This window comes from Amblyomma mixtum, chromosome 2, assembly GCF_055824585.1.
Source record: "Amblyomma mixtum isolate Tamu chromosome 2, ASM5582458v1, whole genome shotgun sequence".
Taxonomy (NCBI): Eukaryota; Metazoa; Arthropoda; class Arachnida; order Ixodida; family Ixodidae; genus Amblyomma; species Amblyomma mixtum.
In genome coordinates, this window is record NC_143013.1 from 259,577,132 (window position 1) to 259,647,740 (window position 70,609).

The window sequence follows — 70,609 nt, forward strand, 5'->3', positions numbered from 1 at the left end:
CATCCCGACAGATTAAGATATTACGTATATTACCATAATAAAATAAGACTATATGAAGTCATTTTAGCTGAGCTTATTACTCGCCGCCTTACGCGTTCTTGTCGTTAAAAAAGGGGGCAGCATTTTCGTGTTCCCCATCGCTGAATGGAATGGTCTGCCTGCAAACGTGGTCAGATGCGAGACAGTGAGCTTGTTTCTACAAACCCTGAACAAAGCATACGGCTCATGTGTGTCTCATTTCGCAGGAAGTGTTTCGCTATGTTCACGATTGTGTTGCTTTCGAATTCGGTTTTGAACTCGAGAACTGTTCTTTACTCGGTTTTCTCACTTCTTGATTTTGTTGCAATATATTTTTGCCTGTACATGCATAATCTTTGTAACCCCACTCCTTCCTAAGGCCTGTAATACAGGCCGGATGCTAAATAAGTAAGAAAATGTAAGAGTTGAATTCTGCGCTTGTTTATTTTTTTTATTTTCGGTATGAAACTAGAAATCCAACTATGAGGGACGCTGTAGTGAAGGGGGCTTTCAGTTCGCCTCCATCAAAATGCTGTCGCAGCAAGAGGGTTTTATCCTGTCACCTTGGGATCAGCAGCCAAAGGACAAAACCACTGAGCCACCTCTGTGGGAATCCCAACTAAAGTATACTGTCTCTATCAAAGACTGGCTTTAGTTTGAAGATGACAGCTTTTGGTTTTTCTAACGAAGCTGTGTCTAAAATATGCGAAACTTCTCGCGCAGGCATTCGGGCAGACATTCGGGAAATTGACTATAAAACTGCTTAAGTTTGAAAATCCCTCTTCAGTAAAGTTTTACTCCCTCACGCACTCATACCGATTGGTAAATGGTCGCTTCACTGTCTGTCATTACCATATGTGCCGAAGTCGTTTGTGTCAGCATAGAATAAAGTGTCCCATTGCCACCGCGGTGGCTCAGTGGTTACGGCGCTCGGCTGTTTGTCGCAAAGATGCCGGTTCGATACTAGCCGCAGCGGTCGCATTTCGCCTCCGTCGAAATGCTGGAGGTCCATACTGTACTGTGCGATGTCAGTGCACTTTAAAGAACTCCGGGAGGTCGAAATTATCCGCAGCCTTCCAGTACGGCGTACCTCATATCCCGAGTTGGTTTGGGGCGTTAAACCCAAAAAAATATTTGAGAATTTGAATAGCGAATCGAATAACCGCTTATTCGATTATTCAACGAATGAAATAGTGTATGTTCAAAACTATCACGAATCGAATATGTTCTGAACTTTTCGAATACTTTCCGAAGAAGTGGCACGAAGTTCATATAACGACCGCGGTATTTATCTTCTGTACGGCTGTTCCAAAAACGGGACGCCCACTGACGCCACTTATACCATCATGTCAGTATGCGCGAGATGTGACTTTAGCGAGATGGAGGGTTCAGCGCCGCGATGCGGTCATGACCGCGTTCAAAGTGCTTACACATGGCCAGTGGCGTAGCCAGAAATATTTTTGGGGCGTGTTATACACCGCCTGTAAATAAAATAAATAAAAATAATAAGAGCCTGCGCCCAAACAATACCTCAGTCATTTTTCTTCTTTAATACAGCCGAAGCGTTAGTTTCGTTCACTGTAACATCTACATAAACATACAGGTGTACGCAGGATCCCCAGGACTTCATTCGTAAAGAACATTTATTTTCTCACAAAAAAAAATCGTACGAAAAATCGCTGGCTATTTACAATATTTTTCACATCATATACAACAACACAAAAGCTTCTGCTCTGCAACAAAATCAGCAACTGCGAACAAATGACATTTGTTAAAACTTCTACCCCATGCATGTGAACCGGCGCCCGGCCGCAGAGGCGTTTAAAACAAAAAAATCTGTTTATTTTCGCTTTAGTTTACGATCATTTGAGGGTAATGCAAAGGATGAAAAGGTAGGCTAACTCGAAAAGGTGAGTTTAACTTACATCGTGCGGTGGAGTGACTCTTTTCTGCAATAACTTCCGCTTCCTATAATAGAGCCGCGACAACGTACAGTCTTTGTCAAAAGTAACCAGGCTGCACGTTTTTCTTCATGGTCGCATATTAAAGTTATTATGTCATCCCTCAAGCCCTAAATCTCTGTTTGGTAAGGAGAACCCCTGTTCTCACCTTCAAGGAACTTTTTGATCTTTAGGGAAACCGTGAGGGCCCTGTTATACAAATGAGAAGCAAACCATGGAGCCTGGTTACTTTTAACAAAGACTGTGCATCAATCTTTTCGAGAATAAACCGACACTCTTATTTTTGTTTCTACATTTTATTATATCGATGTGGTGTGTAAATAACATACGCGGAAAAAGGCCAAAAGGAGGCGGGGAAGGATGTAGCGCTCAGAAAATTTCGGGGGGTGTTCCGACACCGAACCCCCCCTCCCCGGCTACGCCCCTGCAGATGGCCTCTAACACTGGACGAAGTGGCAGGGCTCAGGCAAGATCAGCAAACCCTGCCTTGGTGCCCGATCTCTGAGTCCATGGCTCATGCGTAGCTATCGTCTACTCCGGTTTCTCTTTCGTCTGCAAGTACAAAGTGACGGTCATACAGAGTTCATATATACTGACTTCTTGTTGCTACACCTCAGTGGAGATTGGTGCTGCGTCTTTTAGTTATAGCACTGTACCGCAGCACCTTCGCCGGCGCTTCAATGTTTCGCTAGATTGCTCGTTCTGTACGACGGTCGAATATTCGCACAGGTAGTGAATATACATATACACTCTAAGCAGAAAAGTAAAAAAAAAGAGTAAGCTGTACTCTAGCACACTCCCTCTCCCTTTTATAAAAGCGTGTAAGCTAGAGGACAGGTTAGTATCTGAGTATCTGTTTACTCCCGTATAGGCGTTTAAATACTTGGAGTGCTGTACTGCTGAAGCGGGCGTTATTTGCAGTATATCGGTACCGAAGGCCGGGTATAGCAGACAAGGACCGGTCCGGGCCCAAACAGTGGGCGCTCTCGTATCGCAGCGCGTTGCATCATCGCTATTCGACTCCGTTTGTTAGTTAAACTCATGTGCGTCGAAACTATTTTTCTACTGGGCATAGCGAAAAAATTGCTGCCATAAATACCATCATCATCATCACCTTTTATTTATCTGTTTATTCATTTATAAGTAGGATACAACTTAAAAAGAACTGCAGTTGTTAGCACTGGGTCACGGTCCACAGCGTCTTGTATTACTCCGCTGGCCAGTCACGAAATAAGCTTTTTAATGTTTGACATAATTAAACGAGCCAGTTATCAAAATTCTAAAGCTTTTGATTTTTTTTTTCTTGTGATTTGATTCTTGTTTAGGTAACAAGAAAAGTTTTAACAATGGACTACTTTTTGGTAGTGGAGGAATTCTGTGCGGCGGCCCTGAATGTGGGCGATCCGACTATATAGAAGCGAATATCGTGTGATCCTCAGGCCTTTTGCCTTCTGCTTATGAACCCAACTTTTCTGGCCTGGTCTGGGGCACAGCTGGTGCTTTTTGACGGGGGGAGCCTTGCTACCTCATCTGTAAATGAGTTGCACCCCTGTTCCGGCGCCCCTGGTTAAACTATTCGTATTCGATTCGGTAGCGAAGCTACACTATTCGTATTCGATTAGGAAAAAGTACTATTCGCACACCCCCTACACGTGCCCCTACATAAAAACAAACCTTGCTGTCCTGCATTTGTCTGCGATGCCTTGGCTCTTTAGAATATTATGATTGCATGACGCATGCAGGTAACATCAGCACACAGCAATGGCGAGGCTTTCTGCATTTGTTGCCACGGATATCTCGGCTAAATCAAAACACGGTCTGAAAATGGGAGGAGGAGGTAAACTTTATTAAAGAAGAGGTCTTATGCGCGGGTTTGGGTGATGTTCCCCTCCCCGCGGTGGGCTCCTCTTTTAGGCCGGTCGCCAGGCGGCCGACCGACGGTGTTGTTCGGCGACCTCTTCGGCCCGCTCCATGACACGGAGTTGAACCATAGAGAAAGATATCCGGGCCCGATTGTCGAGCTCTGCGTCCATTTCGAACACGCGCCGCACGCACTGCGTTGCTACCGCGACTACTTGCGCGCCCTATCAAAACCATGGCCACCAGCTTCATTTTATTTCACGTGATGCCAACGAGAGGGCAGCACAATAAAACAAAAAAGTGAACGTTCATCGCACGGTGTAAGAATGGTTCAACGCTGCACCTAAAATGTAAGCACTTCTCATTACCTCATAGTGTTCTTGTAGGTAACATTTTGAATTTATAAACAGTTAGACGATGTTTTATTTTTCAAATTGTGACGTCGTTCTTGCGCAGTTTTGTTATCACCCAAAAGACGGCAGCACGATACTGGGAGCTTTGAAACGGCGCAAGCAGACGACACAGCATTGCACGCATTTTTCTAATAATTACTTTAAACTCCATGCTAGTTGCTCGATAAGATTTATGCAAAACTGAGTAAGAGCGTGAATATATCCATGACGCATCAAATTCAATAAATTTGAGCGCTATATTGAGTGCGCTGACTAATCTCAAGCTGCCTTGCCCTGAAACACGTGCTCGCGTAACAAAGCACGCAGGTTTGGCGCCAAAACTGAGCTCACCTCTAGAAAAGATACCTCGTCATTTTTGTTATCGTTTGCTGTCACACAGTGCATGAGATCCGATCTTTTCAGCGAGATGACTTACAGCATTGAAAACCGAGCACCAAAAGAGGCTACAAGCTATAGGTTTGTGTGTTGCATGCTCATGACCATAAAGGCGCCAAAAAATACAACAAGATTGGCGCCTAAGAAATTGTTTGGCATGCCCTGTTCCTCAATGAAAGGCTGCCGTTCATGGTCGCTCAAAGAAAATAACCTAGGAGTGGCCAAACGGCTTTTTATGAATGACCGCGCACAGGAGTGGCGTGGTAGAGGTGGTGGGGGCGAGCGGTAAACGGCGCCGCTTCAAAAGAACGGTTTCTTTTCTTGCTCTCCCGCCATGCGTGCACACCTATGCGCCCCTCCGCTCCCATACTTGGTCCTGCTTTGCGCGCGCACCGACAAAAGAGGAAGTACACGCTCAAGATTCACGGTTCGCGAAGTGGCGGGCGGGTTTGTCACGGCTTAGGAGAGAGGGATGAGAGAAAGAAAGAAGGCGAGCGCCCGGAGCTCCAGAGCCTGCTTTAGCACGGCTTTCTCCGCGCTTGGAAACCGGGAGGTGCTGATAAAAGAAGTGAAACCAATAATAAATGCACAGGAAAAAACGACGCGAAAGCTCAGCGAAGGAAAAGGAAACGCTTTCTGCTGCACAGCCCCCGCTCCCTCCTCCCGCTTCTTCTAACGCGACCCGAGCGCGGAGGCGCGAACATTGAACCCTCCCAGCTACTAGGACGGAAAAGGGTCCTTCCCGAAACTGCACACCGACCCGCGAGCAGCAGCGAGCCCGAGTCGGGTGCGTGCGCTCCCCACCGTCGCGGTCTAACCGCGGAGGAGGTTGTTCTCTTTCTCGTGAACGATGATGACTCCTCAGCTGGTTCATTTCCCCTAACCACTGGCACCCACGAAAAACAACTTGTTTGAATTCTCCGAAAATAAGGCGCCTTCGGCGGGCGAGCAGGTCCTGCGCGGTTCCCCCGCGAGCGGCTCTTTCGCCCGAGGGCCAATGCCCTGCTCTGCGACGGCCCAGAGCGCCCGGCGGCAGCTCCCATTGGCTGCTCCGCTCCGTAGCGTCGCCGAGGTCGCTGTTTGTTGCCTGCGCCGAACGGGCCCGCTTTTGACACGCATCTGCGCAATCGCTCGCGTAAGGAACAGCTGGTTGTCGCCTCGCGACCAAAACAACGCAGTGTCTCCCGCTGAAAACGGTCTTTGTCAGTGCCCAAATCGCCGGGATACGCCGTCTCGCCTAGCGACCACCCATGGATTTACACTCGGACAAGAGGCTGGTAAGCGAAGGGTGCTCACCGTTCCGAGCGAGCTTTCTGTTTACGCGAGGTCCGAGCTCGTACTAGCGGTTCTTTGTTTGGCTTTGCGGCTGACCTTTGTCTGGTGTGGACGACCAGCGCCTTGTGCGGTGCTGGTGAACGGTAGGGTGATCTTGGAACGCGTTGCCCACAGCCCGCGGGCCGCCACGATCAGGGCCACGGTCGCTGTAGCCTCCCTCGGGAGGCGAAACCGTTGCTGCGAGGATGGTCACCCCACGTTTTCTTTGTTTTGTAATCCCTGCAGCAGTCCTACTGTATTGTATTCGATGCCCTGGCTGCGTACGATGATTAGGGAACCCGTTTGGCGACTGCGGGGGTTCTACCCCTCGCGACTGCTTTCTGCGCGAACTGCTTTGTTGCGGTTCCGGATATCTGCGTATTATGCAAACGTAATTACGCCCGCGTCGTGAGGCTTTGCTGTCGCTGCCCGATTTTTGGGGACACAGCTCGTACCGTTGTGTTTAGGACCAGTCCGCGATGCTGCATTTCCGCGTTGGAAACTCCGATCTAATTTTGGTCTTGCCTTGGTGCGAGGAAGCACAAAAAGAACGAGAGTCGCGTCGACTCGGCGTCGTCCTTTGTGCTGCGCGCCTTCGCTGGGTTGATCGCGAACGTGTTCGCCAGAAATCCGCTACGCAGTTCATTATCTCTTTCGGAAATTGCGCGAACTGTCTGCTTCTGGCAACTTTCTTTCTCGCGATAAGCGCTGCAGGTCACGGTTTCGCAGAAGTTTCTCTGCCGCCAACGCTGGCGCGTTCCAGCGAGCGTTCTCGGTCCTCCTTTGTTGCTAAGTGCCTGCTTTGCGTTTCTAACGGGGCATTTCTGCTGATGCTTGCGCGATACGTTATGGCCAAGCAGTGCTTTCGCGATAGCTGCCCCTTCGGCAGGGGTCAGCGCGGATTGTGGCGATTTCATCGCGCGTTTCGAGACGGAAACGAAATAGGCAGCGGTGTGTGTGCACGTCCATCAGCTGATGCTCCTGATCGGCTCGTCTGCTGTGCGTGCGTTCCATTTGGAGGCGTTCTCATTGTGTCACCTGGAGCGTACCTGTACGAGCAGGCGCTCAGAGGTGACAGAATAAACACAGGAAGCCCACCGTGGCGAGTGCCTGAGACGAGCGACGTAGCGTGAAGTTTGGATACGCGTTCGTTATCGGCGATGCTGAGCATCGCTTCCCGCTTGGCGGACGATAACTGCTGTTCCGCGTCGCAGTTGCCGACCGCGAGGCCTGACTACTCGTGGTTGTTCGCGGTGGCCAACCTCGCGGTGTTCAGGCAAGGCTGCACCAGGGAACCGAGAAAACGAATGTGCACCCCTTCGTTTTGCATTTTTATTCAGACTGTTACCTAGGCCTAATGATTTTGGCCCCTACTGTGTGCAGCGCACTGGCGCGCGCGCTTTAGGTTTCATCTCCCGTTCTGGCTCTACCTGGAATCGCGCACCTGACTCGTGATAGTTTCACAACGTGACTGATGTTGCGGCACTCGCTCCATGGCGCTGAATCACGCCTTCGGCGCAAACCCCCTGCAGCCGCATCAGTCTGATCCGACGAGACGAGATTTTTTATTTTCTTTCTGTTCTTTTACCCCCTTCGCAGTTCGCAAAGCGTCGCCAACTCGCATGGGGCGCGCCAACTACTGTTGCAAACTGTGTCCGTGATGTAACCTCTGGCGAATCGCGTTCCAGCGCTGTAAGGGAAACCGTATTATCATCTGCTGCTGCCCTGCTCGTTGCTAGCACGCTCACAGTGTCTATCACGCCGTGCTTGCCTAACCGCGACACGTGAGCGCACGAATGCGCATATCGCCAGCGCTCCGCAGACGTGCAGACTGGGCGCGCAGACGTCTGCGTGGGGAGAAGCTGGCGTCTCTTTGTTGCTTCCCAAGACGCTGCAGGCGCTCCTAACGGTCGTTCCAGCACGTGGCCTAGAGCACCGAGGCGGGGAGAGCTCGTAGCAACAAAAATCTTGAGCAACATCGGCGTTGGTGTAGATGCGCGCGCGTTACTGGGCACGTGTGCGTGCGCGCGCGCGCCTGTGGCTCAGCAGCCGTGGCGTGTTTCACAGACGGGGCTCCGGTCGACCGAGCGCCGTTTCCTGGGAAGCGACGTTGCCTCGTGTTTACTTTGGGAACGTCGCGCGCGCCCTGCGTCGCCGTGTCCGGAAACCCGTCGACGAATGTGCACTCGATGAGGTCACGCAGCATTGCACCGCACGTGTGTTTGCGGGCCTGCGGTTCTCTGCTCGACGAATGGTTTATCAGCGCCTTCCAGACTTTAAAATAAATGGGTCCTCGGGTTCGTGACGTTCAGGTCTTATTTTTGTACTATGAGCTGCTGCTTCCACTTCGTGAGTTGCGCTGCAGTGATGTGAAGATGGCGGCGATGATTTGAGATGCGGAACAGCGCAGTAAACGGGAACTAAGGCGTCCGAGTTCAGTACCTTGCGCGTCGTTAATTACAGCGCCCCTGTGCTGTTGACATACATGATCTCATTACTAACCTCAATTCTGTTGTCATGTTAACCTTCGCAGGTGTTTTTTTTTTTTCTTGTGTCTTAATTGTCTGAAATTTGCAGGTTTTGTCTCATCCAAATTGGAAATTATGGCTTGAAAATAAAATTCTTATCCGCATAAACCCTTAGCTTTTTATGGCCTTTGCATTACTAGTAATTAAAGTACCATTGTGTACGTTCCTTTGTGAGCTGCCTGGCATGGTGATATATGCTTCCACGTTAGACTGCGCCAAACATGTGACGGTGATCTCATCTCTGTTTCCATTGTCTGGAAATTGTTCTGTAGCAGCAGCTGTTATAGGCGCAAACTACAAAAACAGAACGAGCGCCTCATCTCATTGTTTGAGCGCTGATATTGCGCACAGCATTTGGCTGGCGTCGGATGCACTGCCTGCCGGCTATCGCCGTGCTTGGCACTCATTGCTATTGATAGTTCACGAGAGTTGCTAGCTGATAGTGCCGTCAGTGGGAGAAGTTAGTTCCTGTGCTCTTGCTTGCGCTTGTTGATTGGGCGGCACGGTTCCACTCTCCCTCTTCGGCTGCTTCATGTGCCAGCTGGCCATCGTCATACGTGCAGACAAAAAGTGCCAAAAGAGGGGCCTTGAAGCGAAGCTGGCCGCACTGTAAACAGAAGCTGTTTACATTGGGCAGAGATGTTCCTCGTAGGAATATGGTTGCTTTGGGTTTTCCGATTATGCTCCCTGTTACTTGCCAGCGACCTGTCTCAGTTTTGTTGAGTGGCAGTTCGTTGAGTGGTGAGGATTGCTCATCATGTGGTTCTGCTTTGAGACAAACATATGCATTCAGTTGTTGGAGGTTCCAAGGCTGTGTGAATTTTGCTCTTTTAAAATCTGGACGCATGCAGATATAGAGAAAGTGTATGCTAAATTAAAATGTGCTTGGTTTTGTGTTTTCTTCTTTGGAGTGGTACGTAAACGTAAGTGTACCTAGATAATCACATGGAATACGTCTACGCCCGGTAAATAATTTTTAAATTTCTTCTCACTTGTTTCTGTTTTGGTTTCAACGGCCAAACGGTGGCTACGAGGTCGCTTTTCTGTTCAGGTCTAGGGAAGGATTAGAGAACTGCAATCTAATCCCCGTTTCGTTTAGACTCTGTACAATTCCTATGCAGCCTGCTCGAAGAGCAGCAATGACAACGGATGAAGAAGCACCTCAAATATTGCAACTTTTATATGCCTCGCATTACCTGAAGTGAACCCTTATGTCATGGCAACCATTGCCTGTTGAAATGGAAACTTGAGAAAAGAGTTTCGATTATAGCTTCACGAATATCTTTTGTGCCACTTCAAAGAGAGAGTGCTACCGAAATTTGGTGTCTGTACTCCTTTAAAGGAATTGGTTATCAGCATCGAAGCTCGTTCTGAAGTTAAGAAAAATTGTTGCATGCTATGAGAAGCTTGGCATCAGGAAAGTAATGAGAGTAAATAAGTTGCTTTGTTCATATTAAACAACAGGGTTATTGATAAATGTGCCATGAGAACTGCATAAATTACGAGGATCAGTACCTTGCACACCTTTCCCAAGTCCATTTCTTACTCTTGATTTTAGCTGGGTTATCACTGACTCATGTTTGTTCCCTGTCCCTAACCCACTCTGCTGTCATCTTCTCTTTTAGCATAACTCCTGTCTTTTTCTTTTCCATACCTTATTTTATGGTTTGCAGTTTAATTTCAAGCCTTTTAGCTTCAAAATTTAACACTAGGAAACGGCACGTTACTTTCATCTGCTGGCTGCTCCATGAAACATCTAGAGAACGGAACAGATTTCATATTTGCAAACAGCAGAATCGCTTTGCTAAGATTTATGGGCAGTCATTTAACATTACGTAAAGCAGCTTTCTTTGTTAGGGGTTGGGGGGGGGGGGGGGGAATAAAATTAGTCGTAGATTGAAATTGGTACTTTTCACAACCTTTCCACACTGTGCTTGTGTTCTCTTTTTCTCCATTGGCTGAGCTTTAAAGCGCACCTTGTATGTTTGTAAAATGGCAGCAGTTTGATGCTGTACATTTCACTTAACTTTGCATTCATTATGTAGCCTGTAAACATGCTATAGTATTGGGCATGCAGTGCCCTCCACAAGTCACGGAAATGGCCGCTTTTTAATGTGCTTACATTCCTTACAGAATTTAACTTCAGCCCCGCCGCGGTGGCTCAGTGGTTACGGCGCTCGGCTGCTGGCCCGAAAGACGCGGGTTCGATCCCGGCCGCGGCGGCTGAATTTCTTGAAGGCGAAATTCCAGAGGCCCGTGTGCTGTGCGATGTCAGTGCACGTTAAAGATCCCCAGGTGGTCGAAATTTCCGGAGCCCTTCACTACGGCGTCTCTCATAGCCTCAGTCGCTTTGGGGCGTTAAACCCCAATAAAGCAAAGCAATAAAGCGAAGAATTTTACTTCACATGCTGCTCTCTGGCTCATCGAAGCTGGTTCACTGGAATGGTGCCTAAGCGACAGCAAGTATGTGTCATAGGCAGTAGGTTTAGGACTTGTTTCTGTGGGCCCAAAATCCTTGTCAGCTGTGTGTCATGTGCCACATGTCCACCGTGCCATCGTTGTCTTTCGTAACATGCTCGGGCAACAGCAAATAGAGGCACCCTCGCAATTTTCTCACTGTCTTCGGAGATGGTTAACCTTCGCTCGGCTGATTAGGCCACCATTTTATCTCTGCCTTGTCTGCAAGCTAGCGGTTTTGGGTGGCCCGAGACTCTCTTCTCACATCCACAAAGACGAAGTATTCGTTATTGAGGCGGCAGAGCTGCGTACTGCACCAGTCGAGTATGGCTAGCAGTGGATGCCAGACTCTTTGCTGAGGGAGGGAGAGCCTTTGTCCCCGAGACGGGACGTATTTATCCCCTCATTGTAAGTACGCATGTTTATTGGTCTTTTATGCTGCCTGTGGAAGTTGGAGACAAGTGCCCGTTTCCTTGTCTTGAATTAACTTCACCGATTTTCACCTAGAGCCTAAAAAACATTAGGACAACTTCTACTTTCCATAAATTGGATCTTTTGTCCCTTCTTGCAGCTGTTCACATGACAACAGGATTTCTGCCTGCACTTCATTCTGAAGGAAAAAGATATTGCTATGCTTAAAATGAGATCACTAGTTGCTGCGCAAAGCTATAAGCATGTCGGGTACTTTATCAGGTTGGACCTATGCGTGATGTATCTGCAGGTTACAAGCCTGCTGTCTGTACAAGTGCCCCGAAATGAAAACTGAGCACGAGTCTATACAAGCATTGTGCTGCATAGCACAGAGCATTAATAATAGACTTGTATCAAAAGTATAGCACTGCTCGGTCAGATACGCCAATCATGCCGTACTGGCAACTGAGGCATCCCCTCTATGTCGTGGAAATCTCCAATATGCTCACGACTGATGCTGTAGTGGCCGCAGTGAAAGATTTTCTCTACTTGGATGCTCTGTTTTACTTTTGAGACAACTGTACTTGCACTGTATATTCTTAACCTTGGGAAAGTGCTGGCTAGGCCATTTTTTAAGTTGCTTCTATACGGAGGCAGCAGGCAGAGCTTCAGCTTTGGTGGTCAAGTCCTGTGCAAAGCAAATTGTAGTTATTTGGACTCAATTGATCCAACTTCCTGATACATTGCCACGAAGCTGGCCGAAGCCTGCACCTTTGCATTGGGAGGGCTTTCTTCTCAACAATTTCGGCCAGACTAGCTGGGCTGATGGCTGCCTTCTTCGAAGAAGTAGAATTTGATATTGGGCTGGCTGGCTTGCGACTGAAGGGAATGGAACACTTTGCTAGACTTCGTGGATAGAGAGGGAAACAGTTGTGACACTCCATGGTGCCACCTGTAATGGAAAGAACCACTCAAAGCACCGTGTATGCTCATTTAAGCTCATTTGTGGTTGTCGGATTTACAAAAAAGTGTTACATATTTCACGTGTGGCATTCTTGATGTCTACCCAAAAGGAGAAAAGTAATCTGTTCTGTTCAAAATTGAAGAGGTTGCATAAGTAACAGGGATGTGAGAGCAAAGAAATTCTTTGATATAGAACAATAAGATTTTTTTCCATGATGCTACTGCCACTAGGTTGGCGTACACAAAGAATTTTACGCACAGAAAGGGAAGATGGAGCTCAGTGTGCAAGAAATAAATTTGAGCATTGTAGGAACTTGAGCCATTCGGTAATGCCTATTGCTTGGTAATGCGTTATGCATTTCTTCTTAAAGGGACACTGAGGAGAAATTGAAGTTGACTTGCATCAACAGAATACCAGCTCCTGATTACAAAAACGCCATTCATACTGACAACAAAGCTCCTGTAACATAGAAAAGAGCAAGAACCAAAATACAGGTATCGCCGCCACAGGCCAAACTCGCAAGTACAAGCTTCATCGCGTCACAGAACAAAACAGTGTTGCTAGAACCAATAGTTCTAGCAACACTAGGACACGAGAAGCTACGAATCACTGAGGCGCGGCAAATGCATGCGCAAATCTCCTTGACGTTGCCAGATGGCGCCACGTACCCGATAGCTACGCGCGCTCCTGCAGCGCCGGGACCAATCAGCGCTTGCTCTCAGCGGTATGGGGGCTCCCGGTATTCCGCTAACGGTAACAAGGTACACGGTATGCTAAAGGCGTCTATTTGCGAGAACTTCTTTGACGACTTCGAGAACGGGATCCATTGTAACGCTGGCAAAACGCCGGTGCAAATGTAAACGAAGCGACGGCCGCAATAGCCGATAGATGCCTTCAACGTGCGGCCGACGGTAGCTTTCTTTTCGGCTGCTGCTGGGCCGCACTGCTGGCCGCCAGAAATCACGGAGTCTGCGTTACGTCATGTGAATGTCATGTTTCACGTCACTTAGTTCTGTGTCGTCATAGCAGAATCCCAAGTTTGAATCAGAGCGGCGGGAAAAACTATTTCAACTTCGAATCCAAATTTCTTAGAAATAAATGCATCTTTCGCTACCGGCCAAGTGGCAACAAAGCCATGAAATGCCGAACTATCGGATTTTGCTATAAAAAAAAATATTAATAGAGCTCTCCTCAGTGTCCCTTTAAAGATTTCAAAAGGTTGGGCTAGTTAGTTAAAAGGAGCATAGACACCTAATTTTGGTAGCATGTTTTCTTCTCTACAATGATGCGGAAGGCACTACTATGCATGAATCACCAGTGGTATTCGCGTACGACCGCTAAGTTATACTTGAATTTTTTTGTCGGGCTGTTTCGGTTTCAGTTTCAACAACTGAACGTTGACTGCGACATCAAAGTGTGGTTGCAGGTCACATGACGCATGCAAAGACTGCGACATAATCCCTGCTCCTACATTTGTTGTTAATCCGGCCATTGTGGAAGGCTGGCTTCAGCTCTGTAGTGAATTAAAACGATGAAGCAGCGATTATATTGTAGTTTTTCCATGCCTCACGTTACATATAACCACACTTTGACATCATAGCCATCAGTCAAAAAGATCATCCCAGCCATCGGTCGATTTTAAATTATCTAGCGGTCTTAGGAGAATACCACGTGATAATCCATGCATAATGATGCCTTACGCATAATTACAAAGGAGAAAACATGTACCCTAAAGTTAGGTGCCTGTACTCCTTCAATATTGTGTTGCAAACATTGACACCAGTATAAGGACATGTCCACATGCAGTAGTTTATCTTGTTTTGTTTTTTTTGTCTGTGTTTGTGCTAAGCATCACAGTGATTTTGTCTATCGCGTTGTGCTTGCATTATTGCTCATTTTCACACATTTACGAGCGACCCGTGGTGTATCCTTGTTAAATTAAGAAATACTAATATTAGTGGTTATAAGTTGGTGTCGGACTTTTCGGTTTAAACAAACAAAAAAAACCGGTAAAAGTACACCGAATTCAGTTTTCGAAATTCGTTTTTAACCGAAAAAGGTCAGTACTCTTGCCATGCAAGGCATAGCGAGCTGGGTGTTGAATGCGAGTTACAAGCAATCAAGGTTGAAATTAGCTAAGTTGGGAAGCCAAGGGCAGGATGCGGTGGTGGTTTTGTTGGTTAAGGGGTGCAGTCGTGTGATTTGAGGAATTGCTTCGCTAGCTGGCATCCCTCTGCAGTCCGGGAATCATCATCCTCCCTGCCTCCTACCTAAGCACTGTATGTTCATGACCATCACCTGCTTACAGCTGTTAATTTTAATTGGTTAAGTAGGTTTATCAACTTCATGTAAGACATTGACTTGAAACCACGCATGGGCCTCAAGAAAAAGTTTGTGATTGAGCAGCAGTTCCATCGCTGCCATCAACACGCAGACCATGTGATTTCCTGCTCTTGTGCACAAGCTAGCGTGACAACCCATGTAAACCTAGTTCTTTGAAATAGTCGTCCACTTCCGTTTTTGTCTGTCGGCTGTTTCATTTAACTTTAGTTACTCTGAATGATGAGAGCAATTTATTCTTCAAGCACAGCTCTATTACCATTCGCGTGTTAATTACTGGTTAAGAAATTGTTCAAGGTGACGAAAACACCTTAATATACTTTTAATAGATGGGCTTGGACTGCATAGCGAAGCGAGAGCGTCTTGGTGCCTGGTTGTGTGCAGATACAGTAGCCCTGGTTTGGCCCACGCTGCGGTTCTCCAGAGCCCTGGCCGTGGGAAGGTGCGCCACCAGTAGCGGCAACAGCAGCACTGCGCAGGGAGGAGGGTGGAGGTGGGAGCGGCTTGTGGCAGCGCCGTGCAGCTGACTGGGGGCAGCATGGTGAAGACTTTCCAGGCATACCTGCCCACCTGCCACCGCACCTACAGCTGCATCCACTGCAGGGCCCACCTGGCCAACCACGACGAGCTCATCTCCAAGGTGCTCTCTCTCTCTTTTTTGACGACTTGGCCAGCTCATTCAGTGGCGGGGGCTTGGGACGGGTCCATTGTATGTGCGCAAGTGCTGAAATCGAAGACAATGCACGAAGATGTGAAATGAACGGGACGTAGCGCTTATCTTTTGATTTTTTTTCGTCTCAATTGTCTTCAGTTTATATGCATTTTTCCGTACGAGCACTTCACGTGCTTCGCCTTTCTCACCTATTCGTCGTCGTTGCTTTGCGTCATTGTCTGTGACGTGCGGCTCGTGCTTTGTGTTAGAATAAATCGCTCGACTGGGTGTTGCTTCAGAATCGGAAAAAGTTTGCGGCCTGTTATAACGGCAGAGCAGGCGTCGGTACAGGATCCGATTGTTGCCAATGTTATATGGGCGGACAGGGATAGTGGTACGGATTTTTTAGTGTGAACAAAGTTGGGGCTGTCTAGAGTCCGTGACAGCTGTTCTTGAACTGCACATACATTAAAGACTGTGAGTTCTTGCAGATGCTGCTTAGTCATTGTCAGCTGGCTGGCCGTACACATTGGCTTGCAGGTCATACACTAACCAAACCCTGTGCCAGAAAATGATGGAAAGGGGTGGGGATCATTTTCTGCGTTTGAAGGCGATAAAAAAATGTATGTATACAAAACTCTGTTATATCATTTTCCATTTTGTCATCGTAATTCTTCTAGACTCTGTCATGCTCCCCTTTTCCAAAATTTGTGGGTAAATTATTTTCCAAGTCAACCTCGCAGCCTTTCTTTTCAATGATCTCTCTCTACATTTGCATCCCAGTGGAATATGCATAGTGTAAGAAAAGTCGTATTCTGAAAGAGAACATGTATGCATTCTAGAAAATAAGTTGAACTTGCTCCAGGGCTGGGTAGCGTTCTTCAGTAGCTAATGACAAGTGTTGGAAAGAACACAAGGAAGAGAGATGTTGAGCTCAGATTTGAAATAAAAGTTAAATATCTATAAAAAGTTGAAATGAAGTGCAAGGAACGTAGCTAACCTAACACCAACAGGAAGCTTAGCTTCATTAATGCAGCTGCAGTGTTTAGATGCGACAACAAAGCCTAATAATACTCGGATGATGAAGCAGGCTCTTCTCTTGGTGCTCGCTAGATGCAGTATACTACAAATTGTGATTCACTGACTTAAAACGTAAGTTGCTAGTCTAGCTTACACTCTCGTTGTCACCTTTGTAAAGGCATTTCTTCATTTGAAATTATCACATTTAAACAAGCTCAATCATAGTGAAGGGTCCTTTGGATAGTGCTGTTTTGTGTTCCAAAGTCCACTGCATGCAGGCTGTGAAAAGTACAGTGGTGACAAGGCACACGTCACTAAGTTTTATGCTTTATAAATTCGCAGTTGTTAAAGGTGGCTAGTGCACAATATAGCATGGTGAGTACATAGCACGTTGAAAATACTGGAAGTGTGCTTTAATGACGTATTTGTTGTCTTTAAAATCCTTCATATAATTGTTAATGTTCTGTGGCTTTCTCCGGAGAAATTCAGAGGTCAGTCAGTACAACATTGCCTTTATCAATTGTGCATGTCTGATTTGGGCAACTATGTTAAGTACATGCAAGAAATGTAGTGCTTTGATTGGATGAAGAGAGGCAATACCAGTTTGCAGCATCTGACGATAATCATGCCCCTCATGGGGACTGGATTGAAAAATGAACATTGCATTTCTTCCACTATGGTGCCATTTTATTCTTATAGGTGAGAACAAAAAAAAAACAAATAAATAGTGGGGTTCTAGCAATGGTAGCCCAGTAGGCAAAGATTAGTGTCTGTAGTGAAGCGGTTGTCCATTCCTTTGCTTTTTTTTTGTCATTCAACGCGCATAAGGTATCCATTCCTTTGCTTATTCTGTCTCATTGACTTCTAAAAAATTGTCTTATTCAATCTTTTGTTTGTGTATGTCTACAGTGATAATTTTTGGTCTGTTGAGATTCCTTGCCTCGGTGTTATGTAGAGCTGTTAAGAAGACTCACTTTAAAGACACAGGGACAACTTAGTAAGCACGCTCTTACTTGACCATGTCCTACACTTGTGAACAAAAGGGGCGGCGGGCGAAAAATACTTCAGCAGCTACATATGGCAGTGCCTTTCAAAAGCCAAAACTGGTTTGTGAATGGGTCACTGGCTTTGAAGAGGGACTGGCTCTCTGCCCACGCCTCTTATCTCACCTGGAAGCGCAACGCACTCTCCACTGTTCCGTCTTCATGTGCAGGAAGTCGAGATCGGAGCGCGATATTACGGCAGGCCGGCCGAGGAGGATATAATAATGGTGGCTGATTGTTTCATTGTTTTGAGCTTTATTGCTCCCTCTTGCTTTTGTTCATTCTTCTTTCATTGTGATTCTGTGGACCAATTAGGGGAGGAAATGGGTGTCTGTAATTAATCTTTCCAAAGCTTCCTGGTTTGCTTTTCTTTATCTTTTTTTTTGTAGGACAAATTGCATAATGACGGGAGATGGCTGCTTATTACGGCAGGCCACGTGGGATTTCTTTGTTTCTTTTCTTTATTTGTTAGCATGCAATATTCACAGAGCAATCAGAGCAGCTGCAGAGCTCTTAGCACTGCTCTGTTATAGCGGTTTTGCCCGAGACAGCCTTTTTTAGCTAAAGGTTATAATATTGATTTATTTATGCATGTGTCATTTTAAAGCGGGTATTTACAGTGGTGCACATATCCTGCATGTCTTTTTAATCAGTGCAATGCATAGAATACATGAAAGCATGAAAGAGGGCTGAAGTTTGTGTGAAGAGGCTAAAAAAACTTCATTGTTCATATATTAGTTTGGATTTGCTTACAAGTACCATGGCAACAGCTATCCATGTCTTTATTCTGCAATCCTTATTTTATTTTACTGTAGCTGGCTTTCTGAACTTGGTACTTTTGGTGGCTGATTTATTTAATTTAGTTAAAGGACAACTTCAGGCTGCTGTTCAACCTCTTCCTTGCTTTGTCGTACTTTCGGCCACATGCTGTTTTGTTGCTACCTTTGTTTTTTGCTTCTGCTGGAGACTGATTTTGGAATCGGCAGGAGTATTGAAGCATTTTGTGACAAACTCTTATTCCTAGATCTAGTCCTAATCACACCTTCAGAACCATTCAGATTTTAAATTCTTGGCAACGAAAATTGAAATTTGTGAGTGTATTTAAATGCGTAAGGGGTTCAATACGGTCACACCGTATTTACATGCCTGGTTCTCAAAGTAGTGGGAAAAGTTTATGAAGCTTGGTTCTTCCGTGTATAATTCTCCACTGTGATTTGGCTGTACATCTTTCTTTCTTTCTTTCTTTCTTTAAAAGGGTTGAAAATTGGGCGAGTTGGTACGAATTCATACTGGTGTGGCACCACATGGACAGGGACAGAAACAGAGTGACAACAACACAAGTGCTCACTAACAACTGACAAAGTTTATTAAAAGCACAAAAAATATATAGACGAAACCTATGGTTACATGCACAGTCATAACAAGGTTACAAAGGTTACAGGCAAGAACACACGTTAAATCACAACGAATCTACCTGTTATCATGGTTTAGTGTTCTTTGAAGATAATCAACTTTTCTTTCTTTCTTTCTTTCTTTCTTTCTTTCTTTCTTTCTTTCTTTCTTTCTTTCTTTCTTTCTTTCTTTCTTTCTTTCTAAAGCCTTTGTGTACAATTTGTTTTGCACACATGCCAGATTGTGTGCTGCAAGGTTGTTAATGAGCTGGTCTTATTTTTATTGCCAGTTAGATGTGGGGCCAGGAGCATGAATTAAGGTCAAGTGCATGATGTGCTGGGCTTGAGCCACAATTAATGTCAAGTGCCACTTTGGAAAGATCATTGTGAAGGCCTCTCACAGTGGTGAGGGGGTCCTTGAGGCCCATGACACGGAAAAGGAGAAGGCTAACTATCTATTGGGGTTGCAAGTCTTTTTACCTCTTTTTCACCAGTAAAGTTTTAAAAAAAAAAAGTGACGTTTCAGTAGGATCAAGCAAGGAGCATTAGACACATTAGGATCTGATAATGCACCTGGAACAAGGGCTACACTTGTACTGTAGCCAGGGAAAAGTGTTTGTTGTTTGAATTATTGCCAGATGAGTTCACAACTGGGTGACAGGAAAGGGTACAAGGCAAGTTCTTCACGTTTCTGCGGGCTGTGTCCTGGAAGGAGGCAGTGCTGTGGCTTCTGCTTCGCTTTTTTTTTTTTCATTCTTTTTTATTGTTACTGTCTCTTAATAAGGCTGTGTTTGCACTGACATTAGAGTCCTGCACTGTGTGGAATAAGCTTTGTTCTTTTGTTGGTGAGTAGGAGTTGAAAAGCGAGGTTAAAAGCACCGCTGACTCTGAAAGAGCATTCAGGGTTCATGATAGATAAGCAGTCACAACATGCATCAATGCTTTCTTTGTGTATGAGAAAGCTCTGGTGGTTTGTTGACCTCGCTTTGAGACATCATATGGATAATGCTGCGGTCTTCACACCATGTGGCAACAATGACATCCCTTGTTTAGCAGACAGAGCTTGCATCTAGGCTTCTTGAGCTCTAAGGGAAAAGAGACGTGAAACGTGTCAAGTGTACTATCATTCTTTCAAAGAATTTGTAGAAAATCGTCAAAAGATAATTAAGATGTTCTAATTTCATCTTCTGGCTAGCAGCGGGTGGCCCTACCTGTTTCTATTGCCGTCATGTTCTTTTCATGGCCTTTCCCTGGATTTATTTAAGTGCTAAGTGAAATTCTAAGCTGTAGCCTTTAATATTTCTGTGACAGTGGCTTTGACGTTGGATGAGGCTTGCAAGTTTGTTTACTCATGTCTCCAGGGCTGTTTTTTTTTTTTTCGTTGTTGTGTTATAATTTATTTTAAGTCTTCGTGGGAGTTGACTCACTTCAGTTCAGGAACAGTGACATAATTTTCAGTTAGCTGCAATGTCCTGATCGCTTAGGAAGACTTTTGAGAGTTGCAGCAACCTCTTGTTTACAAGGCCTCGCAGTTTTGCCATTTATGACGGCACTCGCTGTGACAATAACCAGGGTGAAAGGTTTGCTTATGGGTGTGTCTTGCCATTCTAACTCGTTTTGTTTTTTTCCTCTGCAGTCATTCCAGGGAAGCCAAGGGCGGGCTTACCTCTTTAACTCAGTGTGAGTTTTATTTGCCCCCCCTTGCTCCTGAAATAGCAGTTGGGCGTGTGCCTGCTGCCATTCTGTGCTGTGTATCAAGTTAGTTAGGCTGCTTGAAGTGATATACAAAAACACGTGTGCTAGGGTTTCAGTGCATGTTAAAGGAACACCGAGAACGAATCAAAATCAGCCAAAATCTATAGATTGCCACGTTCTAACAACAAAAGGACCATTCGCACTGAAAACTGAGCTATCTGAGTTAGAAAAGACAAAAAAATGAAATATACAGGGTCACACCATCGCCGGCTGATTTTGCAAGCAAGCAGCTGTGTATTGACACTTTTGAGTGCACAGATCCCACAAACTAGGCTGCAGCACTGTTTACTTCAAAATGGTAATCACGGGGCCTTTTTTTTTTGTGCATGTCGCGAGTTTGAGTTGATTGGTGGGAATTTTTTTTAATGAAATTTTGTAAGCAATAAGTCTGTCTTCTTCTGCCATACAAATGCAAACATACCCAGGAAAAGATATAGAATTGATTTTTACTAAGAATGAAATGACTGCAGCTGCCTTAGTTCCCTGTTAATGAACTTCAGTCAAAGTTGATCGAGAGCACTCTGCTATAGTGGGTCCCATAGCCAGCAGCATCGGTTTGGAGCAGGAAAATCTAATAATCGAGAAACACTTAAATGGATGCAACGTACACATATGGGGTTGCTTGAATGATCATTGAACACGTATTTGGGAGGCGAACAGTGATCTTAGTAGCAGCCTTTATTTTATACTATTGACAGGAAAGTAATTGTACACTCATTTTTGTGACTGAAGGAATGATGGCTGACTAGGAACATCCAGTTTTTAACATGTTACTCTTATAACAGGCCACTGACTGAACGTCAGTAGTGTTGATAACCTAGAGGTTTTGTTTGAGTAACTACTGAATTACACTTTGCACATTGAGGCATAATTTTCAGTGCTAAAAAGCAGAGAAATGAAAGAACTGTGACAGAACCTCAACAGTCCTGCCCTGGCTCTGTCTTTTGCACAATTTTCTTTACGTGAAAAATGGTCTATGCTTGCTGAAAACCAACTTTCCCAGATCTTACCTTTATGCTTGAAAGACTTGAAAGAGGTGCAATTTCCTGAAAACTTTATGTTCTGCAAATTAACTTCTTAAATTGTGCTCTTATGAGCTTGAGCTGCTGCATTTTTCTGAGCACACCATAGTGCATTTCTGCGTTGTTGAGCAGTAGCAGTTAAGCGCTTACTGTAGTGTGAAAGTAGAAGATTTCATTAATCTCTAGTTACACTGGGTATTGTTTCGTCACTCACATCATATAGTTTACAAATTCCTCCTTAGTGTGCTATTTTCAGGCCACATTCTTTTTTTGAACCCTGTCCATTGGCTTAGTGAAGTTTGACATGCTAATTACGGGTAGGCTTTGTCTGATTCATTGTCTGACCTCTCTGTATGCGATGTCACCCGCTGCAGGTTTGTGTGCATAGTAGATCACAGTTGGCTTTCTCAGCAAATGTGCCGTATCATTGCAGGGTGAATGTCGGGTGCGGGCCGGCGGAGGAGCGCTACTTACTCACAGGTCTCCATGCAGTGGCCGACATCTACTGTGAATGCTGCAAAACAACTCTTGGTTGGAAATATGTGAGTCGTGGTTCTTTGCTGCATTGTGTACGTTGTAACGTTCCAAATCAACTATTGGCAGGGTGTCCTGTGGTAGGATCTCGATGATTGAGAACATGGTTGGTGTGAATTTCGAAATGATACAAATTGGTAAAATTCCCTGGTCTGTGTATATTGTGTACAGTGTGCAGAATTTCAGATGTTCCGAACACTCCCCTGTGCCACCACGGATGATAGAACGCTGGAGCCGCAACCGCACTGTCAAGCACTAAGCTCTGCCCGCACATCGCTGACTCTGCGATTGCTTGTCGTGCTGTACACACAGGGAGCAGTGAGTGGTGACACGTGGCCTGCACATCACTGATACTATGAATGAGTAAAACACATGGTTCGCATATCACCAGCATTGCGATAGTCAGATGTGCGGTATAGACCGCGAGTAGTTCTGGGTGCCCGTGAATAAATCCTGTCAGTCATTAACTGGCCTCCATGCGGATTCTGTTCATTTTGGATGTTACAAATGTTGGGCGTTACAGATTTTTCTGTGACCCCATGAGATTAGTGTCATCGTGATTCAGCTGTATATGCTGATTGTGGCTTATTGATTCATCATCATCACCATCAGCCTGACTACGCCCACTGCAGGGCAAAGGCCTCTCCCATGTCTCTCCAATTAACCCTGTCCTGCGCCAGCCGCGGCCACCATATTCCCGCAAATTTCTTAATCTCATCCGCCCACCTAATTTTCTGCCGCCCCCTGCTACGTTTGCCTTCTCTTGGAATCCACTCCATTACCCTTAACCCTTAATCTGCCACTCCCGAGATAACTCGGGCTACCACATATGCACACCCCCTGCCTCTCCCGAGTTAACTCGTTTTGGCTTTTTAACTCACCCCCTGCCGCTCCCGATAATACTCGTGTAAAAAAAAACTATGCAAACATGTACCGCCATCTATGGAGAGACTCCGTAAATTCATAGATTTTGTAAGGTAAATTTTAAACGACAGATGGCGCGCATGTTTCCACATCCGAGTCACTTCATTTTGGTCTGCACACAGCAGCCATGGGGCGATGTGCCACACTCGTCTGCGCTTGGCGGACGAAGAAATTCAAAATTGCTTGTGAATTCGTAGTCCAATGATAATGAGAACGAGGAAGGAGCCCACCTAAGTGCCTTGTGGAGTGATGACAGCGATGAAGTCCCCCTGCCACCGAAAAATCCGCGTAAGAGGAGGAAATCCGACAGGCCAGATTGGTGCTGGAAGATTTGATTCATTACAACTAATATATATAAGATTATCCTGAATAAACATGTCTACATGTCCTGCAGAGCATTTTAGGGCGTTACTAGCAAAAAATTTCCAGGAAACTAACATGCAAAAAAAAAAAACCGGCAGGGTGTGTGCAGATGTGAGTAAAAAAACCTGGCAGTGAAAGGGTTAAGGACCAGCGGTTATCTTGTGGTTATCTTGTTGATGGCTCATTTATTTACAGTGAAAGGTATGGGTTTGTTTGAAAAATGGGGGAAGGCGCCGCGCACTTCATGGCCGCTGGTGTCTCTGTGGCAGCAGCACAGCGAATGTTGCAGAGCTGGTCGCCAGTGGGCGAGCGGCGCTGGGTGTAAGACTAACATAGGAACACACCACAGGCTCTTGGGGGACGCAGCTGGTGCCGAGCAGAACCGAGTCAGGAGAGAGGTGGGCGAGGATCTCAGCTGCACAGTATTGGGGGCGCGTTGCCAGTGAACTGTGCTCCTGCAGCAGTCCTATACCTGGGCCATGCTGGCAAGTTGACTGGTGCCCTGCCATGTTGAAAGCAGTGGAGCAAGAACGGAGTCAGCAGCGTCTCTTCATCTGGATTTTTCGAATAGTGACAGTCCGCTTAAAGGTGCACTGAAGAGGATTCTGAACTTCTCTTTTTGCCGCGGAAACTCGGATCGACACGTTCCTAGCATTCTTAGAAACGGCGACTTATTGCCCTGTGTGGCCGATTTCCCTAATTAAATAGAATTAACGTCTGGCTCCCCCCTTTATTTTTTTAATTCTCCCTTGTACGGTGGGCAGAGTCGACCAACGCGTGAAGTGCCTTTCAGCCAGCTCCGTGGAGGCTTTGCTTTCGCTTTATTTTGTTTTTTAGGTTTCCGTGAATAAATAGTTTCATTCGCAGATAATATAGCCGCAAAACAAGCCCGCAGAAATAAAAATACGCACGGACTATTTGCTCCTACGGACTACTACGTATTACTCCTCCGATGGCAGAGCGGCAAGCCGCCATGGGACTGGGTGAAAGGCACTCCACACGTTGGTCGACTCCGCCCACCGTACGAGGCAGAATTAAACAAAAAAAAAGACGGGAGCCGGACGTTAATTCGATTTAATTACGGAAATCAGCCACACAGGGCAATAACTCGCAGTTTCTAAGAAAGCTGGGAACGTGTAGATCGAGTTCCCGCGGCAAAAAGACAAGTTCAGATTCCTCTTCAGTGCACCTTTAATTGCGGGTGAACTTACTGCAAGGAAGCTTGGGTAGGAGACGGGTGACGACAGTTAGCTACACCATTTGTATCGGGTTACTGCTATTCGATCCAATTTAGTGGAGCCAAAGGGAAAAAGGGAAGTCTCATGGGGAAAACGAAGCGAAAAAATGGGGTGGAATGTTAAGATGACCAATGTGCTCGACTGAAAAGCACATCATTGAACAGAAAACAAAAGTCTCGAAGGAAGCTGATGACACGCATGCTATGAGCCTGTATACGTGGCCATACTCTCACAGGCAGCAGTCTCACTGTGGATCTTAAAGGCTGCTTGTCTGTGGTCATGTGTGCATGTTCCGCAAGGCATCATTTAAGCAGATGTGTGCATAGTAACGTTTTTAAGGAACAAGTCGTGCTGTGGTGATGAAATGATCGGACAAAAAAAAAATGGTGGAGGGTGTGAGGGGTGAAATGAGCCCCCAAGTCTGTCTGTTTCTCTTCGTACCTCATTTTCTGAGGTAGAGCATCTTGGTAGCCTCTTCTTGCCTCTCGGGTCTAAGACTTCCCTTGCCATTTCTCGTCGCAGGAACATGCCTTCGAGTCAAGCCAGAAGTACAAGGAGGGCAAGTACATCATCGAGCTGGCACACATGATCAAGGAGAATGGTTGGGATTGACAACACGCCCCCGTGGAGGAGGAGGAAGAAGATGTGCCGGCGCAGCCATCCTCGTCGGCCCCTTCCTCCCCCGTGGTGGCCCTCCTGCGCAACGGCCACCCGCCTCCACAGTACTTCCCGCCCTTCTGAGGAGTGGAACCACATTGCCACGATGGCCGCCAAAGCAGGGCGGCCTCGGCTGGAGAGGACGCCCCACCTGGCTGCTACCAAGTGTGCCCGGTTACTTGAGTAGTGCCTGCCACTCCCCGACACATCGTCCGCTCTAGCTTTGACACTGCAACGTTGTTGTTTCGTTATTGAGGCGCTGTCTGTTTTAGAGAAGGCTCATTTTTCTCCGAGGCTACGCGAAAATTTAGAAGCAGCGGAAACTTCTAAATTTGTGGACGTTGCGGGCGATTGGGTGCGGATTGGCTGTTTCGTGTGCCGAGATTCTGGCTGCTGCTCAGGTCCATGGGACAGGTCCGTGCGAATTTTGCACCCTCCGTTGAAACGGAACACTGGTAAATTGCGATCCTTGGTTACTGCTCAAAAGCCGTGTGTCCCGGTAACTAGTGGTGAGGCTATTTTCTCCCTGAAACTCGAAATTTTCGAAAAGCATGCGGTGTGCATTTTACTGCCGGTGTGCAGTTGTCACTGTTTGTTGCTCACGGGACTAGAAAGTCCGTAATGTGCAGAATTAAAGCTGATTGCGTGCATGTTGCAGTGCCCGGTGCTTAATGTAAAGATCTGTGTTTTTTCTTGCATGGCTTTTGCGAAGGCTGCAGCAAACACTGAAGTAATGGTAGAAGCCTCTGCAATCTCTTCATGTCTGTCTGTGAACCCTGTTGTCTCTAACCACGAATGTTCTTCCGAAACTTTCTTTGCTTGATTCGAATGGGAGTACCAGTGAAAGCTTCAGGTTAAATAATGTCCTTTGGTTTAGCAGGTCTCTTGCTGTACTGTGCGCATCGTGGAGCATGGCATGTATTTTTGGAAACGTCCGATAGAAAAATCCAGAGTTTGTTGGCTCGTGTTTTAGTGGTGGAACATGCTGTTTGGTTACGTTCAGAGGCTTGGCAGACAGAGTCCTGATCTGGGGTCCCCCAAAAAATGAGCGCCCAGAGGTGTTTTGGAATTGAGAGCAGTTTTGTTGACTTCTGTGAAATGGTTGCAGTGTCAGGTACCAGTGTGGCGGAGTGTCGGGGAAATGCAGAGCGAGTCTGCGAAGGAATCGGTGTCGGAAGTGCGAAACGTCACTTTTCCATCGAAAGGGTAGTGCTGTGTTCGCCTTCAGCCCTCTCTGTTGTGACAGACTTGCCGTGAGGACTGCGGGACTGTGTTGTCCGTGCGATCACTGCAAGAATGCGGCAGAAAGAAGAGGCAAACGTTTTTTTTCCACCCTGTGCTGTTGGAAGATCAGCGGTGACGACGGCAGAACTGGACACAGTGGGCCAGCTGTGAGGACAAATATGCCATTGTTTCATTAACTAGGCATGGTCAGGAACCGCGGGACCTAGGGCTTATTGTTGTCAGATTTTTTTTACTCATTTTTCTTTTCAGGTTTTTAGTGTGTGCGAAGCCTCCAAAAGTGAGGGATGGAAAAAAGTGACTGATGTGTGCATGTGTGCGTGTGCATGTGTGAGAGAATTATTTAAACCGTTGTCTTCGAATGTATGGAAATTGTATGTGTGTGTTACACCTTGAATACTACTATGGAGTGTGATGGTAACTGTTTGCATGAGCCTTGAGGAATTCGTCTGGGTCACAAGACGCATATGCTGCTTGTGTAATGTTGTGCGTTTGTTTTTGACGATCACAGTTGTGAGGTTTGGCGCATTGTTTCTTCTTGGAAGCTTTGCTGGCACTGTCTGTGTGTATGTTTGTGTGCTTGTGTGTTTTCTCTTACCTGTGCATTTTTCTCTCTGCATCTTCTAGTCTGCGATTGTTTTTTTTATCTCAACATTTACTGCAAGTGCTTCCTGCAATGACAACAAAGTTTTATCTGTGATTACATCATTTCTTTCTTGCTTTTTCCTTCCTTTTTGATAGCATGGTTGCAACTCGTGAGAACAGGCCACTCACAGAATGTGTGGTCTCTTGCTTGTGGAAAGCTGCATGTTAGCGTTTGTTAGTAGGAGAGGTTTGCGGTGAATGTTATTTTGCGAGTTTTCACGTTCATTTCGAGGTCATCACAGGTCTAGGCTGATCTTGCCACGGTGTTTTCATTTTGTCGTTTTGCATTTGTTTCTTGCCCTACTTAATTAGCACCCCGGATGTGCTCACTGAATCTTTGGAACCACTGGTGTCGGTGTTCACCTCTTGGCAAGGCTGGAGGATAAGATGTGGATGCTTGCGTCGCTTCACCAGTTTACTGACGGTATTTGCTGTTGTCACTGAGGCAGTTTTCGACAATCCCTCCGCACTTGGACATGCTCCTGACCGCTTTTAATTGGCTTAATCATTTCACCAGTGAGGGACACTACTGACAGTATTCAAGCGCTTCTGTTGTTTCGGAAGAGCGGCAAATGTTCGCATGTTCAGATTTTTTGGGCAGTCAGGGTAGTAAGGAACACTTGACACGGGACTTCCTTGCTTAGAACATACCTGCGATTGCAGGCAGGATTGTGGATGCTGATAGGGTGCTTTCTTCGCAAGTTGTTGGTGACATTAGTAATGTTTTCATATGCAGCAAAACTGTTCTGGTCACCGGTTACCACTCGGACGTTTTAGTTCACACCAAGTTAGCCTGTTGGGTCAAGGGAAGAAAAGGAAGCTAGTTAAAAACCTGGAGGCGACTTGTGCCTTCAGCATTGCAGTTCTAAAAGCACGTGCACTTTCAAGCTTTGCGCTTGGTCATTTTACTTGATAAGCTTTGTGCAGGTTTTGAGATATGCTCTGTGATCAGCAGTTTGAAATGCACTGCAATGCATTGCACAGCAGCCATGTTTCAGGTTGATATTCAGAAAAAGCAATGTTCTGAGATTCTTCAGTCCGTGTAACTTTTACTCGATTCGTGGTGTGCCTGTTAAAAACCTTCAAAATACTGTTTGAAAGGTGTCTTTAAGCACAAAGTTGTATACTACTATTAGCACCACCAACCGAGGTGTGACAGGCACTGGGGGTTCTCTTTTTTTCCAGGTATTTTTATGCAGTTCAGAAACTGTCTTTGAGCATTGTTTTTTGCAGCGCACACAAATTTTTCTTTTATATTCAGATGGCTCTTGTCATCTTAATATAAGGGCATAATAGACAGACAGGCATTTGACACTTGAATAGGAATGCAGTGTTCAAATAGATATCCTGCTCTACAAAATGCTCGATATCCAGTTTTTTTTTTTTATTAAAAGATGAGCCAAGGCAGGTGCGATATCAGCATGCGAGATTGACCGGTCGAAAGAGCTGCGCCTGACCAGGCAGACAAGTACTTATCTGCTCCGCAGACAGGGTATGATATTTTATCCTTATTGCTCATTATTTGCAGTCACGCACATCCTGCTGTTTTAAGATTTATAATGTAAAGTTGAAATTGATTTTGCACTTATCTATCGAACGGTGGCTTTTGCTCTGGGAAAGAGTCTTAATTCTCCCTGCAAGAAAACAGGCTTCCCATTTGCTCATTGATGGTTGTTGGAATGCCGCAAACTTTGTGGCTGCTTAAAGCTTGTGTAGGATTTCATACCCAGCATTTTTTGCCGGTGACGAGCCATGCACACGGGGGTGCTTTGCCAAATGCTGTGGCACATTGGAATGTGCCGAGGCGATGAGAGCTTCTGCTGACGGACATGCTGGAAAAGTTGGAATCAATCTAATCATTGCCGAGTTGAGGAGGTGTTAAATATTTTTGGCTAAAGTTCTTATTAGTTAGCGATGGCTGTCATTATGCACAAAATTCTGCCGCGGTGTTTGCAGCAGTGCCTATATAATTATCCAGTATTTTTCTGTTCGTGCATAGCGCCTGCACTAGCGAACATTTCACAGGATGGGTCACTGCTGTTGGCATCTTCGTTTACGGTCAACAGTCGCAAAAAAGTATGATGGCAGTCGATATTTTTATCTTTGCAGTTTAGGGTGGCGCTGGTATTTCTGTTCTCTGAATGCCAAAATAAGAGTCTGTAGAAAAATTGTTCAAAGACGGTAAAAGTAAATTTTACAACACGGTAAATTTTAGAAAGTTATACATGGGGCGCTTTGATGCAGTATGTCACCATGCCTTCTTTCTTGTCTGCGTGCATCATCGCATTACAGCATGTGCATCTCTAGCCCTCCCCCATGTTAGCCTCATTTTAGCCAACAAACAGATATGGGATGGTCTGCCTGGATAGAAAAGCTTGAGGCAGGTAATGGGAATGGTTTTATGTTTGTTCGTTTTTATGTCCCTCTGTTGTGTGCCAAGGTTCTAGAAGCAAAGAGGGTTACGGTAAGGTGCGACGTCTGTGAGGTACTTCAAAGAAAATCTTTTCATCTGAGACATTCCATCAAACCTGCCATGTTAAGCAGCAGCATTCAAAGTCCTGCTCTTTTTCTTTCCGTGATGAACTTCAGCCTGGTGACTCTTCTTTGAATAGCGGGAATCAATTGTAATGGCTAGCATGTCTTCATTTGATACCTTTGCTGGTTGCATGATTTTCTGCTATGGAACCTGTAAAATGGACGCACTAAAATTTGTGCTTCCGTCGTTCTTCCGTCCCTCTTCCAGTTTTGTGACAGGAACATTGTGGCTTATGCGAACATTTTGCAGCGAGAATTGCTGTTGGTAAATTTTGGGGGTGGAGCCAAATTTAGCTGGCTTTCATTTTACGTAAAGTTGTCGGCATCTGGAAGTGTTAAAACTTCCACCCGTCTTCAAAAGCTGCTGCTAGCCCTGGCTTGCTTTGTTCCGTGCGCGTGAGGCCTGTTACTTTCTCTAAAATGTGTCTGAGCTCTTTTACCACATTCTTGCCTTTCGAATTCTGACTTGTAACTCACTTGGTTCTCGCGGTATGCTGGTCATTTCCCCGTTTTGTTAAAAGCTAGTGTGCTAAAAATTTGTGTGATGATTATACTGTTTGTTGATGAAATTTATGGTTGTCTGTGTCAGATGATTATCCATTGTTATCGCTGGTTATGTATTTCGGCTAAATCGCAACATGTTGGAGACAGTTATAGCTGACATGGAGCTGATGAAATGCACTGGGTAGCCAATATCTTTGCTGCCATGCCAACTTGCATTGTAGGTACAGGCTTTCCATCCTTTATTTTTCCCAAGCAGTGACTCTATCATTATGGCCTACGTATCTGCTGTTTTTTGCACAGGGGCTTCTTGACTTTGTGCATTTGTCAGTTTGATTTCTACAGTTCATTCTGTCAACTTTTGCTGGCATTGTCCTGTTGGCCAGTGTCAACCGTCGTCGGTTGTCGGCACCAGTTTCTTTTTTGACGATGCAGCTCGTTGTAGTCACAAAAGTCTATTTTATTTTTTACTCTAAAGAACAGAGTCTGCTTTGTGTTCTATTTATTTCTCAGCTACATACTTTTGTTTCTTTTATGTTAGTTTTGTGGCATCGCAGTAAGAATACCATTCTTCAGTGCCCAACAAGGGGCCAAGCGTGTTTAAAATGTGAGATTAAAATTAAAATGGCCTTGTTTAATCCCGCGGGGAAGTGCAAAGCTTTTTAGGTGAGCTTAAGCCCTATTTTTTTTCTTGCACTTTTGTGTTGTTTTTGTTTTGCGGAAGTGTAGTGCAGATGCCATTGAGTGCTGTTTGTAGCACGTAGCTAATCCAAAGGAATGCCGAATCTCTCCCTTCTCACTTACACTGCTCCCATTCCCATGGTGTATGCGTGCGCAGTTGTGTTGGCTTGGTGCACGGGGTGCTCGCCTTGTCGTTGCCACGCTTTAGGTCATCGCAGAACGACTGATCGTTCTTGGTAGCGCACCAGCAACAGCACGAGTTTTAAAATTTTCTTACCAGGAAGAAAGGAAAGTGCTGTTTGATGGATCATGAGAGTTGCCGGCTTGCCAGAAGTAGTACATTCCTTCGGAATGCGGACAGTTACATGGCGAAAATCTTTCCCAGCCCAAATGGTTTATGGAACAATTTCCAGATGGTTCCAGGATGGTTCCAGCTGGAACCAACTGGGTTCCGGTTGGTTCCAACTGGAACCAACTGGAAATTGTTCCATAAACCAGTTGAGCTGGGAAAGATTTTCACCTGGGAGTACTAGTCTCCAGTGCATGGAGATAGTGTCACCTATGACTGTTTCTTTTTTTTAGAAGTGGATCGTTGACTGTAGGAGCTGTTCTAACTGAACTGTGGTACATGCAGCAGACTGAGGCAGTATAGTAGTGTGTGCGGTTGTCACGTGTTGTCTGTTGTGTCTATGCTGACGATGATGCGGTCACGCAACAAACACTTGCATATAGTGGCTCCAAAACTGTTTGTATACACATGCGTGAGGCTTTCTTGACTGTTTTGGACTTTTTTTTTTTATTGGAGTGATTAGCGTTGTGTTCTTTGTCCTTGTATGTGAAGCTTGGTGTTACAACTACCACTGTAATGTGCGAGACATGCATATTTTATATAGACACATCAACTGTTGCGCACGAGTCATCTGTGCTTTGTTTACTCCATGCCATGTGTCGCATCATCTGCTCTACAAATGAGTTGCCTTCAGCCATCATCACTGTCGTTGAGGGGTGTGTGTACGCATATAGGAGAAGACCGAACGAAGACAGCCTTCGAGCCTGGAGTGTGACTAAGCGTATTCTGCTGTTCGAGTCATGTCTTCAACTTTTTTTGCATAAAGCAGAGCTGCTGTCCCTGTACTTTGTCTTTCGTCTCTCTGGCACACCCCATGTCAGCATTATATACACGATTCCGGTGCTTTTCGAGTGCTTCTTCACCACTTTTCGAGGCTTTCTTTTTTTGTTTAAAAAAAAAATTGCATGTCAGACCTGCGGAATGGTGGAAGCGATATATGTACCAATAAGTGGATATGGTCGTGTCCATCCTGGATGAAAATGTTTCCATTGGCTGCTGGTTTATGGAACCGGAAACCAATATGTCCTTTTGCAGCTGGAAAACATTCAGTTCCAACTGGAAAATGCCATTTTCAGCTGGATTATTGAACTGGAAATTATGTCCAGCTGGAATATTTCTTCCTTCCAGCTGAAGAATTTCTTTTCCCTGCTAGCTCCAGCTAGAAAATTTTCATTTCCAGCTAGTATTAAAAATGAAACTGCCATTTCCAGCCTCTTCAGCTGGAAATAGTGCCTCCATTTTCATGTGCGATACAACAACCGTAAGCACACTTTAAATTACGCTTTCTTTATCTCGCAGTTTGCTTCGGGTATGTATTCAATATTGGGTGTATGGCATAGATTGTGAGATTTATGCAGGCACGGCTATAGTGTAGGCACGGCTATATTGACTGTCGAGGTACACCCGTACGGACGCCGTGGCATCCCTGGTAGTTAGTAGCACTGGTTACCACAAAGTCTGGCAAACCGAAAGGTACCGAACGGGTAGCAGCTTGCCGTTTTGGATGTACTACGAGTTGAATAAGACTGCCTTGCATCCTGCTACAGCGGATATGAAGCAGACGCCGTACAGTGACACGCACTCTGCAGCTTATGTGCGAAGCAAACTGGTTGAATTGCAGGTGTACTAACTAGTTCGCAAGCGTGATAAAGTATATTTTTAAACCACCGAACAACCGAAATTCTATGTATGTAATCTGTTTGCGAGGTTCAGTTTAACGGTGGCATTATCTTTAAAAATATTTTAGACATGAAAAAAAAAAACAACGAAGTGACCGGACAGCAGCGCCGCACGCCGGGTCAAGTGCGAGTTTCGGGGCTTGCGCAGCGCTACAGCGCTACACAAGCAATAATCGGGAGTGTTTCCTACAGGGGCGTATATGCACTTTACGGGAGGAAAGTGTGCAAGCGATTTCGTGCACTGAAAGCGTCGCTTCATCGCCAAAGCAGCCCCGCCAGCTTTCCAATATCGAGGTTGGTTGGATATGGTGCCGCCGGCTCAGTGAAAACAGCGCCGATTCACACGGGAAGCGCTCAAAGAGGGGAGCTCAACTACGCCTAAATCACGTTCTTTTCGGTGAGTCTGCGTGTCTTGGACGTGCATTGCCTGTTATCACGATGGCTCCGTGTGATTTAAACGGCCCCGATACGCTCTGATGTCGTCTGCTGGCGTTATCCTCACCCGTCTCTTCGCTTCCTACAGAATACTGTGCACCGCTACTTTAGCCAATCATGACTGACGCAAAGTACTTCACCACGACCAAGAAAGGTTAGTTTATGCATGTTTCATTTTACTTCTCGCTCGCATATGTGCACCTGGTACGATGATTGAGAGCATCTACCGCGGTCAACACGGCGTCGATAAGTTGCAAAGCTTGAAAGCTCGTCTGATTTTTCAAGCAAGAGCTATGTTTTTTTTTTCTCGAACGCACTTGCTGTGAAGGGGGCGGCAACACCAACCGGCTCATGTTCTGTGTCGTTGGCGTATCGCGGCTGCAGTTTTACGTCCAGGACATGAACTAACCGCTGCTCTCCGATTCCAGGTGAAATATTCGAGCTGAAGAGCGAACTGAACAGCGACAAAAAAGAGAAGAAACGTGAGGCCGTTAAGAAAGTAATCGCCTCGATGACAGTCGGCAAAGATGTCAGGTGGGGTTTGCCGGCGTTACCAGGCCACATTTCCTACCACTGTGATGTGTTTACGAATGCCGGCGTGGATTTCCTTGCTCGTCCGACGGCTCTGTTTGCTGAGTGCCCTGAACAGAGGAATGCTCGCAATGCTAAGGTTCTGGGTCTCTATGCGCCAGTGATTTTGTCCAGTTTGAAATACTCGGTAGCAGCTACGAAAGTAGTGAAGTCACTCCAAACTGATTCCGCGTTTCGTATGTTTCGCAAGCCGTAGCGAGGCAGATAGGTGTACGAGTTCGGACAGATGCCACTTTGTGACGCCATAGTTTATGAAATTCTTTTCGAGACGTTTTGTGTGTAAAAGGCATTTTAGCAATCGCCAGGTATGCTTTTTGTACGCTTTGAGCAAGAATCAATTTATATCGTTTACTGAACCCCTACTGTCCACATAAATTTGATTTATCACGGTCATCAATACGATACATTTTAAAGGTACCCAGACAATCAAGGTATCCAGACAATGTGAATGTAACAGGCTAGGAATTTGCATGAATCGGTTTTGCATGCATTTGAAGCATCTAGATGTGTAGAGCATCAGTCGGAGAACTGCAGATGAAATGTGAGAAACTGGACACAAAGTGGAAATAAATTGAAAATTGGGTTTTTGAGGAAGCGAAATGATGCAGTAACTGACTTCTCTTGTATCTCCCTGTAAAAGTTTGTGGTGACATGTGCAGCCTGTTTTGCCTGCAGCGCTGTTGTCTTGTAAAAATTGGACTCCACCTCTTGTGTTGGATGCTACAAGCTGTGTTGATAATAGTTTTAATCTTCTTTTGCAGTGCTTTGTTTCCAGATGTAGTGAATTGCATGCAGACGGACAACCTGGAACTGAAGAAGCTTGTCTACCTCTACCTAATGAATTATGCTAAGAGTCAACCTGATATGGCTATAATGGCTGTGAATACATTTGTAAAAGTGAGTGAACATTCTGCTGATTTTCTACAAATCTTTGCCTTAAATGCATCCTATGGGATTTAATCCAGCTGCTCAGAATTAGGAGCAAAAGGTCGTTAGCGTACACAACTGATAGATTTGTTAAGTTGTTGCAAAGATGTGTTCTTTAGTGCTGTGTTTTCTTACTAACATTGAATATTTTTCTCTGATTTTCTTCACATTTATTTCATTTTGAAGATATGTAATATCTGACAAAGCAAAGCATACTGACAGATGAGACAATTTCATATACAGAAAGAGGACTGGGAAGGATGGGATACATTGCTATCCATTATAAACTACATGTGAAACTGAGATGGGTAAAAGTTAATGCCTGGTACGTTGTGCACATACCTGCTGTTGCTTGGCATCACTTCACGCTGTGCGTGTAAATTTTAGTATTTTATGGGTCACTGCAGCTGTTTAGAGGCAGCATGCCAAGAACTGCATTCTACTAGATCTTTTAGTCTGTGTCACTCTTGTGCTTTTGACTACACCCATCTTCAATGGTGAACATCCAGTATCATTTTTAAATGTTGTATACAAGTAGTGGTTGCATTGAAGTGACAGCTTAAAAGCTCAAAAAGCTCAGGCATGGCATTTCATTGCTTGTGTGCCCAGGAACATGCTTTCGTGTGCTTCTAATTAACATTTTGTCTGCTCCTCACCTGTTTGTTGTAGACAGTGGAAAACCTAAAGAAAGGATTTGCAGTTGGGTATATTGTTACCTATTCGCTGATCGTTGATGCTCAGGACTGTGAGGACGGCAACCCCCTGATCCGGGCGCTGGCGGTGCGCACCATGGGTTGCATTCGTGTGGACAAGATTACGGAGTACCTATGCGAACCCCTGCGGAAGTGCTTGAAAGACGAGGACCCCTACGTGCGAAAGACGGCTGCCGTGTGCGTCGCCAAGTTGCATGACATCAACGCCCCCCTCGTGGAGGACCAGGGCTTCTTGGATCAGCTGCGAGACCTTCTCTCTGATTCCAACCCCATGGTGAGCCCCTTGTTCCTCCCTGCACTACTTCTTCTCGTCGTATGGGGCTCTCTGCAGCCCGCTTTACATCCGCGGCTGACGGACTACATTTTAAGGTGGAAGCCTTTGATGCCTCATCGTTGTAAGCAGGAGTGGTTGGCAGAAATGTCACGCTTTTCAATTGGCCGAAATGGCCGTGACGTCACAGTGCGCGAATTTCAAACGGGGCCAATTGTGCTTCGGCTAGTAACCAATTAAAGGGGTGGTATAGTGATGCTCCAAGCAGAATAAATAAATAAATAAATAAAACAGTAGGAAATTGGCCGAGTTGGGGAATCGAACCAGGGTCTCCGGAGCGAGAGACGAGCATGCTGACCACTCCGCCACGCCAGCTCGATGGTTTGGAATGAACAAAGGTGCGTCTAGTGAATAAATTGTCTTCGTTCACCCTCATGTTCCTCCCTTCCCCCCCCTCCCCCCCCCCCCAAAAAAAACAATTTTTTTTTAAATAGGTAAAAATAAAAACTAAACAAAAATAAAGAAATGCAAACCAGTGCGCAAGGAAAGGCTTTCGCCTTGCAGCACTTGAGAGAGCCAAAGTGCCCCCTGAATTTTTTTACTGGGCTGCTTGGTGCTTTTCTATGCTAGTAGCCCGAGAGAGGATGTTGTGGCATATAAGCACTTGCCATCTGAACATGTGCAGTTGGAAAAGGCAGTGGTAAATTCCCAACGCAAAGTATCAAGTGTGTCACATGGATGCGACAGAACCGTTGTCGTGGCATTAGCCTTTTCATTTGCTGGTTGCAGGGATGCTGGAAAGTTTTGTTTCAATTCTTGACAGCAAGTTCAGGTTTCTGTATATGTTCTGTTCTGTACAAAAGTTCAGGGATGAGTTCCAGTTTACTGCTGCTTTATATGTGTTGTGAATGTTTGTAGTTTGACTGCTATTTGCCAGTTTGGCATCATCACACTGCTTTTACTGTCCCTCAATAGAACTTTTGTGGTCCGTGGTGCAGGTGGTGGCCAATGCGGTGGCAGCCCTGTCCGAGATGAATGAGGCCTCGAGCAGTGGCCAACCGCTGACTGAAATGAGTGGGCCGACCATCAACAAGCTTCTGACGGCACTGAACGAGTGCACCGAGTGGGGCCAAGTGTTCATCCTTGATTCGCTGTCCAATTACGCGCCCAAGGACGAACGCGAAGCCCAGAGTATCTGCGAGCGGGTGACTCCTCGCCTGGCACATGCCAATGCAGCCGTTGTCCTTTCGGCCGTCAAGGTTGGTGTGGACTCGCCCGTTTTGCTTTGCAGCATATAGATGCAGCCATTGTGCTTGGTCGCCGTTAGAACTGCCGGACATTTTTTCTGCTTGTTGTTTTAAGCTAAGTTTACCCATATTCTAACGTCTGGGTGTCAAATCCAACCACTCTTTTCTGTGGGTGGTGTATGAAAATGTAGCCTAACTTAGAGTGTGTCAGATGGCACTTCTGACTCCCGCTGCAAAACTATGATATTGCGAGTGCCTTAAAAAATGCGTCTGAAGTCGTGAGATGGCAGCAAGCTGGAATCCGCTTTTATGTGATAAGAAGATTGATGCCGTCCTATCTTAGACCACTGCAATGCATTTAACTGGTGAGAATTTGAAGACTTGGACTTCAGTTGTCATTATTTTGGTGACTCTTCCAAGCTTTCTGCTTCTGTGGCACTGTCAGCGGCATCACTAAGTCTGTGGCTGCCAGCACACGTGCCTTTGGGATTCCTTTGTTGATACTCTCTGGGCACATTAATGTCACATGTAGCATTCAACAAAGCCAGGTGTTAGTTTTGTTGGTTTTGAGTGTTCCGGTCATAATGCCACTTAGTAGGTCTATGTTCGAAGTGTCATCTAGACAAAGGTGTCCTGAAACCACAGTTCATTATTTGCTGTTCGGTGGATGATACCAGGCATAAGTGTGCAGGGTGAATGACACATAGTGGGAACGTCTAGCATATTCTACTGCGCTCCTCTCTGCGCCATCTGTGAGTGCCTTGTGCAGACAGCGTGACAAGGTGCCACTTCATGATTTTTTCCCACAGTCAGCATAGAGTACATAACCACATGCTTGAGTGTTCCCACTAAGTGTGGTCCACTGTGTCCAGAACCGAAGCCTTACTCCTGACTGGGATGCTATGCAAAAGCCTAGCAATGTTTGCATGGCTGGCAGGATTTAATGGCTGCAAAGACAAACCTCTCTGTGCACTTGTGATGTTATTTATGGTTCTGTCTGGTTTCTGTTGTAAGGCATCCTATCATTCTTTAAGTGCATGTGGGCTCTTTAAAGTGCGCCTGTTCGTTTCATTTGTTTTCGCTCCCCAAGTGTGGCACATGATGCTTGTACTTAATGCCATCGGGCGCTAGTCTAGTGTTTTATGTTTCTGTTCCAAACATTTTTGATTGGTGGTGCTTACCAGTCCTCGCATAGCTTCTCATGTTATGGCGTGTGTGTGTGTGTGCCTGTGCAGGTGCTGATGAAGTTCATGGAGATGATGAGCAGTGACTCTGACTTCGTCACCACCCTGACGAAGAAGCTGGCCCCTCCCCTGGTGACCCTTCTGTCCAGTGAGCCTGAGGTGCAGTACGTGGCCCTCAGGAACATTAACCTCATCGTGCAGAAGAGGTACGCCTATATGCTTCTGCCTTGGCTTACAGAGGCTTGGGCTGGTGGTCGTGACCTGAAATTTTAATACGTTTGCATTACAACCGCCATTACTGCAAATAGTGACCAGCGTTGGCAGGTGAAGCCTTGGTGGAGAGAAATCTCTTCACTTTCAGGGTGGTCAGGGAGAGGGTAGGGTGAATCAGTGGGAGGGATCGGTGGTGAGGAGATATGGTGAGGCACACTGTGATGGCTGGATTGGATCAGGTAAGTGGAAAGAGGGGCTACAGCATGTGACACGGTGATGATGGACTGGATCATGATCCAGTCCATCATCACCGTAAGGAGTACAGTACACAACATGCTAGACATATTGCGGCGATTTTTGTTTTGTACATTTCACTCAGTCTAATCTCTGAGCCTGTTCCTTAAGCCTGATGATCCTTCTTTCCTGCAGGCCTGACATACTTAAACATGAGATGAAGGTGTTCTTTGTCAAGTACAATGACCCCATATACGTGAAGCTGGAGAAACTGGACATCATGATCCGCCTGGCATCCCAGGCAAACATTGCCCAAGTCTTGGCAGAACTGAAAGAGTGAGTTTTTTGAGGCACTCACTTCCCGCTTTATGTGCCATCTGCTGTGCTTAGTTTGTTGGTGCACATGTGCATATCTAACTTTTAGGTTGTGCCCAGTTTCATTAGCTTGGGCTAGTTGCCAAGTGCTGTATTGGGCTGGACTGTGCTTTGCATGATTGGAGTACCTGGTTGTTAACAATGACCTAGCATGCAACTCCTTGCTCTTATTCATTGCCACATATTGTATATTTTTGTCTGATTTAGAAGTTTTGTTTTGTGCTGTGTGAGAAATGAAATTTCTAATGAGGACAGTATATGAAGGGAGAGGACTTGGATGCTCTTTGGCATAACCCCCCCCCCCCCCCCCCAAAAAAAAAAAATTTACGGCTCATTTGCTTTTTTTTTTTTGCTAAAGTAATTTTTGTCAATTTTTCAATGACTTCAGATGACTCGGGGGCCTCTTTCACAAAAGCAATGTAGCAAAACCATTGTTCATACTGTTCCTAAGGCACTATGAGCAGTGCTGAAGCTTCAGTGCGTGAAATTTAGCACTGCTGTTTGCCATTATTTTTTGCTTGGCAATGTGATGTGCTATTGCCTTAAATACGAAGTTTCACCAGCATGGCTTTCAAGATGGCTTTTCACTTTATCATAAAGCCTAGTAGTACATAGTACTACTCCTGGTAGTAGTGGTAGTAAAACTTAGTTAAGGGGAAGAACTCCAGCTGTCAATAACAAAGCAAGAAAAAGCATGTAATCTGCTTAGTGATTCTTTTATTATCTGTGCTATTTTGGCATGGGCTGAACTTTTATGCTTCCATCTTTCGTTATGTGTGCTGTATGCTTGCATCTGAGGGTCAGGATCATTAAATCTGCCTGAGGCATTGCATGCTACCTAGGGTCAGAGTACATTTTGAATTTGCCTTTTCCACAAGGCCGCTCCGTGCATTCGCGCCTCTCCTTCTACTTCCTTTTCTGGGCCTCGCTGATTGCAAATAGCCAGCTTCGATTGTGCGTGTGTAGTTCATGCTGGTGGCAGATGCATGTGACAGGTGGTGGCAGCTGTCTAGCATGCACCTTCCACTTTGCATGCACGGAAAACATGTGCTAGTTTTCAACCAATTTTCTGAGTAGTAGACGAAGTTTTGCGCACTTTCCAGAGGGTGGCTACATCCTGTAAAAAGGGTGGAATGACTGCTGTAGGTCTGTAATGGAGCGACGATGTTATAATTGACCAGGTCACCATGATTCACTTCAGTTTTTCCAAAGGTATGCAAAAGTGTGCAAAATACAATAGCCATTAAAAAGCAGGGCAATATTCCAGCCAGCACACTTGCCCTAGACTACAGGAACTGCTGCTTACACTTGTCAATGCACCTCTGCGCTGACAGGTGCACCCCTTAGTTCAAATTCCAGTGCAGAAGCACAGTGCACCTGTTCATTCCAGGCTGTTTTTGCAGCTGTCATATTTTGTAGGCATCGGCAGCCGACTGTGTATGAGGCCACCCGCCTTTGCACTTCATCTGTCTGCTATTCTATGCATGTGCATCTTATCTGTATTAGTTAAGCAGTGTATCTCTACTACCTTTGTTCTTTTTCATGTTGACTGGTTAATCGGGTGCTTGTACCCTTAGGGGCAGTCTGTTGTTGAACATTGCATTCCCTCTTCCTGTGAAGGTATGCAACAGAGGTGGACGTTGACTTTGTCCGCAAGGCGGTGCGAGCCATTGGTCGATGCGCCATCAAGGTGGAGCAGTCGGCCGAGCGCTGTGTCAGCACACTGCTTGACCTAATCCAGACCAAGGTCAACTACGTCGTCCAGGAAGCCATCGTTGTCATCAAGGTGGAGCCTTTTTTAAGCAGGTTACATTAATCTTGTGTTTGGCAGGTGGCCTCTCACTCATGACACGTTCTTTCCCGTGGCCTTCTCAACCACAGGACATTTTTAGGAAGTATCCAAACAAGTACGAAAGCATTATATCCACGCTGTGTGAAAACCTGGATACACTAGATGAACCGGAAGCTAGGTAAGTTGCTCTGAGAAGTTCATTGTTTTCATTGTTCTTGAGAGGCTCGACTTTTTTTTGCCCTGACATTTGTGGCCTTATCTCTGCTTCTGTCTTTTTTGCACAGAGCATCAATGATATGGATCATTGGCGAGTATGCAGAGCGCATTGACAACGCAGATGAGCTGCTGGAAAGTTTTCTCGAAGGCTTTCATGATGAGAATACTCAGGTGACAGTTTTTGGATGTTTTCACATCCATGTGTACTATAACTTGCTGCTGTAGCATTGTGCAGGCTGGTTACAGTACGAAAGCAATGATGGACATATTTACTATCTGTCTTGCAGGTTCAACTTCAACTGCTGACAGCCATAGTGAAGCTGTTCTTGAAACGGCCCACAGAAACCCAAGAACTTGTGCAACAGGTATAGTTCTCCTTCACCTTTATTGTGCCTATTACAGGCTGATCTGTGCTTGTGCTCTGTGTGCTTAGTTTTGAAAAGGTAGCATTGGCTTCATTGCTCTCAGATCATCTTAGACATGGGTTATAGGTGTGGCTTGGAGGTATTGTTGTGTGGGCTAGTTATTTTTGTTGTAATTGAAATAAAAATATCGACTGTTCTGCAGTGTAGCGGCAGATGGAATGCTGTGCCAATTGCTGCAGCCAGCACCAGCATATTAAATCTGCTGCACGCTGCTACAGATTGGTGGTTAACGACGAAATTGCATCAAGGCTGCACCAAAATAATGTTCCAGCTACCAAGAGCCGCGGCGAGATCGAAGAGGCTAAGGCTACCAACTAATGTGCACAGGCTACCTCATGATGTGTGCAGACTACCTCACGATTTGCGCTGGCTACCTCGCGATGTGCACAGGCTACTGTATAATGTGCACAGGCTACTGTATAATGTGCACAGGCTACTGTATAATGTGCACAGGCTATCATATAATGTGCACAGGCTATCATATAATGTGCACAGGCTATCATATAATGTGCACAGGCTACCATATAATGTGCACAGGCTACCGTATAAAGTGCACAGTCTACCGTATAATGTGCACAGGCTATCATATAATGTGCACAGGCTATCGTATAATGTGCACAGGCTATCGTATAATGTGCACAGGCTATCGTATAATGTGCACAGGCTATCGTATAATGTGCACAGGCTATCATAATGTGCACAGGCTATCGTATAATGTGCACAGGCTACTGTATAAAGTGCAGTCTACCGTATAATGTGCACAGGCTATCATTTAATGTGCACAGGCTATCATTTAATGTGCACAGGCTATCATTTAATGTGCACAGGCTATCATTTAATGTGCACAGGCTATCATTTAATGTGCACAGGCTATCATATAATGTGCACAGGCTATCATATAATGTGCACAGGCTACCATATAAAGTGCACAGTCTACCATATAATGTGCACATGCATGACTTTGGTTCCTTCTCCTGATGTGTGATGTGAGTGGAGAGGGGGTACAGCATGTTGCACTGTGCTTGCTGGATTGGAGCAGGTGTATGGCATGTCACATTGTGATTGATGGACTGGATCACTCCACCCGCGTGTGCAGTCCGAACCAGTCTGCAGTAGCGGCTGCTCCGTCCGATGGGGAACACAGTGCTAACGCATACTCTGCTGCATCAGTCGCATTGACCCTCTATAATTTTTTTTAAACACATGGACAGACAAAGGACCTGAATGGAAGTTTTTCGAAGAGATGGACTAGGCACCTGGCTGATCCGTCTTGCTCTGTGCAGGTCCTCAGCCTGGCCACACAGGACAGTGACAACCCGGACTTGAGGGACCGGGGTTTCATCTACTGGCGGCTGCTGTCCACCGACCCTGCTGCAGCCAAGGAGGTGGTGCTGGCCGAGAAACCGCTCATCTCCGAGGAGACGGACCTGCTCGAGCCCAGCCTGCTCGACGAGCTCATCTGCCACATCGGGAGCCTCGCCTCTGTCTACCACAAGCCACCATCTGCCTTCGTGGAGGGGTCACGCGTTGGCCTCCGTCGGGCCCTGCCTCCCAGGCACAACTCGTGAGCGTGTTGTTTCACTTCTTGCCACTTAGTTTTACGGCATGAGCCGTTATACGGAGACCACTCTGTGCCTTCATATGCGTGCATGTGTGCGCATACACACATGCGCACATACACACACCACAGCTTCTCTCCTAAAAGAGGAAAATACTGTTGATGCTGTAAAAAAAAAAGTATTGCCGCAGAAAAACAAAGCATAATGTAAGAGAGACTCGTGGAGAGCGCTGCCACCGGCAAGATACCGCGGTCGACGACCACGCGGCAGTGAGAGAGACTCCTGTGGCAGAACAAAGGTGGTGAGTCTTGAACAGCTAGCTCAGATGAGTTTTGTGCTAGGAAAGGTGTGCAGCAGGAAGTGTGTAGGAGCATCAGCACTAAGCAGCTTCTACATGACATTTGCAGCCAGTGACGGCTCTGGCGAAATCTTTTTAACTAAGCCGTAGCCTAATTTAGCCAATAATTTTTTTTAATTAAAAACAGCAGTTACAGCTCTTGCAGTGCGTAATAAACTGACAAGGTGTTCATATCAAGAAAATAAAAAAAGAAACCAGGTGATCATACAATGTCATGTGGCATTTGTGTGCCAGTAGCATGATTTTAGTCATCGTTTTTATATTCACCTTCAATGCATCTTCTCAGTTCCGATGCCTAGCTGCTGTGGCATTGCAAAACAACCCCATTTTCTGGCTTTCCTTCCTTCCTCGTAGCCATCCTTTTTTTAACTTTGTTTATTGGTTTTTTGCATTCGTTCATATCATTTTTCATTTATCACGCGGGAATCATTATAATTTTCATTCTCGCCAGACTCTTTTGAATTGCTTCAGTGGAATCGTGATCGCGCATGACAACTTGAAAATGTATGACACTGTCTGAAAAAAAAAAAAATCTATTCTGTGTCTCAGTGCCGTTCTTTTCGGGGTACATATTCTCATTTTTATATAAATGCTTTTTTTTTTAAAAAAAAACCTATGAAAACAGCATGACCGTGCACAACAATGCTGGGTTCATTACTAAGAGGTTAATGTTATCTGCCTAATCATGGCAGAACAGACAGCGCCAGCCCGTTATGCGCTGCCGAACTATGCCCGTGACATGGTGGTTGAAGAATAGCGGCCTCTTGTGCCTAGCACTGCATATCGCCAGCTTCTTGTGCACATATTTATGCTGTCACGCCGGACATCAAATTGTTCGTCTGGCATCCAAGATTCACGCTCTGAAGTGGTGGCTGATGTGCCTTGCTGCTGTCGTCTTTTTGCAGAGTGGGCTCTGCAGAAGAAGCTGGAGCGGCAGGAGCCGGGGACCAGTCGACAGTGATCCCCAGTGCCGACACCCTGATTGGGGACCTGCTGAGCATGGACATTGGGGCACCCCCTCCCGTGCCTCCTGTGGCAGCAGCCGTTCCAGCTGCGGCTGCTCCCTCAGCGGCCATGGACATCTTTGGCGGCGGTCTGGACAGCCTGGTGAGTCCAACTGCATTCTCTCATGGCTGCCCAGTGCTAGTGGTGTCGGAGTAGTCGGGCGATTTGGACACCGGAATTGGAAGACCGAATCCCGCTCTGTTCGCTCCGCAGTCGTGGCACTCTCTTGCAGATCGCAATGTTCCAAATTTGATGTAGTTGGCTCTTGCTAACACGAACTGCAAAACTGAAAATTTATTTGAATTGCAGTTAAACCTCGATTTAACGAAGTCTGTAAAAGGGCAGTTTACTTCGTAATACTGAAATTCTGCTACATCGGAATTCGTCTGCATGCTAAGAATCTGCCAAAAATGCACTGCGGATAACTCACGGGAAAAACTTCCGAGCACTCCACGAGCATCGCTGACATGTTCCACCGCTGCCACGGCTGCGAGCTCATTGCCGGCGGCAGCAGCATCCCAGTGGGCTACGCCATCTGCGTCTACCCCCCCCCCCCCCCCACTTCTTTTATTCTTCTTTTTTCCTCCATGTCAGCGAGAGCGAGATGGATGTCCTCCAGTCGCCAACCAATGAACCGAAATCAGGCCCACCCCGCTCCTCTTGTTTTTCGCTGCAAGCCCGCGTGTGTGTCATTTTGCACGTGCGCTCATCGTCTAAGCGAGAAGCGAGGTTGTCAGGTTTGGAGTACACGACAGGTTTCACAGCTGACGGATGTGCCGCTGACCCTTCAAGTTCTTTTACCAAGCTTTGGGCATCTGTCAACGCGATTAACACGGCGCACGATTTTGCACTAGATAGCAAGAACTGCGGGCTAGCTTGGCATGCTGCAAAGGCTGCGCAGACTCTCGTGCCAGCCTCGCTCGTACTACCCCAGATGGCGTAACTGGCGGCGAGCTCGTCGCTGTAATCATCGTTGTATTTGCATCTGCCTGCGCGCTCTGTATGTGAAAGCCAGGCGCCACCCATCTTATGTATGCACTCCAATGCACGCTTTGGCACATGCTGCTCACTAGTTTTTTTCTTAGGTTCATTTCCAGCCCGCACTGCAATTTCTGAACATTGAAAGTGCAGCAAAATCTACTTGGTTATATTGAAGCATAAAAATATATGCTGTTCCATGGACAAAAAGTTGTGAAAACTTCATTACATCGAGGATTTTGTTACACTGAAGTTCGTCACATCGAAGTTTAACTGTATTCTGAGTGCGAATTAAGTGGTGCCTTTGTATTACTTTTGATTTTGTCGGGACCAGAGCAACAATAAAAATAAACCTGATTCTTCAACAAAGCAACTTCAAATTAATGAGTGCCCACAGTGCAGTAAAACATGATTGAAGCATATTCTTTTAGGGGATTGTTCTGCTTTGGATGTAGTCGCATGAAATCCCCGGCTCAGCTTTATTTAAAGACCTCACTCATCTAGTACCCGCTTACGATGTAGTAACTTGCCGCGCACCTCTCGTCACGTACAAGGCTGAAAAGGTCTCACGTGAAGCAGCCATGAACTGCGCTGCGGGTATCCTAATGCACAGATTTTTGCATAAGTTGAATGTGCTGTACCTGCAGTTTGCGAGTTGTGCACATTTTGTCGGCTCGTTGTCTCGCAGCTGGGTGACCCTCTTGGCGGAGCGGGAGCAGCACCCATCCCAGCAGCGGCAGCCGCTCCCCTGGGTGCCACCAACACAACTGGTCTGCTGGGTGACATCTTTGGCCTCGGCACCACCAGCACCTTCTACACACCACCCAAGCAGGCAAGCTCCCTTCCCCTCCGTTTAGGATCATCTCCTTGCTGTTGCGACATAGTTGTCGTTGAAATGATCTGTCCAAGGGTACTTGCTAAACCTTTTTGAACCCCCATGGCGCCCAGAAGGTGCCTTGCGTTGCATCCCTTCCTGCCTAAAATTGATGAAAAAAAAGATCATGCAGAGGTGTAGCCTCTCAGAAAAAAAAAATTGGAGGAGACACTTAAGCTCTGCCTTAAGGATATGACACGATAGCTTTAGTGGAATAACGCCCTTATAAAACCCCACTTAACCAAGTCATACTACAGTAGAACCCCGCTGTTACGTTCCTCACTGCTGCGTTTTCCCGGCTGTTACGTCGTTTTCTTCGGGTCCCGGCATAGCTTCCATATGATCCAATGTATTGGGAACCCCGCTGTTACGTCGTAGCCGAGGAAACGATCCCGCATGATACGTCGCAACCGGGCTCCCCGAACCCGCCCGGGCAATGCGCGCCAACCGGTATTTTGATTTTTGACAGTCTTGGCCAGGCTTGGCTACGGAACTGGCTGCAAGAAGCCGCACGCGAGTTGGAGAGGCCGCCGCTAGATGGCTATCTGCCTCGCGAACGCCGAATGTCGCGATCTTTATCTGGGAGGTGGTGACGAGGAGGCGCGGGGCTGCGGTCGCTTATCTGTTTTTTTCAGCCAGCGTTCGCTTCGGCGGACGCAGTTGTTGCCACCTCGCGCGTCTTTTCTTTTCTTTCACTCTTTATTTTTATCTTTTAACTCTCCTCTATCTGCAAGTGACAGCGGTGGTGGCTCGGCTGGAGCCAGTCGGCAAGCCCGTGCAATTTCCTTTTCATCCTTCTCTCAGTCGCAACATCTTTATCGTGCTTTGATGGCGTGATAGCGTTGCGTAAGCGGAAGGCGCTTCCCCTTGAGGAAAAGCTGGACGTACTAAACGCAGTCGACAGGTAGTCGGGGCGGCCTACCGGGAGCAGCGCGGCGAGCAGCCTACGAACATTTCAGTGCTTGACGCTATGCACAACGTCGCTTCAGCGTGGACTGCAGTGAGCGCGTGAACTGCACAGCACTGCTGCGTGCGGTGTGGCCGCACCGCAAAGCGACGCTGACAGCAATGCGGCCTTTGCTATTGAGAAACGCGTTGTTCTTTCCGGCGAGCGAAAGAAACTGCAATCCATCATTCTCGATTTTTTAAAGTCCTAGGGTCAATTTGCGGAAATAAGTTGTTTCAAGTCAAAGCTGCACTGTTTTCATTAATTTTCGGTGCTTTCCTCACTGTTGCGTTTTCCCGGCTGTTACGTTTTTTTTTCCCGGTCCGGTGAAAAACGTATGAACGGGGTTCTACTGTATATGACTGTGCCTGCGTGGTCCGGGGGAGCATGTACGGCTCGGAATGGAAAGCTGCTGGAGGGTTCGATTCCCCTCAGCCTCCCATCCGATTTGAGAAGCCTGAGTTGGCAGCTGCTCCCAAATCGGCCATGTCGCTTGACATTGCACAACCCTACTACCAATCTGTGCCTGACCATGTCAGCTCTTAGCTATCACCTGCCAGAGCCGTGCTCACATTTTTTCTCACAGCGGTGACGCCAAATTTACTGGAAAATGGGGCCTTTAACGTGGTTCCTTTAAAATTGCTTAAATTCTGTTATTGGTGACTGGCTCTATAGTGAAACAGCGTGCTTATAAGCAGTTGTAGTATGAGTAGTCCCAGAATGTACTGGGTAAATGAAAATTGGTGATGGAGGTGTGCACAGACTTGAATGCTCAAGGAACCTGAAAACCACTCCTAGGAACCCAGTTTGAGAACCCCTAGTCTAGCCCACAAAAAGGACAATGACAGACTTGAAAATCACTGGCTGTATAGCTTACTGCTCATTTATGGTGGGATCAGTGTCTTAGAAGAATTTTATTAATGAAGTCACTATTACAAAATCTTCAGGAAGCATGTATTTTTGCATGCTGATTCCAAATATATACTTTAATTTAATGGGAAACAAGTTCTTGTGCACTTATGTAATATGTTAGGCAACTTTTTGCTGAAAGCTTTCAAGAAACTTTGCTGTAGGGAACTTGCTAAAATGCATGTAACTAGTTTCTCTCTAAGCCAAGGAATGCGATAAGAGTGAAGGCCTATTATAAAAGTTGAGCTATGGGGTTACAGCTAATTTGATCACAGAAGCATTAGGGCAGCGTTTCTTGTCAACCTTGCTTGCACAAGTCAGTGTGCAATATTCAAACAGCCAAGAAAAAAAGTTGAGAACAAGGGCGTGTACTTAAAGGTAGCTTTTTAACAGACTGCAGATTTGATACCTGTGGATAATGATAACATATGAATTAACAGCGAAGCAAACAAAGAAGTATTGGTGTTTCCACTCCTTCATTCTACGTACTCTTGCCTCCAGGTGTGGCTGCCTGCAGCACGAGGAAAGGGTCTGGAGATTGCCGGCACCTTCACTCGAAAGAACGGCCAGATCTTCATGGAGATGACCTTCAGCAATAAGGCAATGCAGGCCATGACTGGCTTTGCCATCCAGTTCAACAAAAACAGGTGGGTAAGCCTTTTTTTTTTCTGCAGGAGCTTAGTCTTGCATGAAGGGGCCGTAAGTTTTATTTACGCGATAAATTTCTGCAGGCACGATTTCGTTGTGCGGGTGCGCAAAATGTATTGCAGATCTTTACTACTTTATGCGCTGTTTAGAAATGGGAGGCAGTTCAAATGTGTACACATGCAGCTGACTCGCTGTAATTTGAACTCGGAGGAGACAGAAAATTTGTTCAAGTTATGTGGAATTCAGGTTAGTTGAGCAGGACCCCAGAAATGCCTTGAAAAAAACAAAAAAAAAGAAAGAAAAACAAGCGTTTGAAATAAATCTGGAGCCCTCACTACAGTGTCTCGTAGTGCCAGGTGTATTGTTGAGATGTTAAATCCAGTATCCCAGTCCAAGCCCTTGATCTTTTTATCCCCCCCCCCCCCCCCCTCCCCCTCTTTCATCGGCACAGCTTTGGCCTAACTCCTGCACAGCCGCTTCAGGTGCAAGCCCCCTTGCAGCCAAACTTCCCGGCAGATGCAAGCCTGCAGCTGGCCACCACTGGCCCTGTCCAGAAGATGGACCCACTCACCAATCTGCAGGTAGGTGGTGCTACGTTCACAGAGCAGCTGTTTCAGAGGCTGCCTTGTCTTGGGCTGCCTATGGGCCCCCAATGAGTCTCTTGACGTCTGTGCAAGAATTGTAAGTGAGAGGGTTCTGATCCGCCTCTCTGTTGGCAACTACTTATCGCAAGAAATGTGTTTGGGATTGCTCAGACGCATGCTTTTGTAGCCATTGGTCAGCCATCCGTCAGTGTGGCTGTCTGCCCCACTTAGTCTTGTTTGACGCCCCGGCACCAGGCTTGCTTCCTGCACGGTTTCAAAGTCTCATCTGAGACAGGCTGGTCGAACAATGCACTTTTACATTCCTGCGGTGTGTGTGGCTTATCTTGAGCGTTCACCCCAGGCTATCTGAAGGTGTACGCTGAAATGATAGTGCTTGGCACTGCTTCCAGTTTTTAGTGCAGTGAAATGTAGCCTCACTGTTGTGAAGCCACAGGTGTAGGTCACCAGAGATTCTGTTTCAGGTCTCGTATAATTGGATTCCTTTCATTGTTTGTCAATTCGCTCGAGCACCATGTTATCAGCGGTGCTGCGCGTGATAAGGATAGAGGGTGTTGGAGGAAATTGCACAATGCTTCCCAGTGTCTGCTGATTTGTGGCATCGAATTCAGCATGCCTCTCATGTTCATTCCAACGGGCGCAATTTCTAATATGTGCTTTGAAAATGACATTTCTCTAGGAATGCAAAAGGTTCACAATAACAGAGCTATTCTTGTTTTATTTATTTACAGAAACTCCTAAAGGCCCTCATGCAAGGGTATTACATAGGGGGGTGGCGGCAAAAGTGCAAACATAAGAAAACTGAACAGTTAAGAAAACTAGAAAAGCAGAATCGTTGAACAGGTAACAAGTATCAAAATGTGGTGGAACAACACGCAAAAAGAACACAATGGCAACAAATAATAATGCGAAACATAAATATCAAACGCTTGGGGTGAACAGAACAGAACTAGTAGACGAATTACACATCCCTTTTCACTTATGAATTCTGTCAAGGCAAGTTTGTTTTGATAAGCTTTTTGGGAGGCTTCCACCGCTTCGATTGCTCCTAGGGAACTCAACAATTTTTTTGTTTCAGAGTTGGTTGTTTAGTTTTGCTACTTCTTTCCTGGTTTTTCAGCCGCAACACCTGTCTTCGCACTGTTCTCAACACTAGATGGTCTATAGCTAATGGTTCGACTTTTCAGCTTAAACTAAACAAAAACAAAGATAAAAGTACCCTGAATTTAGTAGTCAAACTTGGTTTTAGCTGCAATAGTCAGTATTCTTGGCATGGAAGGCATATACAGTAGATATTTTTCGGACTCTCTAGGGACCGCAAAAACGACCGAAAAATTGGGCAGTCCAGAAAGTCAAATTTCACCGAAAGAATCTTGAACTTATTGCCAATATGCGGGAGGAAGGGGTCACTTGTATTGCACACATTCTGAACCTCCTCATGACTAAATTTCGCTGCGTGTCACGAACACTGAGGATGGGCGGCAACTGCTTTCACGAGCTCAGCCTGGCTGTGCTGCCCTTGGCATGTTGCCGGTGAACGCACGGGTTGGAACAAAGTCTAGACTCAAAAGTGAACACGCCGCTGTGGGAACTGTGCTGCGCTCGCAGTACGAAGGGCCCGGAACAAGAACGCGAAGAAACGATAAGAACCGATAAACGGCCGCAGCAAGTGCTCCTTCGACGTTGGCCTTCGTAATTAGGCCTAGCGACTAGAGCGAAAATCTGCATCGTATCCAGCAATATGCACTGTACAGTGGCTTGTGTATAATGAGAGGAGTCTTGCGTGTCGCCAGTTGTTTACGGTTTTGCAGTAGAAAGGTCAGGGTTGCGGTGTGCTTTTCTCCGGGTACGCTGACCTCGCTTTGAAATGCACCACCATTTTCTTCCGTGCTCGCCATCACTGTGAAGCTGTATGCCTCCCACATTTCGCATGCGTGGAACAAAAACGGCACCAAAACAGAACTTGACACCAACAGCGATTGGCCACCACACTGTTAAGCGGCTTCTGGCGTGTTGCACGGTGTGCCCGCTACGACGCTGAGCACTCATGGGCATTGTGAATTTTGTTGCAGCTGTTGATTGGTGCAGTTCCATCATCACTGCGGCATGAGCGCAAATGACCGAAGGTTCGAAAACAAAACTATGCTGTAGTATACAGTGCCTTGGCTGCGCTGGAAGAGAATGCAGTTGCACGGGTTGGCCTCTAAGCATATTTCTGTCATCTGCGTTTTTCCTGTAACCTGCAGCTTAAAAATGCAATATTTAGGTTCCAATAGAGGAAGGTCGTGTAGGATTGAAGTGGCTGCTGTGAAAATAGTGCAGAAGCGCGCACATGGGCCCATTGCCCGCTCCATGCACCCGTCCTCTTTGCTATTGCCTCCTTAACACTAGCAGCTGCTCATTCAGACGGAGAACCAGTGCAGGGCATTTAGAATTTTCTGTGCATGTGAACAACCGCGAGAGCCACAGAGCCTTGCAAATTCTAGAGAAGCATGTTCCTCTTACTGTCTCCACTTCCTGGCTACTACGTTTCTCAGTTCGTATGTTTTTACAGCGCAGCGCACCTGCCGGCGGTGGCAGGTGGCGTGGGAAGAGCTACGCTCAAATTTCGCATTAGTCTGTCGTAACAGTCCGTCAATTTCTTCTTTCCGTGGTCCAGTGAAAAACATAGCTGCATAATGGCGGTGTTCTAGTTTATTATCACCCGCTTGAGCAGTTAGTTGGTTAAGTAGGTTTATCAGCTTCATGTAGGACACTGGCACAAAACCTTGCATGGTCGTCATGAAAAGTGTCATATTCGGGATACTGCGATCATCAAGCTGCAGTTCTATCAGCGCTATCAACGCGCAGACCACATGAAGCCCCGTCCTCTTACTCGACCCAACGCAACAACCCGAATTAAACTTGTCAGCCTAGTTTTTAGAAGTACTTCTACTTGCGTTCTTGCTGCTGCAGTGGCTTAGTGATGTGGTGCTTGGCTGCTGACCCAGAAGATGTGGGTTCAGTTCTGGCTGTGGTGGTCTCATTTTGATGGAAACAAAATGCTAGAGGCTTGTGTACTGTGCGACGTCAATGCACATTGAAGAACCCCAGGTGGTAGAAGTGCAAAATTACTGGCAAACTGTTCATGCTGACAAAAATGCCAAGGTATTCTAATTGATTTCTGACCACGCAGAATTGCCACATTAAATCACCGAACAACGTCAGTAATTCATTTTCCAGCTAACACTCTAAAAAAACAAAGACAAGCACTTCATTCAGAGTGGTCTGCATTGCTGTTCCAGGTGGCCATCAAGAACAATGTGGACGTCTTCTACTTCAGCTGCGTGGTGCCCATGCACGTGTTCTACGTTGAGGATGGCCTGATGGAGAAGCGAATGTTCCTGGCCACATGGAAAGACATCCCGGCCCAAAACGAGCTGCAGTTCTCGCTGGATGCTGGGCCGCTGACGGCCGACCAGCTGGCTCAGCAGCTGCAGCAGAATAACATCTTCACCATCGCTAAGCGCAACGTTGATGGCCAGGATATGCTTTACCAGTCACTCAAGCTCACCAATGGCATCTGGGTGCTCGCCGAGCTCAAGATCCAGCCAGGGAATCCCAGGATCACGGTCAGTGTTGGTTATTGTGGCTTTGTTGTGCAGCTCTGTCGGTCACCATGGCTTTGGCGTGCTGCGTTTTTGGCTGTCATGGATTTCTACCACTCTGTTTATCATAACTTTTTTGTGGCCAGCCCTAGAGCAAGAGGGTTTCCTCATATAGCGCACGCATACTGAAGGTAGAAGTGAGGTCTCGTTCCGTTATTTTTTTTGTTGCTATTTGATCACCACCGTTATGCCATCAGTGCAGCCGGCACGGGACACCAAGCATCCACACTATCTACATTTCCGCTAACTTTTGGGTTGGCGACGTTTGTGGGGAGCCTACAGACTGCAAGGAGTTTCTTGCGATTAACAAAGATTTTTTGCTTCCATGAAGGTAACTTGGCAGATGACTCACTTTGTTGTCCCCACTTCTATTGCTTTTGTCTTGGCAGTTTGGTGTGATGCTGACATGACAGCACAGCTGCCTAGTTATTGGTGTCGCTTCTTTTGCCCTAGTGGTCTTTTTTTTTTATTTTCATGTTGATGACATGATGGCAATGGGGTGAAAGGTAGCTAGGTGTGTGAATGAGGCCTTACTTGACCCTAATCTTTTAGGCCCCCGTCCACTTTTTTTTGCGACTTTGTGACCTAACTAAAAAAAGACTTATTCTTCTTGTGGCTGTTCTTTTTCTTTACAGTTGTCTCTGAAGACGAGAGCACTGGAGGTCGCGCACGGAGTGCACCAGATATACGAACTTATCCTACACAGCTGAGAAGACTGAACGGGAATGTTTCTCCATGCCTTCTTTAATGAGTTTGAGTCTCCAACTTGGCTTTCTTTTTTTTTCCCCACTTGAGTGGCATGTATGCTGAGCATAAGTGCAACATTCCTAAGTTATATCACCACGTTGGTGTGAAGTAGACCCAACACGTGCGCTTGGTTGAAAAATCTGGTTTGCCTGCAGAGGCATCAAAATTCTTTTCTATTTTTTTTTTTTATATACTGGACATTCCCGACCCAGATGTCACTTTTGATTATAGTGTATAGTTTAACTAAAAGGTCTTTCTTTGCTCAGTGGCTGTGTAGCTGCTTTTTTCATTTTTTTTTTTTCTCCTGCAAAGGAGTTCTTAGGTTTTCCTCTGCTCTCTGTTGACCAGATGTGTGTGAACGTGAATGTTTTGCCTCAAAGGAGCGAGTTAGCCATTGAAAGCCCCGTGTTCAGACTCACAAACGTCGCACCAGGGCACACATAAGTGAGACGTTATTCTTATTGCCGAGTCTTTCGCAGTTCACTCAGCTGCTGTGAGGGGTCCGAGATCCTGTCAGGGCCTGATAGCCAGCGAAGATTCTGCACTCTTGCAGCATTGGATCATCGCACACCAGATGCAAATTCTGGGCATAAGAAGAGGGAAAATGAGTGCTTTGGTTTCTCATATGAGTAACGAGCTTGGAATCGAGGAGTGTGTTCTGTCACTTTCGCTTCTGTCGCCATGGAACAACCAGTTGTATTCTTGCCACCACTGTACAAGGTTGTTGGTGTCCTCATTTCGCAAAACAGCTAAACTAAGAGCTAAACTAAACTGGTGGCAGCTACTACAGCGGGGGAGCTTTTTAGTTTACACACAATGCAAGCGCCTTTCAAGCATGCATGTACTTAAAATCATGACGCTAGTAAGTGCATAGATTTGCTTGCAGTCTTATGTGGGAGGAGAGGTCTAAAGCAGCTGGTTTCTTGGAAATTTTTCTACTGAATAAACTCAAACCACGAACTTTGTTGATGGAAAGATGCTTTCGGCTAAGGCTTGTGTGACAAGTGTCGGTGTACCTTAGCTTTCAGGGCAGGCTAGTTCCTGTGGCTGGCAGTAAGCGCCTTTCATGCTAAAACCTAAAGCAATGCACCTACCAATAAATGCTCGGACTTAGGTGTGTTAATAAGAAAACACTGGTATCTTAGTCATTGGGTTATCCAATTTCTTCACATTTTTGTTTGCTTGCATGTTTTGTTTCGTTAATTTTTTTTTAGAATGTCGTGTTAGTACCCCTTGCATTGCTTGATTGGAAATCGTGCTTGTAAAAGGCAGTGTTGTTTTTCATTTTTCACTATAAATGTACCACAATGGACTAGAAGGATGGTTTAAAAGTTTAACAGTGACACAGAAGTGAAAGCATTGACCCATTTTTTCCCTCGGAAAGCTGTATAAATAGTATGCACGTTTTCGTTTTTGCTACTATAACAAATGTTGTACATTTATGCTAAGCTTTTACCCATAAAAGTACATGCATAAACATGTCTCAGTGCTGTTGCAAAGCACAGAATGCATTGGCGTGTGCATGCGTAGTTTAGTCTGTGGAACACCATTGTAAATCGTGCTAAGATTTTTTTTTTTTCGATCTACGACAAAATGTTCACTCGAGTGCTTGTGTTCCATTCATATGAGGTTTTGGGGGGTGGGGTCTACACTTGTGTTCAGTGATGTATAAAAGCCCGGTTAACCTTAATTTTTTATTTTTTTTAATTGTCATGAACTTGTGCGATGCATTCAGTTGTTGGCTTTTGCCAGGTGTTACAGAAAAAGTTGGAAAATGTAAGTGTGAAAGTTGTCTGTATAAAAATAAAATGCATTGAAAGATTGGTGGCTAATATTAGTTGCCTTTTCTGATGTAATCTTTCTCTGAAGTGGGGACTTCCAAGGTTGCAGGAAACTGAGCGCAGAATACTTTTTAGCTTTCTGTTGAGTAGTTTCAAATGGGCTTAGATGTTAAATACATGAAACAAAATTTAAAAAAAACCAGGAAGGCCTGTTGATTTATTCAAAGGTGAATCATTTTGCATGGTAGAGAAGAAGAGGACTTTGTTGGAATATCTATGCAAAATGCTGATGTGGTCATTTAAAAAGACTGAACTGATGGAGTGTAAAAAGGATGTATACTTTGAGTGCGATCCTTGAAGTCTTCCACCTTGGCAACAGTCTGAAAATAAAATGGTGCCATGACCATAGACCACTTGATGACATGGAGAGGTATAGTAACGTGACCAAATATGGTGTACCCCAGAAATGCTGCCTGTAATGGTGAACCACTTCATCAACAAGCGAACGTTGCAGAGCAGTAAAAAGTCAACTGAACAGCGTGGACTAAAACTGTTCTGGCATGCACCCAAGTATTTCATGCTTAACGAAAGCTTTGACATCAAATGTGTAGACTAAATATTTGTCGCTGCTCCAATACCGCTGGGGTTTTTTCAGACGTCCAAAATGCATCACTGATCTCGTTTTGTGGCTAGAATATGGAAATATTGCCTAAAGATGCAATTCCAGCACTTCTCAAAGCTAAAGTTGATTTTCAAAAATTGCATTTGGACATGTCTGCAGTTGAAAGCATGCTTGGATACTAAGACCTGCACCTCTAGGTGATAAAATTTGTGGCAAAATACAGAGCCGACTTTTGTCTCTTGCTTGCTAGGTCACTCGGTCTTCCAAATTAGCATATGTAAAAGCTTTCAAGTTGCAACCAGCAGCGATTTGCAAAGAAAGTTGTTTATAGGGAGCCATTGAACACATTGTAGTGTGCACATTCAGAAATGGGTTTGATCTTCACGATTTTTATTTTTTGTGCCTTGGTATTTGTTGAACAGAACGTGCTTGCATAACACTCAAGCATTCTTGCACTGACCTCAATATAAATAGCTGAACATAAACAGTTTAACACAAAGCTATCTAGAAACTTAGAGTGGCTGTTGTTTTTCTATCACATTTTTTCAAATATGTGTTTTGAAGTGAAAGCTTTACTCTCCAGTCTGCAACTTTCATGGTCAACAACTTTCACTTTGACCTTGAGCCAGTCGTCACACGCCTGGCGTCATACCACGTGACTGGCCACAGCTGGAGCCGAGCTCCGCCTGTGCCGTGTCGCTCACTGCTGCTCCACCATACCACGTGACATGACCACATGATTAGCCGCATATAGCGCGCATCTCTCCGCGTTCGCTGCAGTCAGAGCCGTTCAGGGCTAGACTCTGCGGAGTGATGGAGGCCGGTCTTTCACTTGTCTCATTAGGTATAACTGAGTTAAACCCCTGCCATTTTTAATGGAAGAAGGCATGTGTTGTCACATCTGAACCAAATGGACTGAAAACAGGTATTGGATACACATCGGAAGGCTGTGACAGCTGCACATATGCAACCACACTGAACAGCCATTCTTTAACGACAGCCTGATACCATTCTGCATTTATTTTACATCCACAGAGTAACACAAAAATAACTTAAAATCATCTGTTCAGCATCATTTAGTCTTGCTTTTCTGCCTTGGGCATTTTCCTCTTCCTATAGTAACTCCAGAGGCCTTGTAATGACATCACAACAGGCAGGCTGATTGGCAGGAACAGGGGAATGTAGATTGCATATCTGCAAAGTGAAACAAAAAAAAAAGGGAAAAGTCCATTGTTAGGGCATGTAAGCTCCAAATAAAGCGTGCAAATGCAAACAATGGAGCTTTTAAGCTCCATTATTGGAACATCACCAGATCAGCAACAGGTCCATAAAAGTGGGCCCTACTGTACATATCTTCATGCAAAAATATTACACTGTACTTCCTGAGAATCCACGCTCTTTAATCCCAAGGCTATACTGGATGCTGTAAGCACATTCCGAACACTGCAATTAAAGTGGTGAGACATGCAGCCCTTGCCAACATCAGTGCATCTTGCAACCTTGCATGGAGGATCAATACCATACATAATACTCTGTGAAAGGTCGTTAAAGGTTTAATAATAGACATGGCATAACTGTACTGTCTGAACATCACATAGCACGTCATGCAAAGCTTCGTGACGTTTGTACACCTGACATTTTTAAGAGTTTTACTTTGCCTGACATGCAAAACAAGCCAAGATTAAGATGCTTCTCTGCCTATGCAGGTGGCATCTACAGTACACACTAGGACAGGAAATAATGAAGATGCGAACAGCATTTGTGGTTAAGCGTTCGTGCCTGGTCGCACCATATGCCAGAGCAAAACCGTTTTGAAAAGCTCTGTGGGGAAAACACCATTAGCATGTTGAATACTTTTGACAGGGATCTGAGACACGCCAACCGATCCAACAACAAACAGTTCTGGATGAAGCTGAAGCTTACTTTTGATCATCAGGGAAGTAGAGAAGTGCCAGCAGAGAAGGATCAAAGAATGCCTTTTCTGAAAACAAAAAGGAAAAAGGGGGTGGGAGGGGGGGGGGGGCAGTTTCAATGAGTCCTGCGAACACCACAAGTGAAGGTGCAGTAATGAGAAATAAAACATTGTTGGCCTACCAGATGCCAAAAATGCGGCCTCGGCATGCTGGAAAGCACTCTCCAAGTCCCCTCTTTCCAGCAGATCAAAGCTTCGCTTCGCATGCGATACAGATGAATAAATCTAGACGGGAAAAAATAACAAAGAACATCAACAGCAGTTGGTGCTAACAACTCGGTGTCCATAAATTTAGACTATAACAGCCTAGTCTCTCAAGCATATCAGTCATCTTTCAAATCTTATGATCACCTCCTTATAGGCCTTATATGATGATGATAATGAAAACGTGTAACGAGGAAAAGAGGGTGGGGGAATTAGGGGAATGTGATCGGACCCTCAGTCCAAGATTCCGTCGGCAAAGGCCGCCGCCCATGCTCTTACGATGAGGGTTCGTTGATCTTCAAGGTCCCTACAGACAAGACTGCCTCCCATCCTTCCCACGTTCGCTATTCTATTAAACGGAACTATTAAGCGTGGCAGTCCCATGCCATATGATATAAGTCTGTGTATTGGCCACAGAATTTACTCTCCCGATTTAAAAGCTTCTCAATTTATCTTGTGAAATTTAGCCGGATTGTTGAATGACATAGTTTGCAGTTGTCTGAAATGACATTTTTCCGATTTGTTCACACCCTAAGCGGGATTTGAACAGAATTGCCGGGTGAGAAATAGGTGTTTTAGAATTTCGGCATAGGTTCTCAGAGGGTGAAACAAGTCACCGTCTCCAGGGAGGAGGGATCCCAAGGGAGAAATGCTCCGCCAGACCCCCCGGTGGCCTGGCATACCCAAATAAGGTGCTTGCTCAATGCACAAGAGCAAGTATACCATGCATAGAAATAAAACTGCTCTCACCAAATATACCATGTGCATCATATCATGTCTTCAATGCTAACTGTGGTATGACACTAGGGGCACACTAACAAAAAATGGGCCACTCAATCACTTACAAGGTCCCCAATTTCATCCTTGACCACAATGTTGGAGATTTTGCTGAGCAGCTCTGAGAGTGAATGTAAAGAAAAGCTGGACATGGACAGGTAGTCTTGAGTCCTTCGTCTTAGAAGGAATGCAATGTCCTGCATTGAAACAAGCAGTAAATTATGACTTCGCAACAATGCATGAAAGATAAAACCTGAAAAACCACCAGCACTAAAATGTCGCAGCATTAGCAGGGTAAAGAAACAAGCAGTGTCAATGTGCACAATTTTCAGACATAAAAGCATCCTGCACGCTGATGCCAGTAAGAGCAATTTAAAGCCATATTTTATGACTTCTAGTCTGGATGCAGTGCAACTTTGTCTCTAAAGCTGCACGACTTCGAATTCTTTGATTTTTGCTCTGAAATGACAAAGGGAATGAAACTGCATTTTTACACGTAAGAATTATGTTCAAGAGGGCTGCATCAGGCTCATTGGCTCATCTTGATGGAAACGATAGAATAGTACTAACAGACAGGACGGAAGTGAATAAGGCAGACGCTTGTGCTGACAGGCAACCAAATGATTTATTGCAACAGGGAAGGCTGCACAACTTTAGGGGACACTTAAGCTATGCCTTAAGGGTATGACGAAGTAGTCCCTTCAGTGACCTGGGGTCCTCTTTGCGTAGCACTTCACAAACAAGGACTCTGTTCTTTCTTTCACCATCACATAATGCCTAACCTATCCTTAAAGGGACAGTGAGGAGAGATCTATTAATATTTTTTTTATAGCAAAATCCGATAGTTCGGCATTTCATGGCTTTGTTGCCACTTGGCCGGCAGCGAAAGATGCATTTATTTCTAAGAAATTTGGATTCGAAGTTGAAAAAGTTTTTCCCGCCGCTCAGATTCAAACTTGGGATTCTCCTATGACGACACAGGACTAAGTGACGTGAAACATGACGTGTACATGACGTAACGCAGACTCCGTGATTTCTGACAGCCAGCACAGCGGCCTAGCAGCAGCCGAAATGAAAGCTACCGCCGGCTGCACGTTGAAGGCAACTATCGGCTATTGCAGCCGTCGCTACCGTCGCTTCGCTTACGTTTGCTCCGGCGTTTTGCCAGCGTTATGATGAATCCTGTTCTCGAAGTCGTCAACGAAGTTCTCGCAAATACACACCTTTAGCATACCATGTACCTTGTTACCGTTAGCGGAATACCGGGAGCCCGCCTATAGCCGGTGAGCAGGCACTGATTGGTCCTGATGCTGCAGGCACGCGCGTAGCTGTCGGGTACGTGGCGCCATCTGGCGACGTCAAGGAGATTTACGCACGCATTGGCTGCGCCTCAGTGATTTGTGACTTCTCGGGTCCTAGAGTTGCTAGAACCATTTGTTCTGGCAACACTGTTTTGTTCTATGATCTCATCACGCTTGTACTTGCGAGTTTGGCCTGTGGCGGCGACACCTGTACTTTGGTTCTTGCTCTTTTCTACGTTACAAGAGCTTTGTTGTCAGTATGAGTGGCGTTTTTGTAATCAGGAGCTGGTATTCTGTTGATACAAGCCAACTTCAATTTCTCCTCAGTGTCCCTTTAAGAGTACAATGCAATAGCATCAGAGATCTCTCCCACGCAAGTACTCCTTCGCTGTCACATAGGTCCTGCCTGCATGCCCGTATATGCGAATTGGTCATTCTCTGCTTTACGTTCATATATCGCGTCGTGTACTAGTACCACTCATACTGGCAGGTGGCTGTTTCAAACACAGCCACCACGGTGGGGCTTGCGACACCCAGGCTGCTTTCACCAAGCAACCTCTCATGACCAATCATTATTTTAACTGTCACCTGCCACAGTGGGAAGGTGGCACAATCCGGACTGTATGCTCACAAAGCTGATGACGCCGATGCCAGATTTTCTGCAGAATGGATGCCTTAATGCTACCGTGTTAATACAAAGGAAACGTGGTGAGCAAAGACACAAAGGAACAATCGTCAATCGGGATGTATCAACGATCTGAAAGTATCATATAGCATCACTGATTAAGAAATACAAGTTGCATTTTTTAATATGATATGTCGTAATTGTTAATTTCCCCGACTGCTGATAGTTCTCGGCTGATGATTGTTCCTTTGTGTTTTTGCGTGCCATATTTCCTTTATACTGCTGCCTTCCCTATCACAATAAATCATTTGGTTGCCAGTCAGCACAAGTGTCCGTCCCATCTGTAAGCACTGTTCCGTCATCTCTGTCAAGAATGATCCCCTCATTTTACTTCACCAAGCTTTCACCAAGAGGAGGAGAAGCAGGTTGTCAAAGGTAGGAAGTAATCAGGCTTGCAACGCAAACACATGCATGCATATGACTCCTGTAGGAGGCCATAATGCTAGCAGTTCTAATGCTATGCCATTCTAACACCACCCTTTTACGCATGAGAGAATACCTGAGCTCGGTGGCAAGACTGGCTGCACTGTAATTTGTACTATCAGTGTTCCTTGTTAATCTTCGTCCTGCTACATGCATCCCGACACCTTTCCTTTTTTCACCTTTTCTTTTTCATTCTTCACAAGTGAAAAATGTAAAAAAGATGACAGTCAATAATCAGTGACTCGGCACACAAAGCTGCCATTACATATCCAATAAATAACTACTGTTTAGTGCCATAAATAAGCTATCATTTACATGTATGATGAATAACTAGGAAGCCTTGGCATTCGCAATGGCATAGTGAAGGGCTAATGCTAGCTCAGGGCAAACTTACCATAGCTGCAGATATGTAAGGCACTGCTGTTGCTGCACTTAGCTGGAAATTAGCTTGTAACTATCATCACCAGCAACAGCAGCAGCGAGTAGATTACATCCACTGTAGGACCACGGTCTCTCCAGATACTCTCCAATTAGCTCTGTCTTGCGCCAGCTATGACCACCCTATACCAAAAAGCTTCCTCCCAGAACTTGCTATAAACAAGCACAATATTGTGACGGACAAATAAGGACGGAAATGAGCGGCGTCTGCTTACGAAATGCGAGGGAACCGGCTGGAGTATTGCACGCTCATGGTTTTTGTCAGATAAGCCAACCAGAAGGCTGAATTGGGCCAGGAACACTTGAAATACGGAGTGCATATCTATCTCGACAGGCTGGGGCAGGGTGTCACCCGGCTCAGGAAACTTGGCAACATTGTAGAAAAGGACGCCTCCCCACTTGGGCACAAGGAACGAGTTGGTCTCTAGCTGTTCACCTGCAAACAAGAAAGGCGGCAAGAGAGGGTGAAATGGAATCAGGAAATACCATGACTGAGATTTGCACTCTGAATGCCATGGCCAAGAGTCAGAGCAATGAAGAGTCTGTTACTAGGGCCAAGCAGTTAACTTCTCTAGAGATCTTCCCACTGCTATCATCAGCCACGCATATCAGCAGTAAAAGTATGAAATATGCTTCAAAATGAGACCGATTAGATCATGCTATAGAACAACGAGACAGGCAGTATGATACCACCTTTACGTCCACATAGCTCTAATAGGTGTCCAACTGGAATGGTCTTATTTGCATTCATGCCACAACCATGCTGATCACCGAACTGCCGTAGTTTCCACAGCAAAAGTCCTAATTTCAATCGCAGACAGCCGCTAGTTACTTCACATGTTTCAAAAATTCTTCTAGGAGGCACACAGGGTTCCTTGCAAGGTATGCACGTACCTTGTTCATCATATATGTACAGTGGGTGATGACTTTGCGGCACTACATAGACCACAAAGTTGAGAACTGGACGAACTGACGCTTGAAATCCTTCGAAACAGAAGAACCAGAACACCATGTTAAAATAAAGCGCAAATGAAAAGCATTCATTAATAACACATGCACTCAAGCTATAACTATAAAAGAGGAACATAACAGATATGAAGATATGGAAGACTCCCATTAATCTGAACTCACTTAATTCATTTGCCAATTAATTTGAACTGACACAAGGATATTCACCTAGCCCCAGAGTATCTGGAAATAAAAGCAATTTTAAAGTGCTTTCATTAAAGAAAAGCCGTAAAATGTCCCACGTAGCGTTTTTTCACAAGATCTATCATAATTCGACTAATTACTCAACAGCGTTTATTCCTACTAGCTACACGGCAGCACTTATTGTGTCAGCATTGCATATTTTTTCTACCATTTTCACACACTGACTCAATAATCCATTTTTACATTTAGCTGTCAAGGAATAAAATTGGTTACTAAGCAAGGTTGCAGAGACCACTAACTCTGAAAAATTAATTATGAACTTTCATGATTTTGTAGCAGCTAGCATGTAAAGAAAATAAAAATGTGCATTTTTCTCCTTGTCTTGAATGTTAACAGACATAATATGTTTTGCCAAGTGTTTAGAGTTTAGTGGACAAGTGAAATTAAAAGTTTCTATAATTTTGACTACTTCAACTTATATTACGTACACAGAAGAGTAGTCGTTCTTGCACTTCAAAATCATATTCATACTCAATCTTAATGCGTATATATTTTGCTGCCTTCCTCCTATGTAATGGCCCCTTGTAGACCCTCACATTAAAAAATTAATCAATACATGAATGGTTCACTAAACATCAAGTGCATTAAAAAGGTTCCTGTTAATTTAAACTCCATATAATTTGAACAAATTTTCAGCAGCCCCCCCCCCCCCCCCCCCCCCACTTCCAGAGTTCAAATGATTCAGAGTTGACGGTAGTACTATTCTAATATCAAAGCATGTATGACCTCTTAAAGCAGTACAGACACTAAATTTTCACTTGAGTGTTTTCTTCTTTCAAATGATGAGTTAGATGATAGTATATATATCGCTCAGTGGTATTTGCCTACAGCCGCTAAATAATTTGTATTTTAATTTCTTCTTGATCCTCTTTAGGTTTCCGTTTCATCAGCCAAACAATGGCTGTGACATGTAGTTGGTGTTTAGGTCGACTGAGCCATGCAAAAAAAAAAAAAAAAACAGCTGATACTATGTTGTTTTTTGTTATTCCACATCTTGAAGCAGGCTGGTTTAAAGGTGCACTGAAGAGGAATCTGAACTCGTCTTTTTGCCGCGGGAACTCAATCTGCACGTTCCGAGCATTCTTAGAAACCTCGATTTATTGCCCTGTGTGGCTGATTTTCCTAATTAAATCGAATTAACGTCCGGCTCCCGCCTTTTTTTTTTTAATTCTCCCTCGTACAGTGGGCGGAGTCGACCAACGCGTGGAGTGCCTTTCACCCAGTCCCGCGGCGGCTTGCCGCTCTGCCATCGGCGGAGTAATACGTAGTAGTCCGTAGTAGCAAATAGTCCGCACGTATTTTTATTTCTGCGGGCTTATTTTGCGGCTATATTATCTGCGAATGAAACTATTTATTCACGGAAACCTAAAAAACAAAATAAAGCGAAAGCAAAGCCTCCACGGAGCTGGCTGCAAGGCACTCCACGCGTTGGTCGACTCCGCCCATCGTACGAGGGAGAATTTAAAAAAAAAGACGGGAGCCGGACGTTAATTCGTTTTAATTAGGAAAATCAGCCACACAGGGCAATAAATCGATGTTTCTAAGAATGCTCAGAACGTCTAGATCGAGTTCACGCGGCCAAAAGACGAGTTCAGATTCCTCTTCAGTGCACCTTTAAGTGTTGTAGTGAATTAAAACTATGTATCAGCAATTTATATTTGTTTTCTTTAGAGCATCATGTGACCTAAACACCAACTACACGTCGCAGCCATCGTTCAGTTGATGAAACTGAAAAAGCATGAGAGAAGAAATTCAATTATAAATTATTTAGCGGCCGTAGGCAAATACCACGTGATGAGCCATGTATTTCTAATTTCTAATGCATCACTTGAAAGAAGAAAACATGCGACTAAAATTAGATGTCTATGGTCCTTAAAGAGACTACATCTAAGTGCAAGCCTTTGTTTTCTTCATGGCAACATACCAAGAAAGAAATAATTTTGCTTACCTCTGCTTCCTTCGATAGGGTTGATAATTAGTGACAGTTGATCAGCCGTTGCTGTGTAGACACCCTTTTTAGGATTGAAGCGTCGCGTCAGCTTCAGTGGGGTAAAGAACAGCACCTGTTTTTAGTAATACAGATAGATTAAATAGCTACTCTGAAAACAACCACCGCATAAATGCTTGTCAAGCCCCGGGCCAACATCTTTTTCCCCCCCATTAAGCATATGACAAGTAAACAGAGCATGCTGCATTGTTGCAACTGCATTGATGCCTGTCCTAGCAGAAATTCAAAGCAATGATACATTTATATGCAAATGCATAAGTGATACTTCCCCACATGCACACATAACACCTCCCAAGTTGGGCTAAATAATGTGCGAGTGAAGCTAAATGCTAAATCCTCCTGGTTTTTTTTGCTAAAGGAGACTGGGTAGTACCCCCTTCCAAACAGTTCTGCCGTGAAGAAAATCGTGGAGATTTTTTTGCTCAAATGACTGACACTGAAAATCAGCACATCAGAAAGAGGTTCTCAAAAGATGGTGGTACTAAGAATTGGTGGATGATCAAGCTTAGCTGGATTCATATTTACTACGGTGTACGACAGAAATGCAACCAGTGATGGAAATGACCAGGAGCACTTTGGAGCAGCCTCCTTATGTTTTGTAGCAGGAGCCCGATACTGAGAAATAAGCAAAAAATGTAAATATAGAGGGTGTTTCAAATAACTTGTGCCAAAGATGATAAAGCGACAATGCGCTGCACGAAGATTTGAGATGCAGGCAGTCGTCTCAGACTGGTCTGCACCCAAATTTACTTCTTGTTCGACAGGAAAAACGAATGAGATTTTGCATTGTTAACATTAGCGCAAATTTCTCTGCGAAAAAGTTGCAGAGAATGTTGAGAAATGCCCCGCTTCTGTTGTTTGCTTCGATATCACCTTAGCCTGGTCTCTTTTTTAAAACTTAAGTAAAGCCTGCCAGATTTAAAAATTCGCTTATGTCTGCGCTCCTTCATTGCAATCTTAGTGCTCTCAAATGAGCTCCGATTGAAGGAACCCAGTTGGCTGAATAAACAGGCCACCGGTCAAAGGGGTCGTTTCGGACTGAGCGGAGCCACTTTGCTTCGTAAAGAGTTATGATGCTGCAGCAGGAGCATGACCATGCCATCCCCATTTGACGGCACAACACAGATTTCTTCCAGTCCAACAATGGCACGCCTCTCGCAACGAAGCGTTTTGTTGTGCATGCGCGGTCCTCGTCGCAGGATCTCAGGAGCACTGCCATTTTCCTCCACTAATAGGTTCTGTGTTACCGTGTGTTTCCCATGTGCTTAGCAGTTTCTTATTTAAGAGTCTGTGATGAAAAGACTCTGCTCAGACTTCCTCACTACTTAACCTAATTCATAATAAAAGAACCCAACGGTAATAGTTAAAAAGCTAACTATTCAATGTTAATAACTAGCCTGCTAGTTAGCACGTCTTAGCTGTATTCTAATGCACTACACCGCTGACCATGCTATGCCAAAAAAAGTGCTCTTCTAACTCAAGAAGCCTATTTTTAAAAATTGCATAAAGTTTTAAGTGAAACACCCTGTATAATAAGTGTATGCCATCCTACAGAGAATGCCACCCCATCATTGAAAATGGCTTAATTTAGTTAGAACTCCTATTTACACGAACCAACTTTCTACGCTAAAAGTCTGAATTAACATCCTTCTACTATACAAACAAACCAGAAGCTGGGATGTTCACGCTGCTGTTATCGCGAATGAGGTCCGTGGAATCAAGCTATCAGCTGGAGCGCGTCCGGAACTATTCTCGCGGTCTTATGTTGACCTCATGGGACGTATGAAGGTGCTGCGCAAGAGCCCGATTAATCAAGCAGGACCCAAATTTAGCCCGACTTGAACCTCTTAAGAGTAACTTTTTCTTTGCATGTGCATTTGCCGTGTTTGTATGGGACAGTGTTAGCAGCACCGCAAAGCAGATGTGCAAAACACGCGCACAAAGTGCACTAACAATAGGCAGCGCAGGGCTAGAAAGCGAAATAGGACGGGGATTAGATTCCACCAGTCATCTTTCTCCTCACACGCCTGGGGAAGGAACGAGAGTAATGCCTGTGCACATTGGACGGTAGCCTCAGCCTTTTCGGTTTATGGTTTATGGGGTTTAACGTCCCAAAGCGACTAAGGCTATGAGAGACGCTGTAGTGGAGGGCTCCGGAAATTTCGACCACCTGGGGATCTTCAGCGTGCACTGACATCGCACAGTACACGGGCCTCTAGAATTTCTGCTCCAAAGAAATTCTAGCCGCCGCGGCCAGGATCGAACCCGCGTCTTTTGGGTCAGCAGCCGAGCACCATAACCGCTGGGCCACCGCGGAGGCTCCTCAGCCTTTTCACATTCGCTGTGGATCTTGATTGCTGGGGTAGGCAGAGCCATGGCACAATTTCATCAAAAACCATGAATTTGTAGCAGCAGGTAGCAGGTTTAATGCAATGACGCAGGTTAGTGCCATTGGCGCAGCATTTCCACCTACTAGTTTAATTACATCGGGTAAGTATCACAAAGCAGTTTCCGAGAGAGTGAGGTGAAAGCCTACACGGAAGGTTTACTAGGTGCTATTATTGGCCGCAAAAATTTACCAGACACAGGTGCACAGCGAAAAATGTATTTTAATGCAGTGTCCTAAGGCAATCATCTGAAATGTCTAATGGTGTGGGAACGAGCATGCTCCCCGAGCTGGTACATTATTTTACTGCCGGGCTGCGAGACAGTGAGAGAACACTGCGATTTTTTTTCCGAGAACATTCATCCCGAAAACTTTTGAGGCCAATAGTACATGTTTGTGTCAAATGTTACTGTACCTGGCTCTTGACGTGCACCTTTGCAACCATCGAAATCTTGTCCAGGAAGGGCTTCATGTACACTGCATAAGCAAGTTCGAAAAATAAGATACGCAAACCAAATAAAATTAAATTACCATTACACCCCTAGCTGGTCCACCCTGTAATTTTGTGATTGCTGCATTTGCTTTGAATGCTGCTGGGCACGCGGTCGCAACAAGGTGGCTCCAAACGCCTAAAGAAGTTTCTCAAGAAAACATCCTAAAAGACTGCACCACAAGATTCTGTGCCATGCAGTCATTTTAAAGTTTTTCGTTGAGAGGTGTTTCCAAGCATTTGGAGCCCTTTCGCTGCAACCGTACGCCTCACCTGATGACAACGAAGTTAGCCCCTCCTTAAATCTAACTACCGATGCGTAATGATATACTATGCCAGTGAGCACTGAACTTACCGGCAGCCATCTCTCACAAACTTAAAACATAACCATGCTCACCTTCAACTGCATCCTGTATGCGCCATGTCACATCCAGGGTTTGGGGCTCGGGGACGACAAGAGTGAAAGTCACATCAAACTCCGTGGCTGCGCTCAGAGGCCTCATGCGTTCCTTGTCAAGCTGAAAAGATGTGTGCAAGATATGAGAACTGCTTTGACAATCATCATAATCAACAGCAACACCACCAACCAATGCAAGTCCACTGCAGAACAAAGGGCTTCCTCAAGGACCTCCAATCTTCCATAGCTTTCCAATCTTGCCACTGTACCCGAATCTGGGCCACCCTAAGTGTTTCTTCCTTCCCTTGACACCCTAATAAGCCTCTGGTTGTCATTTCTGTGCATCACAGCCTCTTGGTAATTTGTCAAGTTTAATTCCAGCAAAAAAAATTTCGCAACTCGAGTTTGCCCTCTAATCAAAGTTGCATTCCTACTGCCCCTTAAAGTTCCATTTCATTTCCTTTACGTTGTTCACTGCATTGTTCTCAACTGCACTGTTCTCAGCCAAATTTCAAGCCTCTCTGTTAACCTCAAAGTTTGAGCCGCATAGGTGAGCACTGGAAATATACATCGGATGTGTAGTAGTTTCCTTTTCAGGGATATGGTTAAGCTGTTGGTTGTCACCATTTTGGAGACAACCAAAAGTAGTCCACTGCGTTTTCATTTGCCTGCTAATTTCTCTCTCGTGATCTAGATCTGTCGCAAGTACTTACTTGGCCAAGACATGTGAACCCCTTCTCTACCTCCAGTATAGTATTACATGCTGCAAATTGTTCCCCTACAGCCAAACTTCTCATAATTACTTTAACTTTACTCACTAAATTTAAGCTTAACAGTGCACTTTGCATATCTAGGCCTTCAGTTATTCACTGTAATTCATCCCTGACTTGCTTACCAGGACGACACTGCCAACAAATCGACAATAATGACAATAATTAAACTCCCACACGGTCTGCCATTCAGCACATGATGGAATTCACTCTGAAGTTCTTTCCTATCCATTCTATCCTTTTTTCCTTACACACTTGCACAGCAATTTGCTCTGATTTCACTCTGTTCAAGCAAGTCTACCTGGGGATAAGGATGTAATAGACCTCTCCCAGTTGTAAACAATGTGACGTTAAGGGGCTTGGCCCAATGGGAACAATCACCCTCTTCCACCCCTGAACTGGTTTTTTCATGTGTCGAGCATTCCCCCAGAAACCTTTCTTCTCCTGATTAGATACACCTTCATGCACTTCACATCTGCTACATCATGCTATCAGAAACCACATGTTTTGCCCACCAAACCAGCCCCACGTGTGCAGATGATGCAGGCCGGGAGAAGACTATTGCTGCAACAGTCACAGCTCCTAGTTTCAGAGTACTATTAGACACAACGCATTTCCTAGGCAGCAGCCAAAAGTCACTCGTTCAGAATTGGGTGCTTTCATGAGCACAATTCAGGTTCCAGGCCTCTTCAAGAAAGTTCCGTTGTATTGCACCTCATGATGAACAGCTTTGGCTTTTCCTCTGGTGTGCCACAAATCCTTTCCAGTCCTTTACTCCCCTAATCCCTAGTACTGCTTTCACAGTAAAGCTGGCAAGCGATAAACCCATAACCGAAAACAATGAAAGATTCCCTAAAATAATCAATGAAGTGTAGCACTCCACAATGTCTGTTCTCACTGTGTACTGAAAATAGGCGAACAAGGATCTACATGGTCACATGAGCAGCACCTGCAAAAGGTATCTGCTTACCTTTGCTCGCTCCGAGACCTTCTGCGAAATGCGCAGCCTCTTCAAAGTATTCTCCCTCACAGCGGTTTGCCTTATAACATCCATAATGTTATTGCACAAAACGGCTGCATCTGCAAGTGATGATGACGGTTGTATTGGCAGTGATGACATTCCCATTTTCACTCTTTATGCAGGCACCTTTTAACTCATACTTCCGGTACCATCACTGTTGCTCTATAAAGAGGCAGCCGAGACATCTCAAACTGTTTGTAAAGCTTTTTCCCTCACTTTCCTTGAGACACCTTGTTAAGGAAATAAACCTTCAAACTCCACACAAAGCACTAGATTAGAAAGACGGTCAAGCCTGCTTTTTTGCAATAAAGGAATCAAAATTCAATGAAGATTAAATACTAAAGCCTTTGCAGC

General features: G+C 45.4%; 3 protein-coding genes across 4 annotated transcripts in view; 2 read left to right on the forward strand and 1 right to left on the reverse strand.

The window, feature by feature from the left end:
• The first annotated feature begins 5,672 nt into the window (after positions 1-5,672).
• Ypel (Yippee-like) lies at positions 5,673-31,978 on the forward strand. 2 transcript variants are annotated; one of them, XM_089573670.1, is made up of 5 exons: positions 5,673-5,904; positions 15,066-15,281; positions 20,384-20,427; positions 21,958-22,066; positions 25,106-31,978. In XM_089573670.1, the coding sequence occupies exons 2-5, from the start codon at positions 15,180-15,182 to the stop codon at positions 25,193-25,195; spliced, it is 345 nt and encodes a 114-aa protein (XP_089429796.1). In that variant the 5' UTR covers positions 5,673-5,904; positions 15,066-15,179; the 3' UTR covers positions 25,196-31,978. The 2 variants fall into 2 exon arrangements, with proteins under 2 accessions (XP_089429796.1, XP_089429795.1); XM_089573669.1 differs by having other exon boundaries at positions 5,674-5,904; positions 15,026-15,281.
• A 1,033-nt stretch (positions 31,979-33,011) lies between these two features.
• On the forward strand, positions 33,012-55,600 carry AP-1-2beta (adaptor protein complex 1/2, beta subunit). Its single transcript, XM_089573671.1, has 19 exons — positions 33,012-33,269; positions 33,396-33,461; positions 33,736-33,841; positions 34,660-34,795; positions 35,567-35,812; positions 36,808-37,068; positions 38,292-38,446; positions 38,883-39,023; positions 40,683-40,848; positions 40,944-41,032; positions 41,139-41,241; positions 41,358-41,435; positions 42,779-43,059; positions 44,318-44,519; positions 46,084-46,227; positions 48,626-48,771; positions 49,224-49,353; positions 52,659-52,985; positions 53,657-55,600. The coding sequence occupies exons 2-19, from the start codon at positions 33,425-33,427 to the stop codon at positions 53,729-53,731; spliced, it is 2,823 nt and encodes a 940-aa protein (XP_089429797.1). The 5' UTR covers positions 33,012-33,269; positions 33,396-33,424; the 3' UTR covers positions 53,732-55,600.
• A 1,614-nt stretch (positions 55,601-57,214) lies between these two features.
• The window catches only part of PIG-S (phosphatidylinositol glycan anchor biosynthesis class S), a 16,658-nt gene continuing 3,263 nt past the window's right edge, over positions 57,215-70,609 (reverse strand). The window contains exons 5-14 of the mRNA XM_089569970.1: positions 70,205-70,314; positions 68,465-68,585; positions 67,993-68,054; positions 65,132-65,246; positions 62,866-62,955; positions 62,187-62,407; positions 59,193-59,321; positions 58,266-58,368; positions 58,095-58,152; positions 57,215-57,365 (exon numbers count right to left, since the gene is read on the reverse strand). Of these exons, the coding sequence (XP_089426096.1) occupies positions 57,248-57,365; positions 58,095-58,152; positions 58,266-58,368; positions 59,193-59,321; positions 62,187-62,407; positions 62,866-62,955; positions 65,132-65,246; positions 67,993-68,054; positions 68,465-68,585; positions 70,205-70,314 (1,127 nt within the window). The 3' untranslated portion in view covers positions 57,215-57,247. The remainder of the gene's footprint in view (positions 57,366-58,094; positions 58,153-58,265; positions 58,369-59,192; positions 59,322-62,186; positions 62,408-62,865; positions 62,956-65,131; positions 65,247-67,992; positions 68,055-68,464; positions 68,586-70,204; positions 70,315-70,609) is intronic.

Bases quoted from the DNA above. Each gene is read 5' to 3' on its own strand.
- AP-1-2beta (XM_089573671.1), top strand. From the start codon at position 33,425: ATGACTGACGCAAAGTACTTCACCACGACCAAGAAAG. The intron at 33,462-33,735 runs GTTAGTTTATGC...CTCCGATTCCAG, and splicing joins CTTCACCACGACCAAGAAAG to GTGAAATATTCGAGCTGAAG. The intron at 34,796-35,566 runs GTGAGTGAACAT...GTTGATGCTCAG, and splicing joins CTGTGAATACATTTGTAAAA to GACTGTGAGGACGGCAACCC.
- Ypel (XM_089573670.1), top strand. From the start codon at position 15,180: ATGGTGAAGACTTTCCAGGCATACCTGCCCACCTGCCACCGCACCTAC. The intron at 15,282-20,383 runs GTGCTCTCTCTC...TTTCCTCTGCAG, and splicing joins ACGACGAGCTCATCTCCAAG to TCATTCCAGGGAAGCCAAGG. The intron at 22,067-25,105 runs GTGAGTCGTGGT...TTCTCGTCGCAG, and splicing joins CAACTCTTGGTTGGAAATAT to GAACATGCCTTCGAGTCAAG.